The 72,089-nt window shown below is 34.8% G+C and overlaps 5 protein-coding genes across 5 annotated transcripts; all 5 read right to left on the minus strand.

Moving 5' to 3' along the window:
- Window positions 1-15,431: 15,431 nt before the first annotated feature.
- On the minus strand, window positions 15,432-16,492 carry LOC131077106 (abscisic stress-ripening protein 2). Its single transcript, XM_058014535.2, has 2 exons — window positions 16,041-16,492; window positions 15,432-15,866 (listed from the first exon to the last, which is right to left on the minus strand). Exons 1-2 carry the CDS (start codon window positions 16,260-16,262, stop codon window positions 15,681-15,683), a joined length of 408 nt encoding a protein of 135 aa, XP_057870518.2. The 5' UTR covers window positions 16,263-16,492; the 3' UTR covers window positions 15,432-15,680.
- Window positions 16,493-22,358: 5,866 nt separating this feature from the next.
- On the minus strand, window positions 22,359-23,184 carry LOC131077107 (abscisic stress-ripening protein 2-like). Its single transcript, XM_058014536.2, has 2 exons — window positions 22,846-23,184; window positions 22,359-22,667 (listed from the first exon to the last, which is right to left on the minus strand). Exons 1-2 carry the CDS (start codon window positions 23,053-23,055, stop codon window positions 22,482-22,484), a joined length of 396 nt encoding a protein of 131 aa, XP_057870519.2. The 5' UTR covers window positions 23,056-23,184; the 3' UTR covers window positions 22,359-22,481.
- Window positions 23,185-29,037: 5,853 nt separating this feature from the next.
- On the minus strand, window positions 29,038-29,835 carry LOC131077108 (abscisic stress-ripening protein 2). The gene is made up of 2 exons (XM_058014539.2): window positions 29,490-29,835; window positions 29,038-29,316 (listed from the first exon to the last, which is right to left on the minus strand). The coding sequence occupies exons 1-2, from the start codon at window positions 29,706-29,708 to the stop codon at window positions 29,125-29,127; spliced, it is 411 nt and encodes a 136-aa protein (XP_057870522.2). The 5' UTR covers window positions 29,709-29,835; the 3' UTR covers window positions 29,038-29,124.
- A 4,641-nt stretch (window positions 29,836-34,476) lies between these two features.
- On the minus strand, window positions 34,477-35,260 carry LOC131077109 (abscisic stress-ripening protein 2-like). The gene is made up of 2 exons (XM_058014540.1): window positions 34,940-35,260; window positions 34,477-34,764 (listed from the first exon to the last, which is right to left on the minus strand). The coding sequence occupies exons 1-2, from the start codon at window positions 35,156-35,158 to the stop codon at window positions 34,573-34,575; spliced, it is 411 nt and encodes a 136-aa protein (XP_057870523.1). The 5' UTR covers window positions 35,159-35,260; the 3' UTR covers window positions 34,477-34,572.
- Window positions 35,261-43,232: 7,972 nt separating this feature from the next.
- LOC131077110 (abscisic stress-ripening protein 2-like) lies at window positions 43,233-44,071 on the minus strand. Its single transcript, XM_058014541.1, has 2 exons — window positions 43,755-44,071; window positions 43,233-43,580 (listed from the first exon to the last, which is right to left on the minus strand). Exons 1-2 carry the CDS (start codon window positions 43,968-43,970, stop codon window positions 43,389-43,391), a joined length of 408 nt encoding a protein of 135 aa, XP_057870524.1. The 5' UTR covers window positions 43,971-44,071; the 3' UTR covers window positions 43,233-43,388.
- Window positions 44,072-72,089: the final 28,018 nt, after the last annotated feature.

A 72,089-nucleotide genomic window follows, 5' to 3' on the forward strand; every position in this document is an offset into this window, starting at 1 on the left:
GTATCAGTACTTGATGACTTTACAAACATTTACATTTACAGCATTCTCATTTCTTGGTTAATTCCAAAACCGGGGTTTGACCTGAAGGCAAACCCCTAATCCCTAACCCCCCAATCATCCTCTCTTTTCTATGTGTAGGTTGCAGGTACGTGGTTGTAATTGAAGATCTAGAATCCTTGTGCAGAGACGAACAGATCCCCCTTTGTTTCGCGGATTTTTTAGAGGACCGTGTGCACTCCGAGCGCCATCGTCCTATCAAATTTCGCTCAAACTTGCAGGAGAGCATCGTCTCAACATTTTACTTCTAATTTCAGGTGTGTAGCTTCATCCCATGTCCCAATCTCCGTCTACAAGCAAATCTTTCTTACTTTTACATACATTCCTAGTTCAATCCTTCTATCTACATTCTTTACAAAAGAGGGTATCCTTGATGTCTCAACCCTTGAAACTCATTTAGAATCCAGTCTTGCATTGTGTGGGATTGGATCTTGTGGGTTTCAACCCCTCTTTTGAATGTAAAGTCTCTCCTAAGTGAAAATCGTCAATCCTAGTGACCTCCTTTCTCTCTCCATGGAGTGGGGGAACACCTAGGGTTCGATTTTCCGCTTTACAATATTATAGGAAAATTAATCCTAGATTAATATGTGTATTAACCTAAGATCGAATCCTTCTCCCATACAACATAAGAGGTGTTATTAGGCTTGTCCTTTTATCCACAAGGAAGATCCATCCTATTATGGACTCACACTTCTTTTGATTATATATGATTAGGAGTGATTGAGTGTGTGAATGTGTTGGAATCACCATTGTTGTTACGCCAAAAGCTCGAGTTGTCAATGAACGCCATAGTGGCCAGAGTTAAGGATCCATGGGAGGTGAGAGGAAGCCATGTCGCGAACCTCCAGGAGGTGCTAACCGGCTAGCCAACAATCCCCCCCTCAGCACCGACTGAGGGTTATGTGAACTTCTTTTAAGGAGACCACAGGGTGACCTCCCAAAATTCAAACCCACGACCTGATGCTCTAATATCACTTGTTGGAAATGTTGTTGTCATTATGCCAAAAGCTTGAGATGTCAATGAACACCACAGTTGTAAAAGTTAAGGATCCATGGGAGGTGAGAGGAAGCCATGTTGCGAACCCCAAGGAGGTGTTGACCGACTGGCCAACAGAATGAACTAGGCTAAAAATGATAAGATGCCTAAATCTAGCATAATGCAATTGATACGTAATGGAAAAATAAGATTGTAAAGAAAATTTAAGATAAAGATATGGAGAGGAACTTGGAACTAAAATCTAGAGTTGATTGTACTATATAGAAGCATTAGGCAACCAAATATGAAGGTGGCAGAGGCTGTTGAAAATAGAATAAAAAAGATTTACACATCTATCTCCAAAAAATATGGGCCAAATTGGTAGGAAAGGGGTGTTGAGCACTTGAGTCCTAGGTTTTTGCACATGATCTAAAGCCTGACAATATCTATTAGTTTATTTTCTATCTATATACCTTGTCTTGCTATTGAATTTGAACCCGTACACACAAAAAAGGGAAAAATGGTTGTGTTTGGTTGTGTTGTGTTGTTGTTCCCACCTCCACAATAACAATGATGAGATAGAGTGTGTGCCCTCGCGGGGATAGAGGCTAAATAAATGATAAATGATAAAATGACAAGATTACCTTAGGTATAATCCCTCTCAAGGAACTCCACATAAAGGTGGTCATGTAATGTTGTAATGCCCGCCAAAATACCCTAGAGAAATATAACCAACTAACATGCAAATGGAGAAAAAAAATTATTTAAAGATATTCTCATGCATCACATACAACTCAAATAACATATAACATTTACTATAACATCATCTCCATAACATTTTCATCATTTACACACATGCATATTCAATTCCAACATGAACATAGGAGTATAATTACGCAAGCAGAAATAAATAACATCTCATCAATCTAACATTCCCTGGGGCATCTCAATGTCATTACTTAACTCATCATCAAGAAAGTAACAATGCCATATAGCTCAAACCTATCATTCATTTACTATTATCCTTCAATTTATTTCTCTTAAGACATCGTTCATTCCTTAATTAGCCTTTATATAAATACCACCCCCATTAATTTCTAGCTAGGGTTCATTTTAGTACACCAAATCCAAGTGTTCTTAATTATTTAATCCCAACCATTGAACATCCATAACAATTACAAATAACGATTCCATACATAATCTTTTATCTTTCCAAATAGAAGTATCCATTCAAGACTACAACATAATTCTCATTCAAGACAATTACAAATAATGATTACATACATAATATTTTCTCTTTCCAAATAGAAGTATCCATTCAAGATTACAACATAATTCTCATTCCAATGCCATAAAATACACATCTAAATTATCCAAACAACATCTATTAATCCATCATGAGTTTTAACCATCTATTATAAGAATTAGGGCATATCCAAGATACATTATACATCTCACAAGAGCACTTCAACATACCCTACTACATATGATTACAATAATGTCATCAATGATATAATATTCTCTTCTTCGAGATACTTAGTTCCCTAAACTGCAATTATGATATTCTCATGATACATAATTACATCATTGCCACTAAACTACAAGTGTATAGAAAATGCTCAAGAATCCATGAACAAGCTAAAGAGATAAGAATCCATATTCCACGCACATGAGCATCCAAAGAAGAGAAGAACATCCCAATGAAAGAAGACATCAAACCACTCGACCATGTGGAACCATAAGGAACCACCCCCCCACCCCCCCTCCCCGTGCTACGAAGAATAACACAAGATCCCACACACACTCTAGATCTAGGTTGAAACCTAACAACCAAAGGACTCATCCAACAACCACAACCCGATAGCAACCACATGATAAATAATCCAACTCACATCACAAGGCTTAACCAAAAGCACAAGACATAAAGCATCCAAAGGCATTCCAACAAATCAAGGTATAAGGCACTAGGACCTACATGTAGGCAAGAGTGTCATCACATGCTAGCACCACATAGCAACAAAGGGGAAACTATAAAATATGTCCTAGCATCCGTGATAATCATGCATAACCATCTCAACCTTTGAGGATATCAATGGAGTTCGGTTTACCTAGATCACCAAGGCCTTCCCAAAACCCATCCTGGATCTGTAATATCTTTCCTAGGCCAAGATTTGGGGTACCACAATTCCATTTATTGTCCTATTAAGGTGAATTACTACTACCCATCCCACCTAGAACAAATTCATTAGGTTATCACTTGATTATACAATAAACGCCAAATGAGCTATCTTGGCGGTCTAGACCCCGAGTAACTAGGTTGTCTAATCCTCATGACCTCATTCACTCATTTGGAATCCCACTCCCCCTAATCATGCACCTAGACCACTCCACTTCTAATATTTTAAAGGAAAAGCCAAAATGAGGACTTAAATGGGACAAGCAATGTATTTCGTTCACTCACTTGGAAGCCCACTCCCCCTAATCATGCACCTAGACCAATCTCTGACACAGAATTTGTAACTCCTAAACCAATAATTTGCAATTAAGGCATAATCCCAAAATTGCATAACAAGACTTAAACAAGCACCTACAGCTTGGTATGCAAGATTGGATCGGTATTTGCTTCAACATAATTTCAAGAAAATTACAACAAATAGTAATCTTTATTTCAAGATTGATGGAGATAAATTGTTAATTGTTATAGTTTATGTTGGTGACATTATATTTGGAAGAGATGGTAGTTTATGTAAAGAATTTGATAAGGAAATGCATAAATAATTTAAATTGTCAATGATTGGTGAGTTATCTTTCTTTCTTGGGTTGCAATTTACTCAATCAAAAGAAATTTTTATTTCTCAGAGCAAGTATGTGAAGGAAATGTTGAAGAAGTTTGGTTTTGATGATTGCAAACTGGTCACAACTCCTTTAACCGTTGGATGCAAGTTGAGAAAATATGATGAGTCTCTGGAGGTTGAACAGAAGAAGTATAGGTCAATGATTGGTGGATTGTTGTATTTGACTACGCCCAGACCAAATATAATGTAGGTTGTTTGTTTGGTAGCTAGATTTCAAGCAAATCCGAAGGTGACACATGAGCAAGCTATAAAGAGAATTTTTTAGATACTTGAAAGGTATTGTGGATTATGGACTTTGGTACAAAAAGGGTGGAGATTTTATGTTGAAAGCCTATACTAATGTAAATTGGGCTAGAAGTGTTGATGACCAAAAGAGTACTAGTGGTGGTGTGTTATTTTTAGGGGACAGATTGGTGTCCTGGTTCAATAAGAAACAAGATTCAGTTTCCCTATTTACTGTTGAAGTAGAGTATATCGAGCACCATCTTGTTGTACTCCTAGGTAATGTGGATGAGACATACTCTTAAGGATATCAAGGTAATATATGATGAAGCGAGTCCTATTATGTGTGACAATATAAGTGCAATAAACATTTCAAAGAATCCAGTTATGCATTCAAGAACAAAGCATATTTCAATCAGACATGATTATTTAAGAGAGAAAGTTACTAAGAAGTTTGATTGGAATACATTTCTACAAAAGAGAAAGTTGCAGATATTTTCACTAAGGCATTGGCGAAGGATACATTTGAGTTTCTTTGGGAGAAGCTTGGGGTCATTGCCCCTCCTTCTAGCTAGGAGCATTATGAGGATGCATCTTTCCAAGGGGAGCTAAGTTCATGCCTATTTCTTTTCCTAGATTGATGTTGTGGTTGCTCTTAGGGGGAGCAATGGTGTGTTCAGTGTTGTTGTGACCTTTGTCTTTGATGGAAAAGGAGGAGAGATTGAGCAGGTTTGATATTTTGGGGAGAGATTGAGCAAGTTTGATCTTTGGAGAAGAGATTGAGTTAGCAATTTGAAGATTGAGATTGGGAGAGATAGTGCAGAAATGTAATATATATGTTTGGAGAGATATTGAGCAATATTATTCTTCTTTCAGGTGCGGGTGTCGTCAAATATTTCCATCAATGACAAAGGGGGAGATTGTTAGAAGTATGTGTTGATGTTTTGTTGTGATTGTCATTACATCAAACTTGTTGTTCTGGATTAGTTTGAAATGTCTATGGTGCAAAGTTATCTTGTTGTGTTATTGATGTTGCAGTTGATCTTTTAGTTGGTCTAGAAGTGTTTGGGTCTAGAATCTATTGAGCCAATGTTGAGTGTTGTTGTTATCTTCATTAGATATAATTTTTGTATTATGGTTTTATAAAGTAAACACTATAATTTAGTTGTTGATAAAATGTTGAAATTGAAGTTACACAAGCCACCACACTTTATTTAGTAAAGTTTACTTTTTTTTCATCATTTTTTTGTGTATATTGATAACTTGAAACTTTAGTGCATGGATATATTTTTACTATTTTTTATAAATATATATTTTTCAATAAATTTGAAAAGTTGCGTGTACTGAAATATAACTCTTTCCAGTTCCCACCAACTTTTTCCTTAATTATTTATCCAAATTAGAAAAGAATTATATCACCTAGACATAGATTCCTTTCTCTACTGAATCATATTTTTTTCAAAAAATTTAAATAAATTTTAGTATTTTTCCTTAACAAGATAATCAACCTTATATTTTAGTGTTGATGACCTACTTTCAATAAAAATTAAATATAAAATATAAAAACTAACTAAAATATTAAAAGATATATATTTTGGAAAATGCACTTATAGATCTATAAAAGAGTATTTTTATATTTCAAAAAAAATATTATTTATAAGAGTAGGAGTTGTTGAAACATTGAGTTTTTTTTTAGTTTTTTTTTGGGGGGGCAATTAGACCCAAAGTGGTATAATATATACATTTAGTAGACACTTTCAATTGGAAACATTGTGGTCCATATATAACTTAGCTATAATGAATCTATATAGACCATATGTTTGACTAAAATTAACTTTTAGTTAGAATTACTTAAATTCACTTGTGCTGATAAGTTAGCTTTAAATGTGACACAGTTTTGTGCTTTTACCCTATCTTGTTGTGTTATTGATGTTGCGGTTGTTCTTTTAGTTGTCTAGAAGTGTTTGGGTCTGGAATTTGAGCCGATGTTGAGTGTTGTTGTTATCTTCATTAGATATAATTTTGGTATTATGGATATGATGGTTCTATGGTCTGAAAAAATCTTTGTGTTCTCCAAGTGTTGTGGCATTGATCGTTGCTATTTGTGAGATTCTATGTTAGACCTATCCTTAGGTCCAGATATGATTTGTGGAAGCATGTTTGATATGTTATGGGTCTCACCGTAGTGTGTGAAAATATGGATTTGAGTTATTTAGATTGCAAAGTATGTTGTTGATCATTAATTTCTCATATGGATCCATAGCATGTGGATATGTTGTTGGTTATATTCTGGTGATTGTGGATCGATGAATTGATCTTTGGAAGTTGCGTTTTGGTCCCTTTTATCTCCTGGAGTGGATCAGTATGTGTATTTTTTATTCAAAAAGTATTTTGATTCAGGCCAATTTGATTTAATCTTTAATGATCTATCTTATATTTAAGGATGTGTATGATTGAGCTGTGTAAGATGCAAGGAAGGAAAGTGTGTTGAATATAGATGTGAGGATAATCAAGTTGGTTCGGTAAAAAGTAGAAGAATCAAGTTGTGTTCGAATGATATATACATTGTGTTGAGACTATGACAGAGATTTGAGACAAAGTGTTGGCAGTTGAGATCAAATTTATGTGTATTGATATTGGTCACTTGATGCAGAGTTCAAGTATAACTTCATGGTCGGGAGATCCTTCTTTTCATATCATTTTTGTATATTGTGGCAAGTGCAGTTAGCTTTAGGTTTTACAAGTCCTCTTTGTATCTTTCCCCATGAGCAATTAGCCATGGTATGCAAGTCTGGAGTAGTTAGCTCTTTTCTTTATAATATTATATACATAGTGAATATATTTTGTGGGTAGGCTCTCACCATGGTTTTTCCCTGCTTGGGTTTTCCAAGTATAAAATTTGGTGTTCATGTGTTGGATGTGTGTTGTTGATTAATTGTTTATGTGTTACATTTATTTTTTGTTAAATTGGACTAATTCACCCCCCTCTCATTCCTGCCTTGGGTTCAACAATTCTTAGGAATTTAAATATTTTTTCATGATCAAATCCATTTCTATTGAAAAGAGATCATCCAAGTAGGCTTGGGTAGAAAGGGATGTCTATATCACAAGCTTTTATGCCATTGCATACTAGAGATAGAAGTTTGAAAAAATGTCAAGACACTTGAGATCTTGATTGATATTCTCTTCATATTCTGGAACGATGAAAATGAGTCATCAATGAAATGGTCACTGATAAGTTGTTGGTCTAAATTGGTGTAATATTGTAAAAGTGATCCTAGATTAATATGTGTATTAAAATAAGATCAAATCTTTCTCCCATGCAACATTAGAGGTGTTAGTAGGCTTGACCTTTTATCTGAAATGAAGATCCATATTGTTTTGGACCCACACATCTATTGATTACATGCGATTAGGATTGATTAAGTGTTTGAATGAACTAGGATAATAATGATAAGATGCCTAAATCTGACATAGTGTAATTGATACATAATGAAAACAAAAGATGGTAAAGAAAATCTAAGATAAAGATATGGAGAGGAACTTGGAACTAAAATTTAAAGTTGATTGTGCTAGAAAGAAGCACTAGGCAACCATTTTTGAAGGTGACAGAGGCTCGAGAAATGGTTGAAAATAGAATCAAAAAGCTTTGCACATCTATCTCCTAAAAATATGGACCAAATTTGTAGCAAATGGGTGTTGAGCACTTGAGTCCTAGGTTTTTGCACATGATCTGAAGTTTGAGAATATCTATTACTATTTGCCCTGTCTATCTATCATGTCTTGCTATTGAATTTGCACCTGTACAAACAAAAAAGGGAAAAATGGTTGTTTTGTATAGGGGATTTCATAAGTCAAACCTTGTGTTGTTGTTCCCATCTCCATAATAACAATGATGAGATAGAGTGTGTTTCCTCATGGGGATAGAGGCTAAATAAATGATAAATTCTAAAATGACAATATATTACATTAGGTATTAGCCCTTTCAAGGAGCACAACATAAAGGTGACATGATGTAATGCTCTTTTGGTATTCCTACAAGTATTAATGCAATAACAATAACATAATGATAACCAAAAATGAGAGACATAGATCAATACATGCTTCAAGTCTAGTGCTCTATATTTTGATAGCTCATTCCTTGTATGGTTTCTCTAGATTGGATTGAAATAGATTGTAGCTTAGAACTTATGAAAGATGAAAAAATATCCTTTATATAGGTACATAAAAAGATTATTTCAACTATAGGCTGATAAAAAATGATCAAGTACAAAGATTGAGACTAGATTACAAAAGATAAAGATTGACACTCACAACGCCTCAAATTTCAACCCCTTTTGGAAGGACTAGGGTGTTGGGCACCTGGGTCCACCCAAAAAGGAGCCTCTAAAAGGGAGATCCAAGTATTGAGGCCCTCAACATAGGACCTAGTCTTAGATTTTTTATTTCATTGTGATTTATGTGTATTCTTATGAGTAAAGTTTAAGATACATAGAACATAAATGATCTTGAAATGAACTATGGGAAATCACACTAAAGAAATTGCAAAATAGAGCATGAAATTGTTAAGGTATAAAATTGACATCACTACATTTAGCCTCCACTTTAGTGGGGGTATGAAATTATGCTCATACATGTGATAAAGGAAAAAGAAACCAAGAGAAAGGCACATAGGATGACACTCAGTTGAGGAATGCAAAACCCATATACACAAAGCATATACAAGATATGCACATGAAGAGTAACATCTGGAACACAAAGCATAAATTAATTATCAAACAAACATAGGTAAACACACTAAAAGCATGCTTTATACTCAACAAACATTTAATGGAAAACATGCAAGATACAAATAAAACATGCAAGACACAAAGAAAAAATGCAAGACACACAAAACACGAAGAAAACATGGAGCAAGAAGAAAACGTAGAGTATACATGAAAAGATACATATACAATAATGTTAATACTAGCAAAAAACGGTTCTAAGTCAATTAGGTGAAGAGACCTTGATATAAAGGTTGTCTCTATAACTATTTATCATCCCCAAAATTCTATTGCAAACACACAAGTGGACTTCTAGAAAGAGACAAGAGCATACACCATTAAAATGAGGTTCCATGGTCCACAAACTAGCAGCTTATATTATGCTCCACATACATTCCAAGATACAAGAATCTACTGGCCAACAAGTTATGTTATGTTGGGTGATTCTTATATCAAAAAAAGATCACAACTGGCAAGCCACACTATACTAGGTGATCAATGCCTCATGGAGCATAAACAACAATTATCACAACTACCAAGCCACACTATACCAAGAAATCAATGGTGAATCATATGAAAACCATTGGACAACAAGCCACACTATGTTAGGTGATTCACAAACCAAGAGAGTGTGTGCTCCCATGGAATAGAGGCCAAAGAGTTCATGTTTCTGCAAGAACAAAGGCAAAAAGAGTTTATATTCTTGGAAGAACAAAGGCAACATAACCAATGCTTCATAATTAAATAATTACATAGGTATTAACAATCACACCTCAAGGGATGCTATGTGGAACACCATCTTAGGAGGTATCAATAAAATCAATGTTTATGTCCAGGTAATATTCCCTTCCCTTAAAATATCAACAAATATTCTAGATGCTAATGTTTAAGGAAAAGAAGAGGGAATAAGATATTTAAATAAGGATATACACCTCCCAAAACAAGAAGAAGGGAGATCCTCAAACAAAGATACACACCTCCCAAAAGGAGAGGGCATCCTCAAAGAAGAATGCACAACTCCCAAAAGAAGGAGGGGATCTTCAAACAAGGATGCCCACCTCAAAACAAGATGTCCTTTCTCCTAACGTACAGGAAAGTACAACCGTGCTAGATTTGTTATTGTGTTGCTACATCATGATTCTTAGACATATGAATCAATGTGGACACAGTCAATCATCTTGGGGAGGTCATGATTCTTAGACATGTGATTCCCATAGTCCCCTCCAACCAAGGGTCAATTTTGTCATGGTTCCTTTGATTCACATGACCAAAGGATGTTTGGCTAGCCATATTTGGGGAAGTTTCCTTTCTTTGAGCTAAATTGTTCTATCGCTTGCTCATAGCATTCATTATGTCAAAGAAGAAAAGGAAGAGAGAATGATCACAATCTAGGAGATTAATTTCAATGTCTTAGTTCTATGATCCCATCTACTAATATAGTTATTGTTTCTTGGCAACTTTATTTTGTTTTCTTGTATTTTAATGATACAAGATTGACCCCACAATTCAATAAATTTTCACTTAAAATGATTCATCTTTAAGTATTTTTTGTTCATTCAAGTAATCTAATGCACAATTACTAGAGTATAATTGACTCCAACCTCATGCAAGGTCCATTATAGATATCTCATGGGCATCAATGTGGATATATCTATTTACTTATAGAGGTTGCAATTCTTAAACATGTGGTTCTCAATCCCCTACAAGAAGGTGTAGGGGTCAATCTACTCATGGAACCTCTCCTAGTCACACAACCAAAGGAATCTTGGTTGGCCAAATTTTGGGAAGTTTCATTTCCTTGTTTTGGTCATGTGCCACTTGCTCATGACATTCAACATGTTAAGAAAGAAAATAAAGAGAGAATGATCACTAGCTAGGAAATTATTACTATTGATCTAGACCCTACTTATGTATGGTGCAAATTGAATGATCATGACCCCCTCTACTAATATAGTTATTCTTGCTCAACATATTTATCTTGGTGTCTTGTGTTTTGATGATTTAGACTTGGCCCCACTTAAACATCAATATGTAACTTCTTCCAACCACTTTTTTTAATTAAAGAGGTAAACACTTTTTGACTTGGAGCTATGAACTAGTGAGGTCACAAAAGCTGGACCTCACCCCCAATATAAACATTCAACAATAACAACCTAGTGGGGTTTGAAACTTGATATAAAGAACAACAACAACACAACTTAACCATCATACTGTACCAATATCAACCTTTCAACCACTTTTTTTGGTAGATGTATGTAATATTATATTTTAAGGTGATATAACCATTTATTAATAAAAATGTATTAAATTAAATTTAAACATCCTAAAATATATATTCGAACCCCAAAAAAGAAAACTTAAATTAAGATCTGTTTGAAAATTAGTGATGCAATTTGCTCAAACGATCAAACTTCTAGAAAATCAAGATATTTTTATAAAAATTCTATTTTGTCAAAATATGTATAAACTAGCACTTGCACCGAAAGGAGGTGAAATGGTTACACCAATTGTAATTCATATAGAATATCTTTTGGTAAGGTAATTCTATGATTAAATTTACAAATATTTTATAAAAAAATTGACACATCAAAAGTGTGCATCAATCATTACTAATCATTTAGAGGGCTTGATAGAACATAACATTAGGTAGTGACCCTTTACATGAGTGATATCATTTATAAGTCTTGATAAAACATTAGACGGTGAGCTTTGACATAAGCCAATGTAGTAATCTTGAATGTTGTGTCCATCAAAATTTGATGCATTATTTTTTGTCAAGTATAGAATTGGGAACACTAAAAATCATCTGGATAGTTATGCATCAACAAGTAATATAGAATCAGAGAAAAAAAGGAAGTGTAATCCATATATTCATGTAATTGACAAATATTTTCAATATATATTGTGTAAATATCTTCAGGTAATCACCTATACTTTTCTGCAAAACATATGTTAGACAAAGAGATTGATGTTGGTAATTTATGGAACTAAAGAATTCCACAAGCATGTCATGCTTGTTTAGGAGTCTAAAGATATTAAAGATTTGTAGGCTTTAATTATTTTGTTAGGTCCTTAGGATGGTCAAACTCCTATTTGAGTACACAACACAACTTATGTTCCACAAGTTCATTTTCATTGGGCACAAGGTAGGATTTATCAATGAATGTTTTCTTATGACCGAAATCTTTTGGTCTTTCAAACTGCATATTTTGAGTGAGTTTTGTGTGTTTTGATTGAATTGATGTAGATGATTTATTTTTTTATATATTTTTTAGACTAAATGAAGTTGATTCAATCTTTTGCATTTCATGTAGTATCATCAATATTTTAGAGTTATTCAATATGCCTGTAACCATTTTCCTTGAGAAGCACCCTCTCTTTTTCTCAATCTTTTTCTATGGTGCTTTTGGTAAAATGTGCATATTTTAGGTATTATGAAGGTCGTGACATCAACTTGTGTGAATCATGCTATTGACATGGAAGAGGAATCACTCCTTTCAAAGAGATTAATAGATAATTCTATGTTTGGAGCAATTGAAAAGTAAGGTATTCAAGTTGTCAAAGGATGTTGGAAATGTACCTTGATGCCTATCTCAAGGTTGATTCCCTTTGAACATAAGAGAGATAATTTATGCCTTTACCATACTATACCATATGATCACACTAGGAAAGCAATGATTGAAAATGTAGTTTAAGTGCAAATTAAGATAATTAGTTTTCCACAATCCAAAATAGTTGTTGTTCTTAATTCTAGATCAGATTGTGTATGTTTATTTGCATCAATGTTTTGGATCACACTCTATGATCCATCATCAAAGTGATTGCACTCTAAATGGAGAGAGAAACATTTCAATAGAATATATGAATTCATAGTTAAAGTATGTCCAAGCTAACAGACAATTATCACCCCCAAAAAATAAGCTTAATGTTAAGCAATCATTATGTTTCATCATTTAGAAGGCCTCTCAAATTTTGCTATTCGATAACTTTACCACAATTGATTAGAAACCATTAAGCACAAAACAAGCAGTTGCCAAACTATAAAACTTTCAAAAAAGCATTTAAACAACCTTGGAAAGTAATTTTCCTTATACATTATTCTCCTCAAACTTTCTAGAAACTAACATCTGAATGTTGCTTGAAAATAACTTTTATTGTGTCATTTTAGATTCAATTTCTTGCATTCTTTAATGTCCATGGAAGAAAAAGCATTGCTTGAGCTATATGTTAATATCTCATATTTAACACTAACAATTATGACTTGACTCTATTAAACACTCCTTAAACCCGCACTTCCCTAACTACAGATAAACATTTTCTATTAATTTTTTAGGCAAGGTAGAAATCTCTATTCTTTATAGAGTTCTAATAAAAACAGGAATACTAGGTGCTACTAGGATTAGTGGGTGCTCTACTAATGAGAATGAGTGGAAATAGCTCAAAGAGCTCACTCTAGATTGAAAGCAAGAGATAATCTATTGTACTATCTTCATTTCTCAGCTATTGGTATTCTTCTCCATGCAAAACAGAAGCAAGCCTTCAAGTATTTTTGTATAGAGCAATGATAACCCAACCCCTAAAGAATAGAGAAACTGTCAAACTATGTACATATGTTTTCGACTTATAAAATAAACTAATCCCAGACCAGGTATGATGAGTACAAATCATAGCTAAAACTGAGACAACTTCTGATAATCTATGAAGTGCCCCACACATGATTGCGACCATTATCATGTTTGCAAACATATGAGCATCAAATGTTTGATTTAAAATGTTAGATTGTTTCAACTAAATAACCAAAAAGCTTAGCTTCAAATCTGAATACAGAACAGTAAAAATATTACAATTTGCCTCTAGCACACGAGGAATGTTCCAAACTTGAGAAAATTCATTCCTTCCCAAAATTCCTCATTACTAACCGTAAGGAGGGCAAGATCACATTCGTGCCCAACAACTTGCACCTCTGCCCTGTATTTAGTTGGACAACCATGTTTGTGGACAAGCACAAAAGTTTGATCTGCTACATCACTATTTTTGTCCAATTTACCCACTTCCATAGAATTTCTCCCAGTTGTGACGTTATAGACAAAAGCCACAAAGTATATCATTTTGCACTTACCAAACTGTTGTGTATCTCTTTCATCTTGATCCAAAATTATCTCCTTCGAAGCGGTTTGAGTTTTTGCAATACTTGTGAGTGGAGGGAAATATACTTTCTCTTCAATTCATCCCGTGAATATACGCCATTCTTTCTTCTCACTGCAAAATTGCCATGGAGTATCCCATATTTAATTCAATTAACAAATATCATGACTAAGTTATAAAGAAAAATCAATTTTTAGTTTCAGTCAAACTCTAGTAGAAAAAAAGATCTGTACATATTCGATCTTTCTCCAACAGAGACTCCCAATAACTCATTTCCATTAGTCTTTTAGTTTCAACATCAGACTCATACCGTCAAATTAGTAAATCCGCATGTCAAGCAATTCATCTTTATGTATTACAAGTGTAGAAAATTGGAGAGAAGAACAAAGTCGCATAACATTCAGATTTACGTGGAAAACTAGGGGCAAAATATCTTTCCTATTGATTTTCAGAAATTAGAAAGTTACAACAATATCTGTACATCAAAACATGATTTTGAGGAGAATAAAACAACCCCTGCTAGCTAAAAAGATCATGATGAGTCGACCACTGCTAGATGGGAATCCAAGATGACTCAACCACAGTAAACTAAGAGCTCAATTTGAACTTCACATTCCGACATAACACATAAAATCAAGATTTTGACGTATGTCATTAAAGTATTTGGATAAACAATTGAAAGAGCTTTCAGCTGAATTATTTACCAGAGACTTGCGGATTTATTGAAATCATATCTTCGCTAGATGATCTAGCCACATACAGATTCTAGGAAAAAATATAACTCGTTGAAATCATGGCAAGTGAAATTATGAACAGTACCGCAGCAAAAATAAATAAATGAGATGAATCAGAACCAAAATGAGATTTTAGAGCTAAATGATCTAGCCGTTTAGATATTATAATCAAGTAAAGCTCACTCTAACCATGGCAATTGACTTACCTCAATTTTCACAAATTATGTCTGTGTCAATGATGTCGATGAAAAGAAATGGGCAGAGTTTGCTGCAAAATTTTAGGAAACCCTACCATCGCAATTTTTTCCTAAAATCAGACGAACCAAAACCAATCTCCCTGCAGTTGTTGCTTCAATCTGTCGATAGTTGACAGAATTGAGGGATACTAAAATTTAACCAGTCTCCCTGGGGTCGCTGCTTGAATCTACTTAAAATAAACGAAAAGTGGATATGAAATATCAGGGGCTTGAGGTATGGAATACGATCTGATTCGAAGATCTCGCACGAAAATATTAAAATGCATTGAATACGATTAGAAATTTGTTTGCAGACGTGAGGTAACTAATGGGAATTTTTTTCACGGGGTTCTTTTTCAAGCCTGAGAATACTGAATTCCAGCGGGCAATGCCTGCATTAAATAGCTAATCGGCTAATAATATGTGTTTAAAAAAAACAATTCTCAATCTCCTGGATTAAGGAGTGTTTCCAAATTATTCATGAAAATATTCATACAATCTAAATCAGAAATAACAATAGTATAACAAAAGTTCAAGCAAACCCCAGATCCATTGAACAGGGGAGATTAACACAAGAATCCAAGCTTCTATTAAAGAATAACGTTGAAAATAGAATTCTTATTTTCACACAATACTGTGTGGATCACATGAAAAAAATTGTCAACAACAGGCATTCACTTTTATTATGTTCAATGATGATGGTGGCCGTGGTGGTGATGATCATGGTGTTTATGGTCAGACTTAGACTTGTTGCTCTCATGATGTTCATACGCAGCATACCCCACTGCTCCAACGGCCGCCGCCCCAGCTATTTCTGCCTCCATTTTATGCCTCCCTGCGTGCTCTGGATCCACTTTTGCTTCATGCCCTTCATACTGCAAAATTTACACACAAATACTTAACAACTATTCCACCATAATCTTTAAGTTATATGTTCATAGATTACACAGTATGATCTGAAATACCCATGTCAAAATTGTATACACAATATTCTCAAAAACCACATATATGATGACAGAAATTTTTTTGTTTTTAGTTATTAAACTTACCAAAGCAAAGGCTCCTGCAGCTAGTGCTCCCATCTCGGCCATATGCTCACGATGCTTGTGCTTCTTCGCCTCTTCCGGCTCTGCAGGAGGGTAATAAGTCCCCACTGGTTGAGGATAAGCTCCTGGTGGTGGTGGCGGTGGGGCATATGGGTAGCCCCCTTCTTGGAGGCCATGGTGGTGCTGATGCTGGTGCCCGTGGTAGTGGTGGTGGTGGCGGCTCATCTCTTTCTTCCTGCTAGAAGCCTTTGTTGTTGAGTAGAATACCTCGAGGTTAACTTCTAACGAATCGAACTCGACTGGGGGAATTCTGCAATGAATAGAATGGGCCAAGGAAATGTGATGAAATGAATGTGAGGGAAGTGGGTATTTATAAGAATAGAGGAAAATGTAGGCCACGTTTCTTGATAATGAAGCAAACGAACATGGCGGCGCGTACCAGGCACGGTTTATGTAGGTACTCGTTTTCAGTAAGGAATGGAGAAAGCAATCAAGATTCGGAAGGACAATCTAGACCGGTAATACCCGGATAAAATTGTTCCATTCGTTGGCCCACAAAGCGTAGATTGTGGTTTGATGTATGGCTGGCTTCACCATGGCCAATGAGATGGGGAGTGTAGGGAAGGGTCTTAATGGATAACTTTGTGTATCTTAAGTTTTTAAATGGTATATTGGATTTTGACAACTTTTTTTGTTGTCTTTATATTGACTAAAGTGTTTATAGCTATAGTTTTAACTTCTAGGTAGTTACGACGAACGTTGTGGAATTTGTTATATTGGATTTTGACTTTTTTTTTCGTTGTCTTCATATGCAACTTAAGTGCTTATAGCTATTGTTTTAGCTTTAAGGTAGGTCTGACAACACAAGGGTCAATAAGTGGTCATTTTGAATTGATGTCCCATACATATTTCCTATTGCCTCGTTAATTGGTCACTTTGATCACTACAAAATTTGCACAATTTATCTAATACTTATGCACAATTGGTTATGCACAATTGGTCCAGGGGAGAGGAGCCAATACATGTGCGGGTACCAATACGTGTTATAGTACATAGACAAAATGAGACCAATTGTGGTGCTCTAAAAATGTCACGTCAATGCTTTTCCCCAAAAAAGTACCTCTAAAATTCAAAAAAAAACCAATTATGTGATGCCACATCTGCGGACAAGTAAACATGACTTAGTGCACACCTATGGATCTTATGACAATTTGGGACCATTTTGGACACCTTCACAAAAATGCATGTTGATGTGGCATCATATTTGACCATATGGACTTGAAATTTTGTTTTTAAGTAGGGGACTTGACAAGTAAGTTGTTGTATAAAATTCCTTTTTTTAAAAATGTCCACATATGATTTTGAGAAGCGTGAAGTTAGGGTGCACATGTTCTGGCTCCTCTCCCCTAATTACTAACTTATTTTTCTAGCTATTAGGTATACCAATGGACAGTTGTTGGTCTATTAGATAGTTTTTTAGTAAACTTTTAATTAGCAAAATCAAATGAATGGTAATTGAAACATGGGTGGTAATTAGACCCCTTCCCCATATATAATTCAATAAATTTTCAAAAGTCAACCATATCCCATTAATTATACAAACTTTGGTCACTCGCCTAGATAGTGTTTTGGCTTACTTTCATCAAAATTAAATTTTAAATATTAAATGGAATCTATTTTTTTTATTTGATTGAAACTCTTAACTTGATGGCAACTAGAAAACACATAGGGAATTCATTTAATCACAATTGGGAACCTTAGTCCTTTTGGGAAAAGGTTTCAAACCTTGCATTTTTTATGCTTGTATTTAATTATTTAATTATGTTTATTTATTATTTACTCACATTTTTTGTGTGGTTCTGCTTGGATTGGTATTAATTAACACTTGGAGTTTGTAATTTGACAATTTGTTATTATCACTTAGTTGTCACATGGGAGTTGCTAAAATACAACTATGATAATTTTTAGAGTTTGTACAAGTATTGCCAAATCAACAAGAATATGAAAAGGGGTAATTATGTGGACTTGGAGAATATTGAATGGAATATCTTTAGTTTGTATGTGTATGTTACAAAAAAAGTATATAAGATCAAGTGCAATACTCTAGTTGAAGGATGAATTTGTTATTTAGGTTCTAGTTAACTCTTGTTGACTTGGGAATTGGGACTTATATGGAGATTTGGTGTGACTTTCAGCCAATATTTTTTCTCGTGGTTTTAGAAAAAGTGGTGGTTTCTAGATTTAGGTCTTACCTATATTGCAGGGTGTTATCCTACTAAAATTTCTCAAGACTATTTTTTTCTTCTCTTATGGCTCCTTGAGTTTGTTGATGTATTATAATTCAATTTTGTGTTGTGAATACATTTTTCATGTTTAAGAGGCTAAGTTTCTTCTTTCAAAGGTTCTCCTATACTAAACATTGTGTCAATGTGGTAAATTCCTTTGTATCCTCTCATCATTTAGTGTAAGGAGTATTTCTACTATCATCTTCCTTTCATTTGCCATTGGATCATGATCACCTATTTTTTCTAAGTGTTTCTTAAAGAGGATATTTGGAATAATCATGGTTTGAGTGAGAGACATGCATAAAACATCTTTTATTTTTAAATAACGTAAATTACATTGTGAATGGAGATGGATTGATTAATGGTACAAACTTCATGCTAGATGAAAACTCAAAATAGAGATTTTTTTATAGACAAAGTTCTAAAGGATAGCAATCTCTATAGCTAAACCATCAAGCATGAAGAATGATGATTGGATTGTGTTAGATTGAAAAGGGGATAAGTATCATTCAACTTTATTTGGTAAAAGTAATGCTCTTGAATGTTAAAAAAAAATCCTTTATAGAAAACTATTCTACAAAAATAGTGAATATTTCTTGAAAATAACTTTAACTGTATCATTTTAGATTCAATTTCTTGTATTCTTTAAGGTCCATGGAAGAAAAGCATTCATTGAGCTATATGTTAATATCTCATATTTAACACTAACAATTATGACTTGACTCAATAAACACTCTGATTCCGCACTTCCCTAACTACAAATAAACATTTCCATGCTTCGTTTTATTAATATTTTATGCAAGGTAGAAATCTCTATTCTTTATAGAGTTCTAATAAAAACGGGAGTACTTGGTGCTACTAGGATTAGTGGGTGCTCTACTATTATGAGAATGGGTGGAAATAGCTCAAAAAGCTCACTCTAGATTGAAAGCAGAGAGATAATCTATTGTACTATCTTCATTTCTCAGCTATTGGTTTTCTTCTCCATGCAAAACAGAAGCAAGCCCTTAAGTATTTTTGTATAGAGCAATGATAACCCAACCCCTAAAGAATAGAGAAACTGTCAAACAATGTACATATGTTTTCTACTTGTAAAATAAACTAATCGCAGACCAGGTATGAGGGGTACACATCTTAGCTAAAATTGAGGCAACTTTTGATAATCTGTGAAATGCCCAACTCCAACAGCTTGCACCTTTGCCCTGTATTTAGTTGAACAGCCATGTTTGTGGACAAGCACAAAAGTTTGATCTGCTACAACATGAGCAACCTCACTATTTTTGTCCAATTTACTCACTTCCATAGAACTTCTCCTCCCAGTTGCGTTATAGACAAAAGCCACTAAGTATATTATTTTGCACTTACCAAGCTGGTGTGTGTCTCTTTCATCTTGATCCATAATTATCTCCTTCGTAGCGGTTTGAGTTTTTGCAATACTTGTGAGTGGAGGGAAATATATTCTCTCTTCATTCCATCTTGTGAATATACCCACTTTCTTTCTTCTCACTGCAAAATTGACATGGAGAATCCCAAATTTGATTCAATTAACATATATCATGACTAAGTTATAAAGAAAAATCAATTTTTAGTTTTGGTCAAACTCTATTAGAAAAGATTTTGTACATACTCGATCTTTCTCCAAGAGAGACTCCCAATAACTCATTTCCACTAGTCTTTTAGTTTCAACACCAGACTCAATACCGTCAAATTAATAGTCTGCATGTCATACAAAGCAAATTCTCTTTATGTTCTTGCCCATAGTTGTGCATATTGATATATTATGACAAGTTAACACACAAAATCAAATTTCGACGTATGCCATTAGAGTATTAGGATAAACAATTGAAACATATGCTCGAAAATGCTTTCAGGCGAATTATTTACCAAAGACTTGCGGACTTGTGGAAATCATATCTTTGCTAGATGATCCAGCCACATACAGATTCTAAGAAGAATATAACTTACTATAATCATGGCAAATGACTTATCTCGAGACTCTGCAGAAATTGTGATGTGTTGTCAACAATGTCGAAGAGGGAAAATGGGCTGAGTTTGCAGGAAAAATTACGAAGCCGTACCGCAGCGAAAAAATCAAGCTCACTATTACCAAGAAAAGTGACTTACCTCAAGATTCTATACAAATTGTGTCATTGTGTCAATGATGTCGATGAAGAAAAATGGGAAGAGTTTGCTGGAAATTTTAGGAGATCCTACATAGCAATTTTTTCCCAAAATCAGGCAAACCAAAACCAAAACCAATCTTTCTGCACTTGCTGCTTCAATCTGTTGATAGTTGACAACTTAACAGGATTGAGGGATACTAAAATTTAACTAGTCTCCCTGGGTCGCTGCTTCAATCTATTTAGAATAAATGAAAAGTAAATATGAAATATACGGTTAGTCTTAAGCTACACATTAAGCAAATAATGTTAAGTGTAGAGAATGTTAATTAATTCTAAGTTTTTAACAGTTTTAAATGTAGAAATGTATTCTTAGTGTGACCACATGCATTAAGCAACATATTAAGCCTAAAAAATTCTTTAAAAAATGTGAATTTTTTAGGTTCTGTGGACGTAATGTGAATTTCGAAAATGGAAGCAGGGATGTCATTGTGCACAGCTGTGCCGGTTGGACTTCACGGGGAAGATTGTTGGGAATATGAAGCCCAACAGTCACATGGTCATTTGTCTCCCTAGAAGACTATTCATTTCATATCTAAGATGTCTATATAAATGACTGAGTGCAATCATGTATGTACTGTAGAATTGATATCAGTTAATGTGATAGATCCCTGCTTTGAGAGTGGATGTAGGCAATTTGCCAAACCGCTATAAATTTGTCTTGCGTTCTTGTTGTCTAATTTTCTTTTTTGCTATTTTGTGTTTATCTTATGTTCTTCTCTGCTCATTTTAAACTAACAATTGGTATCAGAGCCATGGTTGGCTTGAGCAGAGATGGGATCCAATTGGATAGTTGATCCTGGATATGGGTGCCCTTACTTTGTGTTTGATCCCGGAGCTAGGTGCTTTTATTTTATTGACAAATAGGCTGAAGTTTCAGATGATGAGGCCGAATCAGATGATGAAGCCGAATCAATCATCGAAAAATTTCTTGGCAGTCTAGACTTGGTAGAGAGTGATGTATAAGTGGAGGTTGAAACCAAATGTCATTGGTGGGATGGCTGGAAAGAGGAGACTTCGGCTGAAGAAGAAGAGGGTTTGTTGTATTTGTTGTTTGAAGAAGAAGAGACTGGTTTGTTTCCCTTCCAAGATGAGGAGGATGCCTCCCAGGGTGAGGAGGATGTAGTCTCGAATCTAGTGAATGAGGATGACCTTGAAGAAGAAGAGGCAGATTGCAAAAGCAATGATTTATTGATAAAGATTGCAAAAGTGGAGATAGAATGGAATGCATTGATTGCACGCTTCTCTTCCAGACCTTTGAACCTTGTAATTGAAGCTTCAAAAGGTGCTAAGGATAGTGTGGAGTTGGCAAAGGCGGATGGAATTCCAAACGATGATGTTCTGTCACGGGGGTTATGGATAATTAACGATATTGGTTAATAAGTATTCTCCCTGCTTTCTAGTGGACGTAGCCACTTAGTGGCTTCGTGTTATGTGTTGTTATGTTTTCATTTCTGTTTTGTTTTCTCTATTTTATTGTTGATTGTCATGTTTTTCTGCTTCGTTTAAAACTAACAAAAAATGTCAATCAATTTTGAGTGTTTAACACTTTTAAGTCTTGTAAGATTTCCAACAAGATTTTTGCAGCACTAAAATATTAATCATATTAAATATCATTAAAAACTTGTTTTAAAAAGTGAAGTAATTAATGAGAATTTTTTGCACGGGTTTCTCTTTCAGGCGTGAGAATACCGAATTCCAGCGGGCAATGCCTGCATCATATAGCTTATCCGCTAATAATGTGTGTTAAAAAAAAAAAAAAAATCTCAATCTCCTGCATATTCATACCATCTAAATCAGAAATAACAAGTATAACGAAAATTCAATCAAAACACAGATCCACTGAATAGGGAAGATTAACACAACAATCCAAGCTTTTATTAAAGAATAACGTTGAAAATAGAATTCTTATTTTCACAAAAAACTGCGTGGATCACATGAGAATTTTTATCAACAATAGATTTACATTTTTAGTATGTTCAATGATGATGGCGACCGTGGTGGTGATGACCATGATGTTTATGGTCAGACTTATACTTATTGCTCTCATGGTGTTCATACACAGCATACCCCACTACCCCAACAGCCGCCGCCCCTGCTATTTCTGCCTCCATTTTATGCCTTCCTGCGTGTTGTGGATCCACTTTCGCTTCATGCCCTTCATACTGCAAAATTTACACACAAATACTTAACAACTATTCCACCATGATATATAAGTTATACGTTCATAGATTACACAGTATGATCTGAAATACCCATATATGTTAAAATTGTATACACAATATTCTCAAAAACCACATATATGATGACTGAAAAATTTAAGTTTTTAGCTATTAAATTTACCAAAGCAAAGGCTCCTGCAGCTAGTGCTCCCATCTCGGCCATATGCTCACGATGCTTGTGCTTCTTCGCCTCTTCCTCTGCAGGAGGGTAATAAGTCCCCACTGGTTGAGGACAAGCTCCTGGTGGTGGTGGCGGTGGGGCATATGCGTAGCCCCCTTCTTGGTGGCCATGGTGGTGCTGATGCTGGTGCCCGTCGTGGTGGTGGCTCATCTCTTTCTTCTGCTACAAGCCTTTGTTGTTAAAGTAGAATACCAAAAGATTATCTCGTAATGAATCGAATTGGACTGGGGGAATTCTGCAATGAATAGAATGGGGTAAGGAAATGTGATGAAATGGATCTGAGAGACGTGGGTATTTATAGGAAGAAAGAGAGATGCAGGCCGCGTTTCTTGAGAATGAAGCAAAGGAACAATGAAAATGGCGCCGCGTATCGCGCGCGGTTTATGTAGGTACTCGTTTTGGATAAGGAATGGGGAAGGACAATCTAGACCAGTAATAGCTGGTTAGTATTATTTCATTAGTTGGCCCACAAAGCGTAGATTGTGGTTTGAGCTATGGCTGACTTCACTTTCTTCACTTTGCCCATATGATATGGGGAGAGTAGGGAAAGGATAGGAGTAGCTGTTATAGTTAATTTTGTGTATCTTAAGTTTTAAAATATCATATTGAATTTTGATAAATAAAAAATTGGTTGTCTTTGTATGCAATTTAAGTGCTTATAGCTATTGTTTTGGCTCTTAGGTAGGTATAACTAACGTTATGAGATTTGTTATGTACGCAAGGATCAAAAAGTGGTCATTTTGAATTAATGTTGAACATAAATATTTCCTATTGCTCTATTAACTATTCACTTTGATCACTACAAAATTTGTACAATCAATCCAATATATATGCACAAGTGTCCCAATAATTGTGTGCTATTGGTACATGTAAAGTTGCACAATTTGTCTAATTACTAGCTTTTTTCTACTTAATGGGCATACCAATGGAAAGCTATTGGCCCACTAGATGATTTTTTAGTGGAATTTTAAATAATGAGATTGAATGAATGATAATTGAAACATGGGTGGTAACTAGGCCCCTTCCTCTATATATAATTCAATAAATTTTTAAAATTTGGTCATATCCCATAGATAATGCAAACTTTGGTGCATATGATTATTTACAATGGGGTGTTATGTATTTTTATTTGATGGTAATTGACAAGAACATAGGGAATTCATTTGATCACAATTGGGAACCTTAGTCCTATTGGTAAAAAGTTTATAACCTTGCATTTCTAATGCTTGTATTTAATTATTTAATTACATTTATTTATTATTCACTCACATCTTTTGGGTGGTCCCGCTTAGATTGGCACTACTTAGCATTTGTAGTTTGTAATTTGGTAATTTGTGATTATCACTTAGTTATCACATATTAGTTTCTAAAATTTGGCTCATTTTGCCTAGGATTGAATCTAATGAGGATAGGGGTAGTGGTACATTTGAAAGAATATTTGGTATGATCCCTAAAGACCATATTAAGTTGATTCTCTCCATTCATTTTTCTAGAATGGATCCAAGTTGGACACACAAGTTGAATATATAATTACTTTTTAATTTTCCATCTTAGGTAACTCCTACTTCATGATTGGTCCTCTCTTTGGATTGAGTAGTCTCTCCTTATGTCTAAATGGTGTTTCTTTAGTTTGAAGACCAATTGTACGTTATTATCATTTGAAATCCTAGGCCATGACCTAATCATATGTGATACAATGATTGACAAGGCATTCATTTTTTTAGGGCTTAACTCTTAAGTCAATTTCAATACTTTTCATAAAGAGACCTCAACATATAAATAATGCTCCTTACCTCAGTCTTCCTCTTTTTTATGTAGTAATCATTATGAGTGAGTTTATTCCCTCCAAGGTTATCAAATTTCCCCTAGCCAAAAATAATGTCATTTTATGACACCCTTTGTCCATTAGTGAGAATCGATCATAGATATATTCCATGGACCAACGCTGCCCCAGTTGGATCAAGGAGAAAGCAATGGAATTATGAGGCGTGAAGTGTTGTCTTGTTGGAACTCCAGGAACCACCCCGAGGTTCTGGAGTTCCTTCCGTAGCCTCTTCTTGTCTTGCCGGAACTTCGAAACCCTTCCTTCCTTAGTCTATTTTTCTCTTCCCCAAAACTTCGAAACCCCGAGGTTCCGAAGTTCCTTCCTTAGCCTCTTCTTCTCTTCCTCAGAACTCTAGAACCCTGAGGTTCCAAAGTTCCTTCCTTAGCCTCTTCTTCTCTTCCCCAGAACTCTGGAACCCCGAGGTTCCGAAGTTCTTTCCTTAGTCTCTTCTTGTCTTGCGGGAACTCCAAAACCCTGAGGTTCCGAAGTTCCTTTCCTTGGTCTCCTTTTCTCTTCCCCGGAACTCTGAAACCCTGAGGTTTCGAAGTTCCTTCCTTAGTCTCCTCTTCTCTTCCTCGGAACTCCGGAACCCCGAGGTTCCGAGATCCCAAGCCTTAGTCTTCCCAGCTTCCTTCCGGCTTGCAACACTTCCAGATGGCATGATCAACACTCAAGGCTATTAATGCTCCAACAAATTTTGTGACTAGTTTTCTATATAAGGTTGTTATGCCTCATTGTAAAGGGTTCTCTCTCTGGTGGCTTGAGCTATTCTATACTCTTTCACTTCTCTTAAAGACTTGTATTTATCTTGCATTTTTGCAACTGTAAGTTTGGTCATTGCCCTTATAATGAATTGAAATCATCATTCTTTCCTTACTTCAACTTATGCATGTTGTGTATGTGTTCTTACCTTCATTGTAAGTGTATGTTTGTGGCTTTCTTTCACATATATGTTATGTTAACCTGTTTCTGGGTGTGACTTGTGGGAAGCCTTCTCCCCTTTTGACATTCAACAAGTCCTAACCTCCATACATGTGTTAAGGTCATTCATGCAACTGAATTTTGTGCATCTCCTGGGTATTTCAGTTGATTCTTTGTGCCATTTCGGGTGGGGAGAGAAACATCTCTTATCTTGGTGCATCACCTCCTTTCATTTTAGCATTTCTCTCTTCCCTTTTCCTCTGCAAGTTGTCAGGATAGGTTTAGATGTAAGATTTGAAGTGTTGAATTTGTTCAACACTTGCACTTGAATTGAGAAGGAATCCGACCTTCTCTAGAGATTCAATCCCCTTGCACAAGGTCCCACACTTTGGGGTTGTTTCCATGTTTCACAAGGTTGTTGGGTTGATAGCTTAGCAAGGGTGCAAGCTTTTGTTATAACAGGTACTCAGGACGGTCAAACTCCTATTTGAGTACACAATATAACCTATGGTCCACAAATTCGTTTTCATTGGGCACAAGGTAGAATTTATCAATGAATGTTTTCTTATGATCAAAATCTTTTGGTCTTTTTGATTGCATATTTTGAATAAATTTTGTGTGTTTTGATTAGATTGATGTATATGACTTGTTTAATTATATATTTTGTAGAATAAATGAATTTGGTTCAATCTTTTTCATTTCAAATAGTATCATCAATATTTTAGAGTTATTCAATATATTTGTAATTGTTTTCCTTGAGAAGCACCCTCTCTTTTTCTTAGAGTTTTGATATGGTGCTTTTGGTAAAATGTGCATATTTCAAGTATTATGAAGGTTGTGACATCAACTTGTGTGAATCATGCTATTGACATGGAAGAGGAATCACTCCTTTCAAAGCAATCAATAGAGAATTTTGTGTCTGGAGTAACTGCAAAGCAAGGTTTTGAAGTTGTTTTAAGGATGTTGGAAATGTACCTTGAGGCCTATCTCAAGGTTGATTCCCTTTGAACATAAGAGAGTTTATTTATGCCTTTACCATACCATAGCCCTCGTGATCACCACGAATTCATCTATGGCCTACCTATTAAGAAACCTTACCTTCACCCACCAACAATAGCACACGTTGAAGCACTCACACCAGGAAAGCAATGATTGAAAGCTAAAATTGAGACTTCTTCTGATAATCTGTGAAATGCCCAACTCATGGTTGAGACCATTATCATGTTCGCAAACATATGAGCATCAAATGTTTGATGTAAAATGTTAGATTGTTTCAACTAAATTTATTCCTTCCCAAAATTCCTCATTACTAACTGTAAGGAGGGCAAGATCACATTCGTGCCCAATAGCTTGCACCTCTGTCCTGTATTTAGTTGGACAACCATGTTTGTGGTCAAGCATATAAGTTTTATCTTCTACAACATGAGCAAGCTCACTATTTTTGTCCAATTTACCCACTTCCATAGAGCTTCTCCTCCCAGTTGTGTTATAGACAAAAGCCACAAAGTATATTATTTTGCACTTACCAAACTGTTGTGTATTTCTTTCATCTTGATCCAAAATTATCACCTTCGAAGCGGTTTGAGTTTTTGCAATACTTGTGAGTGGAGGGAAATATATTTTCTCTTCAATTCATCCCGTGAATATACGCCCTGCTTTCTTCTCGCTGCAAAATTGCCATGGAGTATCCCATATTTGATTCAATTAACAAATATCACGACTAAGTTATAAAGAAAAAACAATTTTTAGTTTCAGTCAAACTCTATTAGAAAATATTTTGTACATACTCAATCTTTCTGCAACAGAGACTCCCAATAACTCATTTCCACTAGTCTTTTAGTTTCAACATCAGACTCATACCGTCAAATTAATCAATCTGCATGTCATACAAAGCAAATTATCTTTATGTTCTTGCCCGTAGTTGTGCATAAAATCAAATTTCGAGGTATGTCATTAGAGTACTAGGATAAACAATTGAAACGTATGCTCAAAAATGCCTTCAGGTGAATTATTTACCAAAGACATGCTGACTTGTGAAAATCAAATCTTCGAGCTACATTATCCAGCCACATACAGATTCTAAAAAAAATATAACTCGCTGAAATCATGGCAATTGACTTATCTCGAGAGTCTGCACAAATTGTGACTTGTTGTCAACAATGTCGAAGAGGGAAAATGGGCAGAAAAAGTTACAAAATAGTATTGCAGGGGAAAAAAATAAAAAAATAAACCAGAACCAAAATGTCTAAGAGTTTAGATTTTCACTCTATCTAAATCTTTAAAGTGAAACTTTAAACGATGTCACAGAATCTAAATATTTGATAAAAAAAGTTATAGTTTTATCAGTAAAGGACAAATGATTTATTTTTAACAGATTAAGTCTATTTTGAGTCGACTCAGGGCTTTGAATGTTGTTAATCTTTTATTTTCTAAGGTTTTAATCATTTGTACATGCTCAAGAACAGATATAGTCTTTCAGGATCTCTGTGCCCTAGCTCTCTGAAATTTACTACAATAAAATTGTAAAAATTTTAATTTTTTATAAATTTTCATAAAAATCAATATAATTTTGTAGTTCTGCCTCTCATCCACCAAAAAAATAAAAATAAAATAAAACTCACTCTTACCATGAAAAGTGACTTACCTCAAAATTCTATACAAATTGTGTCATTGTGTCAATGATGTGGATGAAGAGAAACTAACATAATTTCCTGAAAAAATTTAAGAAACCCTAACATAGCAATTTTTTCCTAAAATCAGACGAACCAAAACCAATCTCCCTGCACTTGTTGCTTTAATCTGTTGATAGTTGACGTCTTGACATGATTGAGGATTGAGGGACACTAAAATTTAACAAGTCTCCCTGGGGTCGCTGCTTCAATCTACTTAGAATAAACGAAAAGTGAATATAAAATATCGAGGTCTTAGGGTATGAAATACGATCTGATTCGAAGATCTCCCACAAGATTTTTGCAGTACGAAAATATTGATTGCATAGACACCGAATTACGATCTGATTCGAAGATCTCCAACACGATTTTTGCAGCACAAAAAGATTAAATCTATCAAATACGATTAGAAATTTGTTTTCAGACGTGAGGTAACTAATGGGAATTTTTTTCACGGAGTTCTGTTTTAGGCGTGACAATACTGAATTCCAGCAAGCAATGCCTGCATTATATAGTCTATCCACTAATAATATGTGTTTTAAAAAAATAATTCTCAATCTCCTTTTATTATCTAGCATTCATGATGGATTAAAAAGTGTGTTCTAAAATATTGATAAAAATATTCATACAATCTAAACCAGAAATAACAATTCAGGCGAAACACAGATCCATTTTATAGGGAAGATTAACACAACAATCCAAGCTTCTATTAAAGAATAATTTTGAAAATAGAATTCTTATTTTCACACAAAACGTCGATCACATGAAAAAATTTATAACAATAGGGGTACACTTTTGTTATGTTCAATGATGATGGCGACCGTGGTGGTGATGGCCATGGTGTTTATGGTCAGACTCAGACTTAGACTTGTTGCTCTCATGGTGTTCATACACAGCATATCCCACTGCCCCAACGGCTGCCGCCCCAGCTATTTCTGCCTCCATTTTATGCCTCCCTGCGTGCTGTGGATCCACTTTCGTTTCATGCCCTTCATACTGCAAAATTTACACACAAACACTCAACAACTATTCCACGATCATCCATAAGTTATGCTTTCACAGATTACACAGTTGATCTGAAATATCCATGACAAAAACATCTACACAATATTCTCAAACAGCATATGTATTGTGACTGAAATTTTTAAGTTTTTAGTTATCAAACTTACCAAGGCGAAGGCACCTGCAGCTAGTGCTCCCATCTCGGCCATATGCTCACGATGCTTGTGCTTCTTCGCCTCTTCCTCTGTAGAAGGGTAATAAGTCCCCACTACTTGAGGATAAGCCCCTGGTGGTGGTGGCGTTGGGGCATATGGATAGCCCCCTTCTTGGTGGCCATGGTGGTGCTGATGGTGGTGCCCCTGGTGGTGTTGGTGGTGGTGGCTCATCTCTTTCTTCCTGCTAGAAGCCTTTGTTGTTAAGTAGAATACCTCAAGATTATCTTGTAATGAATCGAATTGGACTGGTTGAGTTCTGCAATGAATGGAATGGGCGAAGGAAATGTGATGAAATGAATGTGAGGGAAGTGGGTATTTATAGGAATAGGGGGAAATGTAGGCCGCGTTTCTTGATAGAGAAGCAAACGAACATGGCGCCGTGTACCAGGCGCGGTTTATGTAGGTACTCGTTTTGGATAAGATATGGGGAAGGACAATCTAGACCGGTAATAGCTGGTTAGTATCATTTCATTAGTCGGCCCACAAAGCGTAGATTGTGGTTTGAGCTATGGTTGACTTCACTTTGCCCAATGATATGGGGAGAGTATAGCTGTTATAGTTAATTTTGTGTATTTTAAGTTATAAAATATTATATTGAATTTTGATAAAAAAAAATTGGTTGTTTTTGTATGCAATTTTAGTGTTTATAGCTATTGTTTTAGCTCTTAGGTAGGTATGACGAACGTTATGAGATTTGTTATGCACGCAAGGGTCAAAAAGTGGTCATTTTGAATTGATGTCACATAAATATTTCCTATTGCTCTATTAACTATTCACTTTGATCATTACAAAATTTGCACAATTGATCCAATATATATGCACAAGTGCCCCAATAATTGTGCACTATTGGTATATGTAAAGTTGCACAATTTGTCTAATTACTAACTTTTTTTCTAGTTAATGGGCATACCAATGGACAGCTATTGGCTCACTTGATGATTTTTTAAGTGAAATTGAATGAATGATAATTGAAACATGGGTGGTAACTAGACCCCTTCCTCTATATATAATTCAATAAAAATTTAAATGTTAGTCATATCCCATAGATAATGCAAACTTTGGTGCATATGATTATTTACAATGGGGTGTTATGTATTTTTATTTGATGATAATTGACAAGAACATAGGGAATTCATTTGATCACAATTGGGAACCTTAGTCCTATTGGGAAAAAGTTTTATAACCTTGCATTTCTAATGCTTGTATTTAATTATTTAATTATGTTCATTTATTATTCACTCACATCTTTTGGGTGGTCCTGCTTAGATTGGCACTACTTGACAAATAACATTTATAGTTTGTAATTTGGCAATTTGTGATTATCACTTAGTTATCACATGGGAGTTGCTAAAATTTGGCTCATTTTGCCTAGGATTGAATCTAGTGAGGATAGGGGTAGTGGTACATTTGAAAGAATGTTTGGTATGATCTCTAAAAACTATATTAAGTTGATTCTCTCCATTCATTTTTCTAGAATGGATCCAAGTTAGACACACAAGTTGAATATATAATTACTTTTTAATTTTCCAACTTAGATAACTCCTACTTCACGATTGGTCCTCTCTTTGGATTGAGTAGTCTCCCCTTATGTCTAAATGGTGTTACTTTAGTTTGAAGACCAATTGTATGTTATTATCATTTGAAATCCTAGGCCATGACCTAATCATATGCGATACAATGATTGAGAAGGCATTCATTTTTTTAAGGTGTAACTCTTAAATCAATTTCAAAACTTTTCATAAAGAGACCTCAACAAATAAATAATGCTCCTTACCTCAGTCTTCCTCTTTTTTATGTAGTAATCATTATGAATGAGTTTATTCCCTCTAAGGTTATCAAATTTCCCCTAGCAAATTATTTTCTTTTAATTAAAAAATCCAATCTGCATATATGTCTTCAATTCATAGAGCTAGTTCCTTTGTAAACTCATCAAAATTTCATATGAAATGAGGATCTACTAATCTCATCTTAAAACACCATCCACTAAAACCTATCATTTGACATAATAAGCCTAATGATCATCTTGACATTGTTGGGTTATTTGTTAGCAAGTCATTCACTAGATCAAATTGTGAGTTAATTTAGGTCCTTTTATTTTCTTTTACATTCTATTTCTAGGGAACAACCTAAAAATTTAGAGAATAAATTAATTACAAGATATATTGTATGTAGTACTTTTATACCATCAGTGGAGAGTTATTTTCCACACGCAGTGATCTCACTTGCTTGATTCTGAATTACTATAGACTTGTAATATATTTACACCTTTCATTTTAGCATACAACAAACCATGGACCAATTCTTTGTACTCAACTATATTATTAGTTAAATTAGATTAAAACTATACTAATATATCTTTACTTCTGCTAAATTAAATTAAAGTGTTGGCTCTTATAGTATGTCAATGACATCTTGATGTAAGGGATTATCTATTAATCAACAATATATTTGGTGGCCTCATATTCATCCTAATTAAGACCAATTTCTTGTTAAGGCTCTATGGATTCATGCTTTGACATTCTATAACAAGGGTATCAAGGCTCTACCTAATATTTTTCCCAAAATACTAAGAATTTCCTCTCTTGACATGGGACCAGATTGAAAAAAAAAAAAAAAAATAGAATGAAAATTTGGAGACTTGTCCAACTATTATTGATTCAATTCTCCCAATATGTTAAATTTAAAAAGGGGTTCATTTTAGTAAACCTTGGTAGAAGGATTGAAAATGGCACCCGAATACACCATATCATAAATATATATCTCAAAAGCATTGTGCCTATCTATCTTTGTATCTCCACATGCTACCTAAATTAAATCATAAAATTTTCCTCCAATCCTCATTGGGTAATGCAAGTTCTATATTATTTGGTTGGCTATTCTTGAGCCAAATTTGGCTCATTTTTCCTTGTTTGTTCTCTACAAAGGCTTCCCATTCATACCTAATTGTCTCATATGAGAGTTGTCAATCTTTGCTACCCATTATGTGGATAACAAGGAACTCTCAAGAATCTTTTTCAAAATTTTCCTAGATGTTAGGAAGCTTGGAATTGAATTCAAGACTTTTTCAAGACTTTTAAACTTAAGAAATTCTCATAGCATATGGTCTTCATAGGATGTTTACCTAGAATTCTTACTAAATTTAGCTAGATATTGTATACTTTCAATATGTTGTTTTCACTAGTTGTTATAGTAATATTGATTTCTCACTTTATACTAAATTTATGATTCAATCCAATGTTTTGTGTAAAATCAAGTGCAATCCAATAACCTTGCATTTGAAGTCACTCATCTTCAAGTGTTGTTTGCTCATTGGGTTAATGTCCCATGCATAATTGATAAAACGTCATTGACTCTGATCTTGTGCAAGGGTCACTCTCTATCTCATTGGAATCAATGTGAACACAATCAATCTTATTGGGGAGGTCATGATTCTTAGACATGTTATTCTCAGTCCCCTCCAAGAAGATCCAAGGGTCAATTTCCTCATGGTTCCTTTTAGGTCACATGACCAAAGGATGCCTAGCTAGCCATATTTGGGGAAGTTTCCTTTCTTTGCTAAATTGTTCATGTCGCTTGCCCATAAAATTCAATGTGTCAAAGAAGAAAAAGAAGAGGGAATGATCACAATCTAGGAGATTAATCTTGATGTCTCAGTTCCATGATCCCCTCTACTAATATAGTTCTTATTACTAGCAAATTTATCTTGTTGTCTTGTATTTTAATGATACAAGATTGAACCCACTTAATCCAATAAAGTTTCACTTGAAGTGACTCATCTTTAAGTGTTTTTAGATCTCTAAGGTAATATCTCATGCACAATTGCTAGAGTATCATTGAATTCAACCTCATGCAAGGTCCACTCTTTATCTCATGGGTATTACTGTGGATATCATCCATGTACTTAGAGAGGGCATGATTCTTAGACATGTGATTCTCAATCCCCTACAAGAAGATGTAGGGGTCAATCTACTCATGGATCCTACTAGTCACACAACCAAAGGATTCTTGGTTGGCCAAATTTTGGGAATTTTCCTTTCTTTGTTTTGGTCATGTGCCACTTGCTTGTGACATTCAACATGTTAAGAAAGAAAATGAAGAGAGAATGATCACTTGCCGGAAAATTATTCCAATCGACCTAAACCCTACTTATGTATGGTGCAAATCAAATGATGATGACCCCCTCTACTAATATAATTCTTCTTGCTCAACAAATTTATCTTGTTGTCTTATATTTTGATGATATAGACTTGACCCCACTTAAACATCAATATGTGACTTCTTTAAACCATTTTTTTTTAAGTAAAGAGGTAAACACTTTTTGACTTGAAGCTATAAAATACTGAGGTCACAAATGGGACCTCATCCCCAATATAAACATTCAACAATAACACCCTAGTGGGGTTTGAATCTTGATAGCAAGAACAATACCAACACAACTTAACCACCACACTATGCCAATATCAACCTTCCAACTACTTTTTTTGGTGAATGTGTGTAATATGCTTTTTAAGTAATATAACCACATATTAATAAAAAAACATTATGTTAAATTTAATCATCACAAAATCTATTCAAACTCCCAAAGGAAAACTTAAATTAGGAATTATTTGAAAATTAGTGATGCAATTTTGTTTAAATGATCAAACTTGTAGAAAATCAAGACATTTTCATAGAAATTCAATATTGTAAACAAGAGAATTTGACAGACTGAATAACCCTCAATCTTTGGCTCTTAGCTGAAGAGGTTTCAGCCTAAGACTCGTATTCCTATATCAAATAGCTAAATTCGACTTTATAGGTGAAAAATCCTCCTTAAAATAAATATAATTTTTATATTTAAACTTTTTAAAAAGAAAAGACAATTAAAGAGCAACGAAAGTTTAAGCAAAACACAGATCCATTAAACAGGGAAGATTAACTCAACAATCCAAGCTTCTCATTAAAAAAAATTGAAAATAGGGATTTTATTTTTACAAATTCCTGCACGGATCACAAGATAAAATTTATCAACAATAGGGGCTCATTTTTATTGTGTTCAATGATGATGGCGACCGTGGTGGTGATGGCCATGGTGTTTATGGTCAGACTCAGACTTAGACTTGTTGCTCTCATGGTGTTCATACACAGCATACCCCACTGCCCCAACGACCGCCGCCCCAGCTATTTCTGCCTCCATTTTATGCCTCCCTGCGTGCTGTGGATCCACTTTCGCTTCATGCCCTTCATACTGCAAAATTTTCACACAAATACTCGATAATTATTCCACCATTATCTATTAGTCATACGTTCACACATTACACAGTACGATCTGAAATAACCATGTCAAAAACATATACACAATACTCTCAAAAACCACGTATATGATGACTGAAAAAATTTAAGTTTTTAGTTATCAAACCTACCAAAGCAAAGGCACCTGCAGCTAGTGCTCCCATCTCGGCCATATGCTCACGATGCTTGTGCTTCTTTGCCTCCTCCTCTGTAGAAGGATAATAAGTCCCCACTGGTTGAGGATAAGCCCCTGGTGGTGGTGGCGGTGGGGCATATGGGTAGCCCCCTTCTTGGTGGCCATGGTGATGCTGATGGTGGTGCCCGTGGTGGTGGTGGTGGTGGCGGCTCATCTCTTTCTTCCGGCTAGAAGCCTTTGTTGTTGAGTAGAATACCTCAAGATTATCTTGTAATGAATCGAATTGGACTGGTTGAATTCTGGAATGAATGGAATGGGCTAAGGAAATGTGATGAAATGAATGTGAGGGAAGTGGGTATTTATAGGAAGAGAGGGAAATGTAGGCCGCGTTTCTTGATAATGAAGCAAACGAACATGGTGCCGCGTACCAGGCGAGGTTTATGTAGGTACTCGTTTTGGATAAAGAATATTGGAGAGAGAAATCTAGATTCGAAAGGACAATCTGGACCGGTAATACGCGGGCAATATCATTTCCTCAGTAGCCCACAAAGCGTAGATTGTGGTTTGAGTTATGGCTGAATTCACTTTGGCCCTGCTATAGTTAATTTTGTGTATCTTAAGTTTCTAAATGATATATCAGATTTTGACAAAAATAATTTAGTTGTCTTTTTATACAACTTAAGTGCTTATAGCTTTTGTTTTAGCTTATGAATAGTTACGAAGAATGTTTTGGGAGATGTGGGATTCTTATGCATGCAAGGGTCAAGTGATAGTTTTGAATAGATGTCCTATACATATTTCCTATTGAACTACTCACTTTGATCACTACAAACTTTGCACAATTGATCAAATACTTATGCACAAATGTCCCAATGATTGTGTGCTATTGGTACATATATAGTTGCACAATTGATCTAATTACTAACTTTTTATCTAACTAATGGGCATACCAATGGACAACTATTGGTCCAATAGATGATTTTTCAGTGGACTTCTAATTAGCAAAATTGAATGAACGGTAATTGAAACATGGTTGGTAACTAGGCCACTTCCCCTGTATATAATTCAATAAATTGTCAAAAGTTAGTCATATCCCATAGATTACACAAACTTTGGTATATATGATTATTTACAATGTGGTGTTATGTTTAGCATTAGATTTCGATTGATGAATTGTGTTCGTTAGCACAAATACTATTTTGGCTCACTTTAATTAAATTTAAAATTTGAAATATTAAATAGAATCTTTTTTTATTTATTTAATTGAAACTCTTAACTTGATGGCAATCGACAAACACGTAGGGAATTCATTTGATCACAATTGGGAACCTTAGTCCTATTGGGAAAAGGTTTCAAACCTTAAAAGTATAATGCTTAATTTTAATTATTTAATTGTGTTTATTTATTATTCACTCACATATTTTGTGTGGTCCCACTTGGATTAGCACTAGTTAACACTTGTAGTTTGTAATTTGGCAATTTGTGATTGTCACTTAGTTGTCACATGGGAGTTGCTAAAATACAACTATGATCATTTTTAGGGTGTGTACAAGTGTTGTCAAATCAAAAAGAATATGAAAAAGGGTAATTATGTGGACTTGGAGAATATTGAAAGGAAGATCTTTAGTTTGTATGTGTATGTTACCAAAAAAGTAAATAACAGTTGAAAGATGGATTTATTATTTAGGTTCTAGTTAACTCTTGTTGACTTGGGCATTGGGACTTACATGGAAATTTGGTGTGACTTTAAGCCAATATTTTTTTCTCATGGTTTAAGAAAGAAATTGTGGTTTCTAGTTTTGGATCTTACCTATAAATACTAGTGCATAGTTTGGAAACATATGATGATATAATATTGCAAGGTGTTATCCTACTAAAAAAATTCAAGACAATGTTTTTCTCTTCTCTTATGAATTATTGATCTTACATTGATGTATTATAATTCGATTTGTTGCTATGAATACATAGAGACTTAGTTTCTCCTTTCAAAGGTTCTCCCATGGTAAACATTGTGTCAATGTGGTAATTTCCTTTGTATGTGTATTTTTATTTTTGAAAGATATATATTGCATGCAAGTGCCTTCTCATCATCTAGTGTAGCCTACAGTATTTCTACTATCATATTCCTTTCATTTGGTATTGGATCATGATTACATATGTTTCCTAGGTGTTTTCTAAAGTGGATATTTGGACTCATCATGGTTTGAGTGAGAGTATGAACGCATACAAGATATTTTAATTTTTCAGTAAAATATAAATTAAATCATGAATGGGGATGGATTGATTAATGGTGCAAATTTCATGTTAGATGAAAACTCAAAAAAGAGAGCTTTTTGATAGACAAAGTTCTATGGGTAGCAATCTCTATGAGTAAATCATCAAGCATGAAGAATAATGATTGGATTGTGTTAGATTGAAAAATGGAAAAAGTATCATTCAACATTATTTGGTAGATTTAGTGCTTATGAATGTTAGGAAAAAATTCTTTACAAAAAACATACAAGAGTAGTTAGAAGAGTTGTACCAAGATAAAGTATTAGTGACTGAGATGTTTCCATAGAAGTTATATTCTTTAAGGATGGGTGATATGATTTCAATTATTGAACACCTTAATGCATTTAACACTATTGGAAATTAAATGTAGTATGTTGGTGGAAATATGGAAGAAGAAGATTGATACACATGATCATGTTATATTATTTTCCAAACTCATGCAATAACATAGTTACATGTCCATTAGAAACACTACCTCAAAGAGAGTTCTTTATGAGGTATTGGATTCTCTTCTCTTAGAGGATATTAGACAAACAAATTTTGAATCAACCAAGGAAGTAGCAGTTTCTTATGGATAATATAAAAAATAAATGAAAGGAGAAGAATAATAACTTATCTAAGAATTGAGGGGGATCTAAGTCTCTTAGATAATTGAAGGCAATATGTTGGAGATGTGGTGAGAAAGGCTACATTGAAAGAATAAATACAAGGACAAGAAGAAAGAAAATAATGAGTCGGATAATTATTTTAATTCTAAAGCTTCTTATGATAAATCAAATGATTTTTTTGCATCCCTTACATACATGCAAGTGACAATGCATGGATGATAAACTTTTCAACCTCTTCCCACATGACTCCCCACAAGAAGAAATTTGTTGACCATGAGAATGTTGAGGGTGGAAAGGTCTACGTTAGTAACAACTCTTTTTTTACTTATTTGCGGGCATGAGACTCAAGTTAAGATCAGGTCCTCTAGTGGGGTATCAAAGGAATTTTAGGATTTCTAAACATCCTAGGTTTGTAATAAAACCTATTATAGTTAATAAGATGAATAAAACCAATGTGCAAGTAGTTTTCAATGGTGGTGAATATAATATGGTTTGTGAAGTCACGTTGTTGGCAAAAAGTGTTCAACTTAGAAAAAGTTTCTACCATAATTCTAGCACATACAATAATTATAATAATTTAATGATACCTCTAGCATCTACACCTACATGATCAATACTTTTAGAAAAGGGATCAAATATCAAGACTTGTAACAAAAGACACTTATAGTATTTAGGAACGAGTGGTCTGGGTTCACAAACATGTTCTCAACTTGAAAATAAGCTACCAACTAATAATTTGATGTTGTGGCATGTATGTATGGACCACTTAGGCGAAAAGGGTTTTAGGACCTTGAGAAACAAAAATATCATAAAGGGGTTGGTTGATTGTTCTCTTGATTTTGACTTTTATGAACACTATATTTGTGAAAAATAAAATCATATTTCATTTTATTTTGAGATTGCACAAATCTAATGGGTTTTTGGATCTTATCCATATCAATGTGTTTGGTCCTGTAGATGTTCCTTCCTATGTAAAAGGCCCATATTATGTTTATTTTATTAATAACATCTCTAAAAAATACTTGGGTCTATTTTCATGGGCATAAATTTATCTAATCACGTTAAAGAGTTTAAGGCTATCGTGGAAAATCAATCAAGAAAAAAAAATTGTATAGATAATAGACAATGGTGGAGAATATTATTTAGCTATCTAAGTTCAATAAATTCAATGAAAATAATGGTATTTTACAACCTAATATAACATCATAAACTCCTCAAAAAAATGGATGTGTAGAGTGCATGAGTAGAACATTGATGGAGAGGGCAAGGAGTATACTTAGTGGAGATATTTTTTAATAAAAATCGTGGATAGGGATGAATAGAATTGTATGTTAATTAATTGGTACCATTCATCAACACTTGTGGATAAAACCCTCTTTGAGTAGTAGATGAGTAGTGAATAAAACCCTATAATTTAGAAGAATCTTAAACAACAAAAACAATTACTACAAGCCCAAACCTAAAGAAAGATAGATTTCCATTAACTTGGAAACCATTTGCATTTGATACAAGAATAATTAAAATCTCTAATAACTTAGCCCTAGCATCAAGACAAGCATTCCAATCTACCATTCATAAATATTCACATTTCAAATTTCTATGTGCATCTTCACTTTTCAAAAAGGATACCTTATGATTGTGATACTATTAGGGAATTTAATTCTTTGGAGTACTTTGAAACTTCAGAAGACAAGGATGAGGTTTCTTCAGAGGTTCCTAATTCTTCTGCAAAGATAGTTGTTGTGCCTTCACTTCCATTGATTCCTTGTGTAGAGTCATTTGAGACTTGTGTCATTCCTATTCATCAGGATTGTCATTTATTTTAGTTTTGGAGGACACTTTTGAGGGATCAAATCTCCTCCTTGATGATAGCCATTGCACTCATTTTGTCAATCATATTTGTCTTTGGATCTTGTTCAACATTGATTTTTGCATATTTTTAGTTTGTTGCCTTCTTCTTTGATTGGGCATTTACTTGATTGGGCATTTACCTGATTGGATTGTGGCATCATCATCTTTCATGGACAATGAGACATGTGAGCTCTTTTTAGAGACAACATCATCATTCTTCATGGTTCCATCTTTTAAAGCATATCCTGAATGGGAAGAATTCTTGCATTTGTACTTGGTTTTCTTCTTCTTAAGGGGAGACAAGTTGTTTGTACCCACTGGATCATTTTTTGCTTTCAAACACTTACCATTTTTATAGGAGATATTCATTATAAGGGGCTTCTTGGTTTCTCTCTTGAACTCTCTCATGGCAGGGGATATCAATTAGAACTTTGTGATTAATGTAGTTCTTGAGAGTATTGATGAGACCTCCATACATCACTCATTCTAGCACTTGTATATGATCTTAATTACGTTTTCTCTTTTGGAGAGAAGTTTTGCTCTATGTTTGTGAGATATCATTTGTACATTGGTACTCAACATGGCCTAGTTGTCAGGACCCATATTTCATCTTGCATCATTTGCATAATAATTTTATCTCCCTATGTTACACTTAAGGTCCTATTTTGTTTTACATTCCATTTCTAGCCCGAACAACCTAAAAAATTAGAACATAAAATAATTACAATATATTGTACATGTAGTCCTTTTATACCTTTTAGCGGAGAGTTATTTTCCACACATAGTGATCTCACTTGCTTGATTAATAGCTCTAAATTAGTATAGACTTGCAATATTTTTACACCTTTCTTTTTGGGATATAACAACCTATGGACCAATTCTTTATACTCAACTATATTAATTGTGAAATTAAGTTAAAACTAGTATAAGTACTAATATTTCTCTACTTGTGCTAAATTAAATTAAAACGTTGGCTCTTATAGTATGTCAATGGCATCAATGTAAGGGATTATCTATTAATCAACAATATATTTGGTGGCCTCCTATTCATTGTAATTAAGACAGATTTCTTGTTAAGGTTGTATGGATTCATGCTTTGACATTATATAACAAGGTTATCAAGGCTCTACCTAATATTTTTCCCAAAATACTAAGAATTTACTCTCTTAGCATGAGGCCAAATTGAACTACAAATTTTCTAGAATCTAGATTTAGAGACTTATCTAACTATTATTGATTTGCTTCCCCTAATATGTTATATTTAAATAGGGGTTCATTTCATCAAACCTTGGTGGAAGGATTGATAATGGTGCCCATACATACTATATTACAACTATATATCTCATAATCAATATGTCTATCTATCTTCATATCTCCACATGCTACCTAAATTAAATGGAAAATTTCTTCTCCAATCCTCATTGGGAAATGCAAGTTCTATAATATTTGGTTGGCTATTCCTGAGCCAAATTTTGCTCATTTTGCCTTGTGTGTTCTCTACCAAGGCCTTCCCATTCACACCTAATTGTCTCATATAAGAGTTGTCAATCTTTTCTACCCATTATATAGATAACAAAGAACTCTCAAGCACCCTTTTCAGAATTCTCCTAGATCTTAGGAAGCTTGGAATTGAATTCATCAAGTTTTCAAGACCTTTCAACTTGATAAATTATCCTAGCATATGGTCTTCTTAGGATATTTACCTAGAATCATTATTAAATTTACCTAGATATTGTATACTTTCAATACATTATTTTCACTAGTTGTTAAAGGAATATTCATTTCTCACTTTATACTAAAACTACATATGATTCAACCCAATGTTCTTGTGTAGATTCAAGTGCAATCCAATAACCTTGCATTTGAAGTGACTCATCTGCAAGTGCTTTTTATTCATTGGGGTAATGTCCCATGCATAATTGATAGAACACCATTGACTCTAACCTCATGCAAGGGCCACTCTCTATCTCATGGGAATCAATGTGGACATGGTCAATTTTTTTGGGGAGGTCATAATTCTTAGACACGTGATTCTTAGTTCGCTCCAAGAAGATCCAAGGGTCAATTTTCTCATCATTCCTTTGAGTCACATGACCGGTTGATGCCTAACTAGCCATATTTTGGGAAGTTTCATTTCTCTGTTAAATTGTCCATGTCGCTTGCTCATAACATTCAATGTGTCAAAGAGGAAAAGGAAGAGGGAATGATCACAACTTAGAAGATTAATCCTAATGTCTCACTTCCACTATCCCCTCTACTAATATAGTTCTTGTTTCTTAGCAACTTTATCTTGTTGTCTTGTATTTTAATGATACAAGGTTGAACCCATTTAATCCAATAAAGTTTCACTTGAAGTGACTCATCTTTAAGTGTTTTTAGATCATTCAGGTAATATCTCATGCATAATTGCTAGAGTATCATTGACTTCAACCTCATGCAAGGTCCACTCTCTATCTCATGGGCATCAATATGGATATAATCCATGTGCTTAGAGAGGTCATGATTCTTAAACATGTGTTTCTCAATCCCCTATAAGAAGATGTAAGGATCAATCTACTCATAGATCTTGCTAGTCACACAACCAAAGGATTCTTAGTTGACTAGATTTTTGGAAGTTTCCTTTCCTTGTTTTGGTCATGTGCCCCCTGATCATGGCATTCAACATGTTAAGAAAAAAATGAAGAGAGAAGGATCACTAGCTAGGAAATTATTCCTATTGACCTAGACCCTACTTATGTATGGTGCAAATTGAATGCCCATGACTCCCTCTACTAATATAGTTCTTCTTGCTCAACAAATTTATCTTGTTGTCTTGTATTTTGACGATATAGACTTGACCCCATTTACTAATTTAGTTCTTATTGCTCAACAAATTTATCATTTTGTCTTGTATTTTGACGATAAACTTTACCCCAATTAAACATCTATATGTGACTTCTTTCAACCATTTTTTAAGGGGTAAACACTTTTTGACTTAGAGCTATGAACTAGTGAGGCCACACATAGGGGACCTCGTTCCCAATATAAACATTCAACAATAACACCGTAGTGGGGTTTGAATCTTGATAGCGAGAACCTCAACACAACTTAACCATCACACTATGCCAATATCGACCTTCCAACTATTTTTTTTGGTAAATGTATGTATTATATTTTTAAGTAGTACAACCACTTATTAATTAAAAAGCATGAAGTTAAATTTGATCATCACACAATATATTCTAACCCCCAAAAGAAACTTAAATTAGGAACTAATTGAAAATTAGTGATGCAATTTTGCTCAAATGGTCAAATTTGTAGAAAATCAAGACATTTTCATAGAAATTCAATATTGTAAAAACATATATAAATACTATGTAACAATATCATTTTTAAGTCTAGATCGTGTCACGAGAGAATTTGGCAGACTAAATACCCCTCAATCCTTGACTCTTAGCCGAAAAAAATTTCAGCCTAAAATTCGTATTCGACTTTGTGAATGAAAAATACTCCTTAAAATAAATATATCTTTTATATTTAAACTTTGGAAAAAAAGACAATTGAATAGCAACGAAGTTTAAGCAAAACACAGATCCATTGAACAGGGAAGATTGACTGAACAATCCAAGCTTCTCATTATTTTACATTGAAACTAGGGATCTTATTTTCACATGTTCCTGCAGGGATCACAAGATAAAATTTCTCAACAATAGGGGCTTATTTTTATTGTGTTCAATGATGATGGTGGCCGTGGTGGTGATGGCCATGGTGTTTATGGTCAGACTCAGACTTAGACTTGTTGCTCTCATGGTGTTCATACACAGCATACCCCACTGCCCCAACGGCCGCCGCCCCAGCTATTTCTGCCTCCATTTTATGCCTTCCTGCGTGCTGTGGATCCACTTTCGCTTCATGCCCTTCATACTGCAAAATTTAAACACAAACACTGAACAATTATTCCACCATTATCTATTAGTCATACGTTCATACATCACACAGTATGATCTGAAATATCCATGTCAAAAACATCTACACAATATTCTCAAAAACCATATATATGATGACTAAAAAATTGAAGTTTTTAGTCATTAAACTTACCAAAGCAAAGGCTCCTGTAGCTAGTGCTCCCATCTCGGCCATATGCTCACGATGCTTGTGCTTCTTCGCCTCTTCCTCTGCAGAAGGGTAATAAGTCCCTACTGCTTGAGGATAAGCCCCTGGTGGTGGTGGCTGCGGTGCATATGGGTGGCCCCCTTCTTGGTGGCCATGGTGGTGCTGATGGTGGTGCCCGTGGTGGTGGTGGTGGCTGCTCATCTTTTTCTTCCTGCTAGAATCCTTTGTTGTTAAGTAGAATACCTCAAGATTATCTTGTAATGAATCGAATTGGACGGGGGGAATTCTGCAATGAATAGAATGGGCTAAGGAAATGTGATGAAATGAATGTGAGAGAAGTGGGTATTTATAGGAATAGGGGGAAATGTAGGCCGCGTTTCTTGATAGTGAAGCAAACGAACATGGCGCCGTGTACCAGGCGCGGTTTATGTAGGTACTCGTTTTGGATAAGGAATGGGGAAGGACAATCTAGACCGGTAATAGCTGGTTAGTATCATTTCATTAGTTACAAAGCGTAGATTGTGGTTTGAGCTATGGCTGACTTCACTTTGCCCCAATGATATAGGGTGTAGGGGAGGGCACGATTAATTATAGTTAATTTTTTGTATTTTAAGTTTCTAAATGGTGTATTAGATTTTGACAAAAAAAAAGTGGTTGTCTTTATATACAACTTGTGCTTATAGCTATTGTTTTCGTTTTTAGGTAGGTATGACGAATGTTGTGGATTTGTTCTACATGCAAGGTTCAAAAAGTGGTCATTTTGAATTGATGTCCCATGCATATTTTATGTTGCCCCATAAACTGTTCACTTTGATCACTACAAATTGTGTATAATCGATCCAATACTTATGCACAAGTGCCCCAATTATTGTGCGATATTAGTTCATATAAAGTTGCACAATTGGTCTAATTAATAACTTTTTTCGAGCTAATGACCATACCAATAGGTAGCTATTAACCCACTAGATGATTTTTTGGTGGACTTTTAATTAGTGAAATCCAATAAATAGTAATTGAAACATTGGGAGTAACTGGGTCCCTTCCCCTATGTATAATTCTATAAATTTTCAAAAGTTAGCCCTATCCCATAGATTATGCAAACTTTGGTGCATATGATTATTTACAATGTGGTGTTATGTTTAACATTAAATGTCAATTGATGAATTGTGATCATTAGCCCAAATAGTATTTTGACTCATTTTCTTCGAAATTAAATTTTAAATATTAAATGCAATCCATTTTTCTACTTATTTGATTGAAACTTGAATTGTGGTGGCAATTGGCAAAGCACATAGGGAACCCATTTGATCACAATTGGGAACCTTGGTCCTATTGAGAAATGGTGTCTAACTTTGTATTTAATTATTTAATTATTTAATTATTTAATTATTTAATTATTTAATTATTTAATTATTTAATTATTTTTATTATTTATTATTAACTCACATACTTTTGTCGGGCTAGCTTAGATTGGCATTAGTTGTCACTTGTAGTTTCTAATTTGGCAATTTGTGATTATCACTTAGTTGTCATGGGAGTTGCTAAAATATAACTATGATAATTTGTAAGGTGTGTACAAGTGTTGCCAAATAAAAAAGAATATGAAAAGGGGTAATTATATGTGGATTGTGGTAATTATGATAGTTTGCGTATCTTAATTTTTTTAATGGCATATTGGATTTTGACAAAAGTAATTTGGTTGTCTATGTATGCAACTTAAGTGCTTAGAGATTTTGTTTCATTTGGGTAGTTACAATAAATGTTGTGGGATTCATTATGCATGCAAGGGTCAAAAACTAATCATTTTGAATTGATGTCACATACATATTTCTGAATGCCTCAGTTAACTATTCACTTTGATCACTACAAATTTTGCATAGTTGATACAATATTTATGCACAAATGCCCCAATAATTGTGTGATATTGGTACATATAAAGTTCCACAATTGGTTTGATTACTAACATTTTTTTTAACTACCAGGTATCCAATGGACAGCTATTGGCCCACTTGATGACTTTTTAGTGAGCTTTTAATTAGTTAAATTTAATGAATGGTAATTTAAAAATGGGTGGTAACTAGGCCCCTTCCCCTATAGATAATTCAATAAATTTTCAAAATTAGTTGTATCTCATAGATTATGCAAACTTTGGTGCATATGATTATTTACTTGATGCGGTGTTATGTTTAGCATTAGATGTCAATTGATGAATTGTGATCATTAGCCCAAATAGTATTTTGGCTCATTTTCATCAAAATTAAATTTTAAATATTAAATGGAATCTTTCTTTTTTTTTAATTTGATTAAAACTCTTAACTAGATGGCAATTGGCAAACACATAGGGAATTCATTTTATCACAATTGGGAACCTGAGTCCTATTTGGAAAGGTTTCAAACATTGCATTTCTAATGATTGTATTTAATTATAAAATTATGTTTAGTTATTATTCCCTCACATATTTTGGGTGGTCTCGCTTGGATTTGCACTAGTTAACACTTGTCGTTTGTAATTTGGTGATTTGTGATTATCACTTCACATGAGAATTGCTAAAATGCAACTATGATAATTTGTAAGGTGTGTGTACGAGAGTTTCCAAATAAAAAAGAATATGAAAAGGGATAATTATGTGCGAACTTGGAGAATATTGAAAGGAAGATCTTTAGTTTGTATGTGTATGTTACCAAAAAAGTAAATAAGTTCAAATGCAACACACCAGTTGAAAGATGAATTTATTACTTAGGTTCTAATTAACTCAAGTGTTGACTTGGGCATTGTGAATTACATGGAGATTTGGTGTCACTTTTAGCCAATATTTTTTCTCGTGATTTTAGAAAGAAATGGTGGTTTCTAGTTTTGGTTTTTACCTATAAATACTAGTGCATAATTTCAAAACATATGATATAATTTTGCAATGCATTATCCTACTAAAATTTCTCAAGATGGTTGTTTTTTTCTTCTCTTATGATTGCTTGAGCTTGTTGATGTATTATAATTCAATTTGGTGTTGTGAATACATTGGTCCATGTTTTAGAGGTTGAGTTTCTTCTTTCAAAGGTTCTCCCATGGTAAAACTTTTTACCAATGGGGTGAATTCCTTGGTCTGTGTAATAATATTTTTGAAATTTATATATTGCATGCATGTATCTTCTCGTCATCTTGTGTAGAAAGTATTTCTACTATCATAGTCCTTTCATATGGTATTGGATCATGATCACCTATGTTTCCTAGGTATTTTCCTAAAGAGGATGTTTGGACTAGTCATGGTTTGAGTGAGAGTCATGCATTAAAGATCTTTTATTTTTCAATAAAATGTAAATTACATCATGAATGGGGATGGATTGATTAATGGTATAGACTTCATGCTAGATGAAAACTCAAAATAGAAACTTTTTAATAAACAAATTTATTTGGGTATCAATCTCTATAAGTAAACCATCGAGCATGAAGAACGATGATTGGATTGTATTAGATTAAAAAAGGAAAAACTATAATTCAACTATTTGGTAGATTTAGTGCTCCTAAATGTTTAGAAAAAATTCTTTAGAGAAAAGATACAAGAATAGTTAAATTATTGGTGATTGAGATGTTTCCATAAAAGTTATATTCTAAGAATGGATGATATGGTTTCAATTATTGAACACCTTAATGCATTTAACACTATTTTAAACTAGTTATAGTATGTTGGCACAAAAATGGAGGGTGAAGATTGATACACGTGGTCATGTTATATTGCTTTCCAAACTCATGGAATAACATAGTGATGTTCATTAGAAGATTATTTCAAATATTGTTCTTGATGAGGTATTGGCTTCTTTTCTCTTATAGGAGATGAGACAAACAACTTTTGAATCCACCAAGGAAGTAGCAATTTCCCACATGGACAATATTAGGAAAAATGAAAGTAAAGGACAAGAACATATCTAAGAGTTAAGGGGGATCTAAGTCTCTTAGATAAATGAAGGTAATATGTTGGAGATGTGGTAAAAAAAGGCTACATTGAAAGAATAAATGCAAGGATGGGAAGAAAGAAAATAACGAGTCAGATGAATTTTCAAATTCTAAATCTTCTTAAGATAAATCAAATGAATTTTTTTCCATCCCTTACATGCAAGTGACAATGCATGGATGATAAAATTTTCCACCTCTTCCTATATGACTCCTCATAAGAAGAAATTAGTTCACCATGAGAAAATTGAGGGTGGAAAGGCCTACATTGGTAAAAACTCTTTTTATTATTATTTATGGCCATGGACTCAAGTTACTTGATCAGGTCCTCTAATGGGGTATCAAAGGAATTTTAGGATTCTACACATCCTAGGTTTGGCAAAAAACCTATTATAGTTAATAAGATGAAAAATACCAGTGCAAGTAGTTTTCCATGATGGTGAATATACTATGGTTTGTGAAGTTGTGTTGTTGGAAAAGAGTGTCAAACTTAGAAAAAGTTTCTCTCATAATTCTAGCACATACAATAATTATAATAATTTAATAATACTTCTAGTATCCACACCTACATGATCAGTAATTGTAGAAAAGGGATCAAATATTAAGGCTTCTAACAAATACAAAAAAGACACTTATAGTAAAGGAACATGTAGTGTGTATTCCCAAACATGTTCTCACCTTGAAAATAAAACTATCAGCTAATAATTTGATGTTGTGGCATGTATGTATGGACCACTTAGGTGAGAAGGGTTTTAGGACCTTCAGAAACAAAAATATTATAGAGGGGTTGGTTGATTGTTCTCTTGATTTTGAATTTTGTGAATATTGTGTTTATGAAAAATAGAATCATATTCGATTTTATTTGAGATTGCATAAATTTCATGGGTTTTTGGATATGTGTGTGTGTGTGTGTGTGTGTGTGTGTGTGTGTTTTTGGTCCCATAGATGTTCCTTCATATGTAAAAGACCCATATTATGTAAAAGACCCATACTATGTTTCTTTTATTAATAACCTCTCTAGAACAGGACTTGGGTCTATTTACATAGGCATAAAGTTATATAATCACTTTAAAGAGTTTAAGGCTAATGTGGAAAATCAATCAAGCAAAAAAATGGTGTTGATAATAGACAATGTTGCAGAATATTATTTAGCCAAGTTCAATAGATTCAACATGATAATAATGGTATTGCACAACATAAGATAACTAATAGATTTGTAGAAAAATAGATTTGTAGAGTGCATGAGTGGATCATTAATGGAGAGGGAAAGGATTATACTTAGTGGGGATAGTTTTTAATAAAAAAATTGGGTAGGGATGACTAGTATTACATGTTAATTATTTGGCATCATTCATCACCGCTTGTGGGTAAAACCCTTTTTGAGTATTGGATGAGTAGTTTTAAATCTCTTGATTTAGAATCCTTGAATATTTGATTGTGAGAAATATGCCCATATGTCAAAGGAAAACCTGTCAAAGTTCTATTATAAGGAAATATAGTGCATATTTATCAATTATTGTGACAATGTTAAATGATCTATTGTAAGCTACAAGATCTTATGAATATAAATAAATTATATAGTCAAAGTGTGATCTTTAGAGAGATCATGCCTTCTTTGGTAGTTGAGAAAATAGAAGGGAGTGTGAGATATAAAATGGAATTATATTAAAATAATAAAAAAAGCTACACCTTGGGCTAAATAAGAGGTTTGAAATGGCTCCAATGGGAAGATTTAATAAAAAAAGATTAAGAAATGGAAGAATTAACTTTGGAGGATATCCACTTGGAAAAGGAGGAAACCAAGGAGGTATAGTTTGCTTGATTCTAATTGTTGTTGTTGTTGTTTTTGTTGTTGTTGTTGTTGTTGTTGTTGTTGTTGTTGTTGTTGTTGTCGTTGTCGTTGTCGTTGTCGTTGTCATTGTCATTGTCGTTGTCATTGTTGTCGTCGTTGTCGTTGTCATCGTTGTGTTGTTGTTGTTGTTGTTGTTGTTGTTCTTATTAATATTGTTAATATTGTTATTGTTATTGTTATTGTTATTGTTATTGTTATTGTTATTGTTATTGTTATTGTTATTGTTATTGTTATTGTTATTGTTATTGTTATTGTTATTGTTATTGTTATTGTTATTGTTATTGTTATTGTTATTGTTATTGTTATTGTTATTGTTATTAACACTAAACTATGACTAAGGCAATGGATATGGATGATAGGTAGTCCTAGAAGTTAGTCATGGATGAAGAGATAGATTATTTAAAGAGGAATGACACTTGGGACTTGGTTCAATTTCTAAAGGGTACAAATCCTATTGGTTTCAAATAGGTCTTTAAGATTAAATTTATTTAATATGGTAGTGTTGAAAAGTACATGGTTGGATTTGGTTGCAAAGGGATATTCCCAAGTCCAAGGAATTTGTTAAAGAGATTTTTTTCTCCATACAGTTCTTATTATCACTCACAATAATGTTGATCTTAATATTTGTTAGGAAATTTCTAGCTATACATGTTAAATCTCCACATCAAAAGAGAAATATATGCAAAAAATTATTCAAAATCCATATGCAAAAGAATATACTACTTACCATCAAATATGACACAAGATATATCCTAGGAAAAACCTCAAGTGGGGAAAACCTAGCCTCCAAAATCATCCATCACTCATATATTATTCAACAATGAAGTCATTATAATGCATCTTCATAATCCTCCATGAACGCTTCCAAAACATAAGCTCTCTAGAATTACTCCATGTGAACAAGCATGTAATCACATATCCCATGCCATGATTCAAACCCTCACAAATGATAAATAAGAGATTCTCTCAACCCCTTAGCCAAAATGGCCAACCATATAACCTTATACAACTATCCTGGGTTTGGTTTTATAAAAACAAGCCCACACACAAACCACCAAGTGGTATTACATAAAACCATGAGATTACCAAACCATCGACCCCACATTTAATATTGGATAATTTATTAAATAACTAAATAAATACAATTACAACTTACATTCAACACATAAAGTGGCCCCACGAATGTTAATTCCTAGTGATGCACTTACTTATAGGCCCTCCTAGATCCACAACACATGTAATAATAAATTAAGCAAGGTGTACATTGCCGAATTCCTAGCGTTCTCCCACTTGTTGTATATATTGCATAAGGGGTAACAAGTAACCTCAAACATGGACAAGGGAACAATCTCTATAGCCACATATACCATCAAGGAATCAAAGTGGTCCATGTACTCCATCGAGATACTTGTAACAAGAAAACAAGGTGACCACCATCCCAAGCATGACCACTCTCATCCTCCATCATGTTAATGCACAAAGATAAGAAGCCATCCAAATAGATTTCGCACTATCTATCACAATGAAACATAAATCCTATCTCAACTAATATCCCAAAGACAAATACTCAATCCAAAGGTATCAATATGCACTGATAGCTATTAGGAAATCATATTCGTTGCTTAAATACCACCTACAACAACTGCTAACATATCCAACAATCCATACCTCAAAGGTATCCAAAATATAACAAGTAAACCTCATGTCATCAATATATACAATCCATAACATGCAATCATAAGCTCCAAGTTCCAAACCTCTCAATAAAGAACATATATGTACCTAGGAACTCCCATTCCATAGGCAATGTGAAATATGAAAGTGATCAAGGAATTCAAATATCCAATAATAATATTATATAGAGTGTAATCATAACCATGTAGTGCCAAGGAACATCCACAAATATATACTAAACCTATAAATGAATAACCTGCAAGTACAACTCTCACTACAAGTATCCAAGGCTCTCCCATGTTCTCCACACCCAACAAAAGGAAAGAGATAAAGGAACCTCCATGTCATTGAACCTAAGAACTAAGTGAAAACATGTGATCATAAACCTAGTGATCACCATAGGTCCAATCAAACCTCAAAACCAATGTCATGCGAAACCAAACATGCAAGAAGATAACCAAGACCAAAGAGAGAAACTAAAAATCATAAGCATGTAGCATGTCCTTGTACATACACATCTAAATGATGAGGTATGAAAAGAATGATCTCCATCATGAAACCCCAAAGAGAATAGCATCAAGAACACCCATACATTCAATACAATAGACTAAATAAAACATATATGATGTAATCAACATGGATATAAGCCTCTCAAACCAAAGAAGATCAAATCAACTACATCCCCAATTCAAGGGAATAAGTGCAATACCATCTCCTAAACTTAATATCAATGAATTTCACCATAAATAAACCATAATTCATAAGGGGATAAACACGCCATGCACTCCTAATATAATGGGCACTCTAGAATGCCCAAAAACTAAACCAACCGCTGATAGGAATTTAGTCAAACAGTTGGTATCCAACTCCTTATTTCTCCATTTAATGTTTAAACCCCCTTATGGCTTCGGAAATGAAATGTTTGTTTGTTTTTAAGCCTTTGCATAGATTTGAAATCACATTACATGAACTAGAAGGAAAATACAATAATATGCAACATGAAGATTGAACTACTGTTGATATGATATTATTTCCAGAATTAATGAAATCAAATACATAGCAGTTTTTTCAACTCACTAAATACTCCAACATTTTTTACATAATGTTCCAACAATGACTTCCCATCTTGCTGCTACAGTATTATGAATAGTGTCGTACTACAGTAATGTGAATAGTGTCGCGCTACAGTGGCGTGAATAGTATCGTGCTACAATAATGTGAATAGTGTTGCACTACAGTGCTGCTATAGTATTAATTAGTCTTCAATCAGTCCAATATCTTCATAAAATCATCCCTTTAGAATGGCATAAGCATTGGACAAGAAGTGAAGAAGGTATGAGCAAAAACACCAAATCTGCCTGTAGCTAAAGATGCACCAATCTGCCTGCTAATGAAGCTGATAGCAATGGATTCCAAAGGCCAAACCCCAAAGGAATGACATCTAGAATGTCACAAGAGAGGATAGACATCCCCTAATGCCAAGAACGAATCTGCAACTCACTCATCAATTTCTTCTCATATTCAACATGCCGAGTGAAGCCACAAAAGCTTCCTTTTATTCTTTCTCCAAGGGTCGACCCAACTCACTTGAGCAATGTGGGATAAAAGATGTGCAATATAAAATATATTAAAATATTCACTTATGTTTCCCTTGGGTGCCCCTTTGATTTGCACACATCCCCATAAAAAAAATATTAAAGTAACACTTTAATATTTTATAATTAAATTAAATGTTACTTTAAGAACACTTCGGGCATTAAAATATATTAGCAATCGGACTCCGAATAGCGTGAGTGATAGCTCGTCGGAAAGTTCTTGCTGAGGAGTATCAAATCCAATCACCAAAGCTAGCCTCTGTTGTGTCCTGTTGACTTACTAAAAATAGTAAGTATGCCTGAAACTAAGTAAATCAACTCCGTTTTAGCCCAAACTAGAAATGACTAGGCCAAAACACTCCAGGATCCCCTTAAACCCTTTGTTAGCCCTCGGGACCATGTAGAGCTAGGCTAACGCACATACACTCGGTCAACTGCTAAAGTGGGGACATTACACCTAAAATGAACCCTCTAAACCCAAATAATTATATCTCAAGATCTATATGCATGAGAAGACAAAGAATAAATCATAATGCACCTAAAAAAACAATGGCCACGCCCTCTCAAATGATAAATTGTCGAGTATACCAAGAGTGGGGAATGGGAATGCTCCTCTGAGATATCCAAGTCAACATGATTGATCCAAGAACAATCTCCTTATATGTCCATGTTGAACTCACATCCAACCAAGGTATAGGCTCCCTAGACTTCCATGTTGAAATATTCCTCAGGAGTAACAATATCAGCACGTGTCTTTAAACATAAGAGAACTCTAAGCCTCACCTATGTCTCCAAGTATCCATGAGAAATTATAACTGATCAGTCCATGTCAAACTCCAAAATGCAACATAGAAACATCATGAAGTCAAAAAAATGATCTTGTACTCAATACAAAAAGAATATCAAAAAGATCAATATGAAAGTTGAACGGTTAAATCAAGAACATAAACATGAAAAAATGATCTCACATCTCCATAAAAGAAGAACATGTGCTCTAATCAATATATCAAACACATGTATTATACCACACTATAATGTGCACAAACAAGAGTGTAAGGACCCGCTAGTCCTAACCTTAGAAAAACTATCATAAATGATACCAAATTAAATCTAAGTAAATTTCCATTTACATAAATTCAAGATTTTGGTTACCTATTATGCATTTAAACATACTAACAATTGATTCATATTGCCATTAATATGAGTGCATTCATAATAAAATCCATAAGTCATGAATAAGTTATGACAACATAGATAAATATGAACGAGTTAAAATAAAGATAACCATGTGTATATGAATAAACTATGAAATACGACAAGCATCTAATCCGAGTGAGGCGCTTTCAAAGAAACTCATCAAAGAGAATAGTTACATAATGGTTCATGCGTATAATAAATGCAAACTTAAAGTAAGTGGAGACACCTAAAACTTCCACAACTAATTAAATAAATTTTATTCATTTAATCATCATTTATTCGTCTATTAATTAGACTAAGGTTTAATTAATATCCCTATTCTTCCAATCAGCCTATTAATCAAATTAAAGATTTGATTAAAATTCATCTCTTCTAGCCTAACCTGTTAATTAAACTAAGGTTTGATTAAGTCTCCTCTAGCCATTTAATTGAATAAATCTTATTTATTTAGTTAAAACCCGTTTTTCCTTTTAATTGAATTTACATTTGATAAAAAATCCCTTTGCATTTAAATAAATCATTATTTATTTGTGAATAGTCCCCCCACTTGCAAAATCCTACAAATGCAAGTTGCATCCCTTTTGGCTAAAATAAATCTTTTATTTTATCTAAAATGTCTATTTTCCTCCACTTGCATTCTCCTACATTTTCCATTAGCATGCTAATATTCTTCTAGAACCCCTCTAGCCTGATTCTTTTAATCATGTCACATCCCTAAATTTGGGGGAGTCACTTCTCCAAATTTGGAAGAAAGTCTTCTAAATGTGTTGAAGACTCTACCTTTTTCAACAAGTTAACTTGTTGAGTCTTCCAAACTTGTAAGGTTATCTAACTTTCAACAAGTTAACCTCCAAAGTCTTCAAAGAGCATTTAATGCCTTTACAAGACATCATCCTAGCCCATGATGGTTGTCCCTTTGGCCATCCCTCAACTTTGCACAAGAGTTTACCTCATGTACAATAGCATGCTCCCTTGGATAATGGCATTATCCAACGATGTCATCTCTTGAGGTTACCCCTAATTCTTACTTAGCATCTAATGCTTGCTTAGCATCCTCTCAAGCCATCTCAAGGTGATATTTGTCAACTTGGGATTGGATTGAATTCCCCTCATGAATTGATAACTTCCAATCTTATCCCTTGTTGAGATTACTCAATCTCAACCATCCATTTCTCTATTTTCTCTATAAATAGAGCCCATTTCTTCAATCTATCCATCCACCTTCTTTTGCATCCATATTAGAGTTATTTTGTAGTGCAGGTTATCAAGGAGCTCAAATTGTCATCTTCAAGCATCTAGGCCATCTTAATTTCATTATAGTCTAGATTATATCATTCTTTAGATTATCATTTAACTCAATTTCACATCAATTTCATAGAATTTTCATATCTCATCTGCATCTTATCTTAATTAGATCACTTAAATTTTCAATTTGGAAATACACTTCCATTTTGTATATCATATCAATAGCTTTTCATCTCATCACTAGGATCTTAGTTGCATCCATTTTGATCCTAGATCATATCCTTCAATCTCGTTCTTTAGGTTGTCATCTTAAAGATCAAGTGCTCTTCCAAGTGAGGGCCACCTTGAATCTTGAAGATCCTTGGAGATAGAGGATCATGAGACGGTTTTGAGCAATTTGATTTGATGAACATGTTTTCTTCATTTAGATTTCTCCATATAATGTTTCATGGGTGCATTTGATGTTTGCTTGTTGCCTTGCAGGATCCCAACAAACCAAGTGCACATTTTTTGTGCCCACCATGGGGCTAGACCCCTGAATTAACCAAATTTTTAGCGTTTTTGCGTAGGTTCAGCCCAAAAAATTTGCAGCATACTTTAGCGCATTTGTAGTATGAGTCAGTGCATTCGTCCTCTGTTTTAGTGTGTTTGTTTACTGTTCTGGCGCATTTGTTCACTATTCTAGCACGTTTGTTCACTATTCTAGTGTGTTTGTAGTATGATATAGCGCACTTATCCTCTGTTTTAGCGCATTTACACATTCTGTATTTTTCTGGCTTCTGACAGTTTAGCGCATACACAGTTTCTTTTAGAGCATTTGCAGTATGATTTAGCGTGTTTGTTTTCTGTTTTAATGCGTTTGCACTCTATTTTAGCGCATTTGTCACAAAGACAAACATATTTAATCCATTTGGAAAATTAGGCTTGTCTAGCCCACCAAGTGACTAAGATTTTCACTAACTTCTTTTTTTTCAAGTTTCTAACAAATTCTTGTAGGTTGGAGGAATTAAAATTAGGATTTTGATTTTCTTTTTAACTTTTTTTAAAGTTGGTTAAAAAGAACTCATTTTCTTTTTGGTAAAAAGAACCTCACAACTTCATTGTGGTGTTTTAAAATGAATCAAACTTATTTTTGGGCTTAAAAAGAACCACACTTGCAAAGGATAAAAGGAACCACAAATGAAAATTGTCATTCTTGCAAGTTAGGAGCAAAAACACCTCAATTTGGGCTTAAAAAGAACAAATCTTTCATTTCTTGCAAAGGTAAAATTCATAATCAACCTTTATTTACAAGTTAAAAAGAACAATCTACTTGTCCCTTTTTGCAAATCGATTTACTTTATAGCAACGTGCTTTCATTTTGTTGACCAAGATTTCAATTTCCTAGTTAGAAAACAATTGCTATGTGGAACTAAAATGAACACCATGTTTGATTGGAGCAACATCTCCAATTAGGACTTAGAAAATCATTGCTTTGAAAGGTAGAAATAACTTTGTGTGCTTTATCTTGAGTGGTAGGTATATGCTCTCCCCTTAATTGGGTGACCAAAAAGCCAAACCCACTCTTTTTCATGCTTTATTTACTTTCAAGCATTTAGAACCTTTAGAGGGTCTGCCTTCCAGAAGCCTTGAGGGGGCTATTGAGAAGGGTACGACCCAAGTGGGCAACAGCTAAAGCCAAGTTTACCAACCCACTATAATCAAATGTGGAGGCTGATGAAAACCCACTATAATCAAGTGTGTATTTGATAGCCTTCCCCAAGTATCCTTGTGATACGAAAAGCCTTTGTTTTAAAGGTTGGGAAGCCTCTCAATTGAGCTTATCATTTGTCATGTCGAACGAAACCTTTACTACGAACCATAGAAGTAGAAACTTTAAGCCGAGTCAGTTGCCATACATTGGCAATATCATAGTGCAAGGGTGGGGAAGAATTCGCCCCCAAGATCACCCACCATATGTCTCCCAAGATAACTACTTGATTGAGGAACAATTCTTTTTGGGATTAATTTCTACAAAAAGGCAAAAAAATGGGTGCCCTCTAGGGGGTGACATGGTTGTTTGAGCTGAAGGAGTATCGAGCTATGGGCTATGATATTGTCAATGACCCTTTAATAAAGAGTCTACTTGGTGTGTCTTATTTTTATCCAAACCTGTGAAAACATCAGGGATTTGAACACATCCTCAAAAGAACATACACTAAATTTGTAGCATTAGGATGACCATTGTCTTCATGTGTGCTATGTATTCTTGTCACAAATGTTAAAACATCTTGCAAAAATATCAATCAATCAACTCAAATATCAGTTCAAACAAAAAGGAATCATAAGTGGAGGAGATTTTCAAATTCAACAAAGCACTTTTGAGGTGGTTATCAACTTTTCAACTATCTTAGGCAATACTTTCATCCAACAAGATTAGAGGAGTATCAAACCAAGTGATCAAGAGTTATCATCCAACTATCTCAACAACAATACCTTGCTAGGTATTCAAGTTACTCAAATCAAGTTTCCATATTAGGAGACTTTATCCATATCATTTGGTGTGCTAGGGGCTGGAACAACAATAGAGTCACATTGTTCAGGGAGACATGGAAAATTAATGAGGATCTGGTTGCGGAGGTCACGGGTCTTCAGAAGGAGGGCGCTAAATTCTATAGAGGTCGGAAGTATGTTGCTGAAACGTTTAAAAACTTCCCGAAATCGGAGGATGAGAAGGCCAAGCTTGTCAAGAAAGACAACATCTCCTACTACCTTCCCCAGCAGGTAAAGTTTTTTTGGCAGAAAGTTTTAAGGGTTTTGATGGAGTTTCTCACTATTGATGGTAGATTCACTAAAATCTATAACTATCATTTTGCAATTCTTAATCACTTCCACCATGGGGTTAAGATCTCCCTACCCTTTTACTTAGCTTCTTCTCTGAATGGGAGTTTGGTTGATCACGCTAAAAATCCTAATTCTTACCCCATAGCCCATCAGGGGCTTATCTTGCTCATTTATGAATACCTGAAGGAAAAAGCTAGGGCTAGCAAGGATGATCACCTGGTTTCTAATGCACATGTTTCTGAGAGCTGTAAAGATTTTGAGTCGGATGAGGATCAGTCTAATGCGCCTACCCATAAAAAACGGAGAGCTGATATAGATAATGTGGAAACGGAGGTGCATTGTGATTTGGAGGAGGAAAAGGGGAAGGATATTGAGACAAAAATGGAGAGTGAGAAGGATGAGAACATTGGAGAAGAGGAAGAAGGGAAAAAAGATGTTAATTCTGAAAACCCTTATTCTAACCCTATGGGCTCGGATAGTAGGAATGTCGCCCTGAACTCTATGGAGGAAGACAACCCTAATTTTGTGGGCACTGAGCAAGGTAGGGATTCGGCGAATCTATTTTGAATACTGCCCATAATTGCACTTTGGAATCCTTCAACTTCCAGAAATGGGTTATTGACAACATTACTAGCATTCAGAGCAAACAGAGGGACCTGGAAAATAAGATACGCAATTTGATTAGGGAAACAAATTCAGGGAAAAAGAATGAGGAGATGGAAACCAGTGAAGTTGAGGAGGAAGTTGAGATGGAGGATTGGTTGGAAAAAAACCTGATAAAAGGGGATTTGAAACATCTAGAGGATGTTATCAGAACTGTAAAAGAACAGGCTAAGGAGGATAAAGATAACATCATCACTCGGGTTGCTTGAACTGAGAAGGCTTTGAAAAGCTTCATGAACCACAGTCTTGAGGTCTTAAGAGTTTCATCACATAATATGAATGCCTTGGTGGATCACTTAGAGAGGAAAAATCAGGATAAGAACTTGGTAATCATTGAAGATGTACCGACCTCCAGCTCCACTCATCAAATCTCCAGGCGAAAGACTAGGCAGAACACCACTGAGATGGAGACCAAAACGAAAGACATCCAGTTGACACAAGAGAGCAATGATCTGAGAGAAGTTGCTACGGCTATGATGCATTTGGTTTAGAATGCTAAGGAGTCTATAAAAGTTTTCATTTGATATGTAATGTTGGGTTTTGGATGCCAATTTCTTGTTGGCTCCTTGTTGTCTTTTTGTCCTAGCTACTGATTTTTGTGCTGGTCTTTTGCAGCTATTTTGTCTTGTTTCTTTCTTGCTCATCTTTCGTATTGTATGCGGGTTTCGGGTCCCTTAAAATCTGTTTTTTCTTAATCAAAAAACATTCCACCCAATTTAAACATTTTCCCTATTATAACTTATCCCAAATAGATGCCAGTGAAACCTCTAACATAAGTCCCAACTGAAAATGGCTATAAAGTTGGAGAATGTAATCACCACATTTGAAAGGAAAGAAATTGGATGGCTTCATTGTTGGAACACACAAATGAAGAAGAGAAACCAATCAAAGTAGATGAAATCAGAATTTTGGATTTAAAAATCAACAAGACTATATTGAAAAGAATATAGTAGTGACTCAAATGAATCAACAATCACATGGATGGCAGTCATATGAGTTTGTCAAAACTATTCTGCCACTGAGGATGGTGGAACAGTCCTTACCTCTGAAACATTGTAAGGAACACTGAAGGTTTAGTTGAGGATGAGAAGATTTGTCAGTGAGCTTTGAATGACTTTTGTAAAATGCAAAGCATATTCTTTGGAAGTGAAATATGAAAAATGGTCTTAAATGTCTACATCTCTGCTCCATAAATAGTGTTATTTCATTTAAAGTTGGTGCAACGTACCAGCTGTATCCCCCACACTCATGATGTGGATTTATACGTACTACCAACTATATTCACAGGAATCTTGTACTTTTTTCACCATGTCTCTAAAGTAATACCTGTGTAATTCTGGTCACTGGAAGTTTCTGTAACAGAATCATGCTTTCCTACCCAATGCGGAAAAGCTCAGATGGAGAGGAAGGGATAATGGGGGTGATGGTGTTTACATGGGCATCGTCAACCAAAAGCATAGAAACAGGGAATAAGTTATGACAGAATGCTTCATTTGCTGGGATAAAAATGCATTCACATGACAAACAAGAACAGGGCAAAGCCAATTGAGAATGAATTTTGCTGGGACTGTCAAATAGAGAAAATAAATTCTAGATCACTGTCCATACACAATGAGCAATCGAAGAGACAAATACAACAGTGTTGATGCAAAGTCTTGTAGAAGCATACAAAGGAGCACTATAATGATGACTGTCAAAGTGTAGTCAAGACACAACGGAAATATCTATCTGACAGTATACAAGGACAAATGGCAGCCTTGTGACAGAGGACTACTAGAGACATAATAGTGACAGGAGAGCAAAAGAACACTGTATACAGAGAGAAGGCCAGTCCATATGCACGAGAAAGGCAGCGAGCAGGTTTCAAAGACCAAAAGAGAAAATGCTACAGCAGAAAGTCAGAAAAATACAGTCAGCATAGATCCTTTCTAACAGTATGAAATAAGACATATGATCAAAACAATGATGTAGCAATCACAGGACCACCATCAAGTTTTCCTTACAAGCTTTGACATTCTTTCAAGTCAGAGATGTACAGGGTTTTCATTTAGGACAGAGGTGTTTCAAATCACTATAAAAAACAGTGAAAATAAACAATATCTCAACATCATGATAGATCTCTCAAAAACAGTAGCAAAGGGTGAGCCTTTTTTTAAAACAAACCCTACTCAAGCCCTTACCACTATCATGATGGTACAAATAATAGTTCAAAGTATGTAATGGAAAGGGCAGTAGTAGGGCAGAGATTAGCAGTCCTTAGGCTTCTAATGTTTTGACGGTCTTCTTGGGAGTTACAAAGTTTCATTCATGTAGAACCACAAGACAGAGATGATAGCGGTGATTAACCAGATTTAGATCACCTATAATGGACTTTAGGTATAATATAATTTGTGGCACTTCAAAGGTCAATAAGACAATAGACAAATCTGAGATTGTTGAAGAATATAAATTGAGGTAAAAGATGATGGTAAGAAGTATGGCACTTGCTTCAATAAAATTCGTGGGAACCATCAGGAGACAGAAGCCAAATCCCTTTCAATTCCCACAAGAAGAGAGAAAACTCATTAATTTTTAACCATTTTTTTTACCAACTATGCGAAATAATGTGTTTTGTCACACTTAAAATTAGCTTGTGCTTTACAGAATTCAATTTTTTTAACTCAATTAATAAACAAAAAAGAAAATAGAGGACATAGCTAAACTCAACGTATCGGATGAAGTTTACCTCTATATCAAGGGAATTTGTGGTCAGTTATTCTATCGCCTTCACACAACTTTCTCCCTTGGGCTTGAACGATGTCATGTGCAATCACTTTCCCTTCTTCGGATATCTTTACCAGGGCAGCCTCTTGTATGGCTTTGAGCGCCACAACTCCAACAATGTAACTCACAGTCCGTTGATCCCAATTATCAAAAAACGTTGCTAGCATCTCTGTATACATCATATTCCAGAGTGTTGTACACCACATGTACTACTTTTTCACTCAAATCTCCCTCTCCTTTCACTAGTGCATCCTTAACAACTTCAATAGTGCTTTCCCAAGCACGGACATCCTCACCAAGATTATGCAATGCTGAGCCTACCATCTCCAGCACTAGAGGCACCCCGCCGCATATTTTCACAAGACCATCAATAAAGGTCCTCTGTAAGAAGTTTTTCCAAATCGCTTCCTCTCAAAACATTGTCTATAAACAAAAAGACAAGCTGAGAGTTTCTTTCTCTAAACAATTTGAATAAATGTTCTTTACCGTCCTCATAATCCCTCAGCTAAATCTTTTTGTCAAACAAATCATTTATAACTTTCTCTTGCAGCTTCTTAAGATCGGATTCTGAACAGTCGTGCTGAATGTTGATTCTGCAGTGTTTGTAGTTGTAGGCGTTGAGATCGAGAGAGTTGTGATCCAAGAAAATATTGAAACTTCAAACCTTCATATAAAATATTTATGCACTACATGATCTAAATTGAGTTGCGAAACAAATTTGAAGTATTTTAAGAGATGATTATGAGTTTAGGAACAGCGAATAGAATCAAAATTATTTAGGTGCATTGCTTTCTATTAGCTATAGAATTTCAATTCCAAGTATTTTAAGAGATGATTATGAGTTTAGGAACAACGAATAGAATCAAAATCATTTAGGTGCATTGCTTTCTATTAGCTATAGAATTTCAATTCCAGTCATCTTTCTATCCCTTTTCCCAGTCAAGCTAATACTTTTAGGAGGTTTTATATAGGGAACCCACCTAGTATTAGGAGGTTTTATATAGGGAACTCACCTTCGTCTGGAATTTGAGGCAACCCAGGCTTGGAAATCATTGCATATTTCACACCATTTACATTCTATCCCTTACTTACATCTATCTAAATTTGTATAAATTCATGTATCATTTGTAATTGATATGTCTTTTGGATGTGTTCATAATTGGTTGAGTAGGCCACATTTCTTTTATAGTAGGTTCATCTTATTTTGCTTCTTATAATTGGCTTTTTCTTGCTAATGGTCATTAACTAGCCAGATTTTAGTGTCACTCTTATGAGGCCACCATTACAAAGCTTTACCATGCCACAACCACTTTAGAAGCTCAACCCTTTATTCTCACCTTACAACCAATAGTAATTAATCTTAAATAGATAAAAGAAAATCACTAACAACCATGCTAATAAAGGAGCACAAATTGAAGAAGGTAGCAACCTATAAAGGGTACTGGGGATAAGAGGAAGATCTCCCTCATGGCTTGGGATAAGATTTGTACGACAAGGTCAGAAGGTGGCATAGGGATTAAGAGTATTAAGGACCAGAGTAGAGCACTAGGGGCAAAATTACTCTGGAGAATGTTTAGATACCCCCACCTCAAGTGGGCTCAGATCTTATTCCACAAATATCTTAGTGGTAGGGACCATACTAGCCTCTTTAGGGAAATTTCTCCTCCGAAAGGATCTCGCATTTGGAACTTTATGCTGGATTGCAGGAAAATAATCTTAGATAAATTATCTTGGAACTTGGGTAATGGTGACGAAGCCCTTTTTTGGACGAATTCTTGGGGAGGATTCAAGGCACTACATAAGAGTGCTAATCTAGAGGCTACTAGAGCAGTGTTGGAATCCACATGGGGTAGGCATGTCAGGGACTACATAACGCCAATTGACAAGGACCTAGCTAAGGGTTGGGAGTGGAAATCTCTAGATCATGTGGATAACCCAGAAATGGAGAAACAGGAGCTTCAAGACATCCTTAAGAATAGAATGGTCTCCTTCAACTTGGGGTTAGATACTCTTGTTTGGGATGGATTGAAATCGGGAGTATACACCTCTAAAGATGGTTATAATCTCCTTCTTAGTCAGCAGCTCTCCTTACGCACTTTTGTCCCCTTAGTCTTGTGTTGGGACAAGATGTGTTTGCCAAAGGCAGGGTTGTTCTCGTGGTTTTCCCTCCAAAATAAGATTCTTACTGCGGATAGGTTCAAAAAAATAGGTTTTGAGGGTCTCAGTAGATGCCCTTTATGTGAAAAGGCAGAAGAAGATAAGGATCATATCCTCCTAAATTGCAATTATGCCTCCAAATGATGGCTATGGTTATGTAACAAATTAGGATGGAGCTCAGGTTTCCTTAATTCCATTCTAGGTATGTTTCAGGCATGGCCCATTCTTCATCAATGTTCCCTCTTTGGAGGTCTATGGAAATTGGCCCCTTCTTTGGTAATTTGGGAACTTTGGAAGGAATGCAATAGGAGACTCATTAAGGAAAATAAAATGGATCAGCTCCAACTAGTGAATAAAATTGAGGCCTTAGTAGTAGAAACTCTTAATAGCAGGACATCTAAATTTCCTAGTAAACTTTTTGAGATGACATATTGGGATGAGAAAATGAGAGGCAGATGGGCAAGTCTGAAGATTCCTCTCTTTGTAGGAATGAGCAACTCCAATAAAAACGAGTTAAGAGAAGCTTGCAAATGGAAGGTCCCACAAAAAGGGTGGGCTAAGCTTAACTTCGATGGAGCATCTCGTGGGAATCCAGGTCCTGGAGGGATAGGATGTTGTCTGCATGATGATGCTGGTAGGGAATTAGCTAAGTTGGCCAAGCCTATAGGTATTGAATCCAATAACAAAGCAAAAATTTTAGCTTTAGTTGAAGGTCTCCTCTTATGTTAAAACATGGGTATTAGTAAGCTTGCCATGGAAGGGGACTCAACTATTATTATCAATGGCCTTAGAAAAGGTTTTCTTCCTAATTGGAAGCTAAATGAAATTTTATCAAGGGGTCTAAGCCTTCTTAAGGTATTCAAGAAAACAACCTTCAATCATATCTACAGAGAAGGTAACTCTAGGGCGGATGAATTAGCCAATGCAGGGGCTGATGGGCAATTTATAAATTAAGATAGGGTCCTTCATATTGTCCTAAGAGCCTGATGTAAGGTTTAGATTTCTTAGGATTTATGTTCTCCAAGAGTCAGGATTTGTTACCTCTACGGGGATTCTTCCTATGAACCATGCTACCCCCTTTAGAATGAAGGTTGGTATGTTAGTGTCAGATGGTAACGGCTAGGCTTCAGATAGTAGAGAAAAATTCTTTGTTTCTAGATGACCATCCCAAATCCATCTCTGAGATCTCTGCTTAGTCTCAATTTTCTGTATTAACAGGGATAAGTTGGATATTAGAGCATGGTCCTCTTCTTTATTTTCTGATTACATATACATAATTAATATACATTTGCAAATACATATTCATATACATACACAAATATAGATTTTCTCAGATCTTCGAACATCCGCATATATATATATATATATATATATATATATATATATATATACAAATATAGATTTTCTCAGATCTTCGAACATTCGCATATATACATATTAATTATCTATTTAAATATATATATAGGTACATATGTATATATTTAAATATATAAGTATAGGTAAATATATATATATATATAGACACACACACACACACAGATATATATATATATATATATATGTACATTTATTTATCCAAACTAAGCCTTTGGCTAGTCTTGGAAATCGATTTTCGCAAAACGATGGGGTAATAATTACTTGAAATGATGGAGGAAGTATAATTAATGAGTACATCAAGTGAATCTGACATAATTATGTAAGAGACACGTCACTAGCAATCATGCAAATTGATGGTTCTTTGTGATCTGTACTTGGATTTTCTCTTTATATACATTGGTATGTAGGACATGTATTTTTTTGAGGAAGGTTTTGAGATTTTGTGTTGAGTACTCTATCAATGGAGTCGAATATCAAACTAGTATCAGCTAGTGATAACAGGCTCATGGCTTTCCATGGTGAAATAAAGGCAGAAAGATGGTATAGGGTCTTCAAGGATGTTGACGACTTCATCCTCAAGGAAATTCAAGTAATCTTGGGGGAAGAAAACTTCAGTCGAGTATTTTGCTATAGGGTGAATTGCGACATCCCTACCAAATTCTCGGCCATCTTGCTACGAGCAGGCATTTGCAAAAATGAGGTAATTCTCCTAGGTGAAATGCTTTTTAAGAAGGAATTTTTGTAAATGTTATTGCAATTTCCAATTTAATGAACAAGTTATATGCAAGATGGTGTCTTTAAGATTTTGGTATTATGACTATGACAATAATATTGTTGTCTTTCTTTTGCTGTAGGTATGGAGGATGAACATGTATCGATTTCAATGTCATCCCCTTTCTTTTGAATGATGCATATATAGTAAGGTAGTCACAATCAAGTGGCACCTTGATCGGACATGTCTTTTAGACATGTCCGACCAAGATGTCACTTGGTCGTGACTCTTACAAATGTCAACCAATCCACTCGGTGTCTATAATAACTAATCGGTGCCATTGTAAATGATAACAGATCGATATAAACACACCCATAATGAATCGATATCAAAGCAAACAAGCCCGATAACTAATAGCATTACATATGCTATCGGGTTACTAGCCCGATAGCATTTAGATCGATGCTTAACTATGTTAAGCAAGTCGTCAATCTAATCCATCTTTATCCAATGTCAATATCATAATCATGATCAATGTTACAGTCTGATAAACATATTCAGTTGAACGGAAAGCATAAATCAGATAATCTAATAGCATAGATGAGTAAACTAAAATAGAATAGAGGAGATTAACGAGTTAGGAAAGTCTTATCTTGCAGAAGCTACTAATGCATTAACACTCCCTCTTAGCTTTGGAAGATAGATAAAGTAACCTGCATCACATTTCTTTTCCATAATGCTAGTCTCCAAGAATATATATCATCTATACATATGATATGAAGTACCATCAGGACATAAGATACAAATATAAAACATCACTCTAAGTATGTGACATAGAGTATCACCTAATCATGTGATATAAAAGATTCATCATTTCATTGTGACAAGATATCACCTGAACACGTGATATTAGTATTGCCTAAACACGCAATACTAAGGATAAACATATGAGGATGGTTAGATTCTCATCTTATCTAGGTTGTGATATGTGCACAAACATTTTATACAAATATTTTATCACAACACCATCATGGCACATCCATGACATACCATAGATCCAACATGATAACTGGTTTAGAGAATCATAAGATCGTCACCTTATGATGTCTGCATACAAGTGTTCATAATCTGAGAGATCGTCACCTCTTAGATATGAACACAGGGGGTGAAACCCATAATGTCTCAACATTACAAAAGAAGTTTACACATTAAACATCTTATTTACAAAGCAGATTACCTTTCTATCATACCTAAACCTTTTCTAAAGTGATCAACCTTCACTCTAGAAAGTGGTTTGGTCAGAATATCTGCAGTCTGATCTCCTGTACTAACATATTCCAATTTGATCACATTTTTGTCTACCATGTCTCATACATAATGGTATGGAATCTCAATATGCTTAGATTTGTCATGAAATACTGGATTTTTAGAAAGCTTTATGCAGCTCTGGTTGTCACAGTGGATGACAGTGGGTTTCATGGGTTCACCAAATAGTCCCACAAGCAACTTCCTAAGACATACTGCCTCTCGAGCAGCCATGGAAGTTGCAATGTACTCGGCCTCGGTGGAACTCTGTGCTACAAAAGACTATTTTCTGTTGATCCAAGATCTCATGGTTGATCCTAAACTGAAGTAACACCCTGAAGTGCTTTTCTTGTCAGTCACACTCCCAGCCCAATCTGAGTCTATAAATCTGTGTAGGTTTAGATCGACTTTCTCATATTTGAGACCAAGGTTTAGAGTACCTTGTAAGTATCTCATAATGTGTTTCACTGCAATCAAGTGGATTTCCTTAGGCTCACACATAAACTGACTTAAGGCATTGACCGCATAACATATATCCGGCCTTGTATTCACCAGATACATCAGGGACCCAATCATTTGTCTATAGAGAGTAGGGTCAATGGATTGTGACTCTGATGATGCTTATTTAAGTTTATGTAAATTTGTTTCCATGGGAGAGGTCATAGGTCTGTAGTTATGCATTCTGAATCTCTTCAAAATGTCCAAGGTATACTTTCCTTTGTTTAGTATAATATTTTCAGAATTTTGCCATATTTCCAAACCTAGGAAGTAATGAAGGAGTCCCAAGTCCTTCATATCAAATTCTTTAGATAAATCTTTCTTAAATTGATCTATGAGGTGATCTTCTCCTGTGATTAGTAAGTCATCAACATATAGAATCAATATTAACATATCACCTTTATTTTGTTTGTAGTAGATATTTAGATCTGCATCATTTTTAGAGAAGCCTAGTTTAGAGAGATAGGTGTCAATTCTTTCATACCAGGCCCTGGGAGCCTGTTTAAGCCCATAAAGAGCTTTCTTGAGTCTGTACACATGAGACTCTGCACCCTGAATTTCAAATCCTTCAGGTTGCTCTAGGTAGACTTCTTCTGAGATCTCACCATTAAGAAATGTTGTCTTAACATCCATCTGGTGCACCTTCCACCCTTTTGCTGCTGCAATGGCTAGTACTGTTCTTACTGAGGTATATCTGGCTATAGGTGCAAAGGTTTCTTCATAATCTATTCCTTCCCTTTGAGAGAACCCTCTAGCTACAAATCTGGCCTTGTGCTTTTCAATACTGCCATCTGCAACATGTTTGATTTTAAAAAGCCATTTAGATGAAACAATAGATTTCTTAGTAGGCCTAGGAATGATCTCCCAAACATCATTCTTCATAATGGACTGATACTCTTTAGACATGGCATCCTTCCATACTTGATGTTTAAATGCATCTGATACATTGTTTGGTTCAGCTTTAGAGAGAACATTCATAAGAGCAACATAGCTAGTGAATTTATTAGGTCTTTTTCTTTCCCTGAAGGTTCCTGAAGGAGCAACAAACTTCTGAGCTTCTGCTATAGTCTTAGTGGCCCATAGAGGTCTTTTCTTGAGGTTTTCTCTAGGTAGGATTGGAGTTTCAACTATAGTTTCCTCAAGATTCTCCCTCTGAAGCTCAAGAGTAGGATCTTTTTCTATGTTAGGAGTGGGGATATAGATTTCAGGCTCTATTGTACTTAGGGCTCTTTTGAAGGCTAAATCTTCTTCAAAGATTACATCCCTACTAAGCTCAATATTTTTCTGACCATGTATATATATTCTATAGGCCTTGGATGTTTCACTATATCCTACAAGTATTCCCCTTTTTCCAGAAGGTTCTAGTTTTAGTCTTTTCTCTTTAGGTACATGTATATAGACAGGACACCCAAATATCCTAAGGTGGTTGATATATGGCTTTAGTTTGGTAAATACTTCTTCAGGAGTTTTATCTTCAAGATGTGAGTGAGGACATCTGTTTTGTATATACATAGCAGTGTTAGTTGCTTCTGCCCAAAGATTGATATTTAGATTCTGATCCTCTCAACTACCCTATTTTGTTGAGGATTATAAGGTATTGTGAGCTCCCTCTTAATCCCTGAGTTTTTACAAAAATCTTTAAATAATTCTGATGTGTATTCCCCCCCATTATCAGTCCTTAGGATTTTAATTTTATTTCCTGAGTAGTTCTCCGTCAGTGATTTAAACACTTTAAACCTACTAAGGATCTCTTCTGATTCTTTACACTTCAGAAAGTAGATCCAAGTTTTCCTAGAGTAGTCATCAACAAATATTACATAATACAAACATCCTCCTAGAGAGGGAACGGACATTAGTCCACATACATCAGAATGAACTAACTCTAAAACTTTGCTTGTCTTCCTAGTACTATTATGGAAGGCACCCTTGATATTTTTACCTAGGGCACATCCCTTGCATGCCTCTGAATGATATTGCTACAACTTAGGTAAACCTGTGACAAGGTTTCCCATAGATGATAAAGCTCTATAATTCAGGTGGCCTAGTCTTCTATGCTAGACCTTATTTGCATTTATTGCTTCATGAATTAGGGCTAGGTTGGGCTCTGTGCACAGCTCATACAAATAGCCTTATCTTTGACCAATGACTTTATCTTTCTTGATAGAAGAATTTCTTGGCCAAGCCAATACCTTGTTCTCCATGAAGGTTAATCTGTATCCATTATCTTCTAGGGCTGATATGGAGACTAGATTTCTCTTGATGTCGGGGACATATAGTACTCCTTCGAGTTGCAATGATATGTCTGTCTTCAGTTTGATGGTGCAAGAACCAATTCCTCTAACTGGATGTGAGGAATCATCTCTGATGGTTACTTCCTCGTCATTATCCTCTGTCATGGAGTCTAGCACTTCTCTAAACCCTGTAATGTGTCTGGATGAACCACTGTCGATCACCCAGGAGTTAGACTTATTTAATGCATGGCTTGTAAGTGTTGAGTAGAGGACATAGTTCTGGGAGTCATCTTCTCTTTTAGATTTTCCTGCTCTGGCAAATGTGGCTTGTTTGGCTCTCTCCGGACATTTTGCAACAAAGTGCCCAAACTTATCGCACCTATAGCATTGAAAGTGTGATAGGTCTCCCTTTGAAGTGTTCTTGCCTTGATGAGCCTTCCTCTTCCTAAATTGCTTCTTCTTGGTTGTCTTATTTGTGTTAGTATTTAGAACTTGAAGGTCTTCGTCTATGTTCTTTTGTTTTATTCCCTTCTTGTTCAATCTTGATTCTTCTTGGAGACAATCGTCCCTTAATCTTTCAAACTTAGGATACTTGGACCTTGCTCTAATACCATGTAAATGTTATTGCAATTTCCAATTTAATGAACAAGTTATATGCAAGATGGTGTATTTAAGATTTTGGTATTATGACTATGACAATAATATTGTTGTCTTTCTTTTGTTGCAGGTATGGAGGATGAACATGTATCGATTTCAATGTCATCCCCTTTCTTTTGAATGATGCATATATAGTAAGGTAGTCACAATCAAGTGGCACCTTGATCGGACATGTCTTTTAGACATGTCCGACTAAGATGTCACTTGGTCGTGACTCTTACAAATGTCAACCAATCCACTCAGTGTCTATGATAACTAATCAGTGCCATTGTAAATGATAACAAATCGATATAAACACACCCGATAATGAATCGGTATCAAAGCAAACAAGCCCGATAACTAATAGCATTACATATGCTATCGGGTTACTAGCCCGATAGCATTTAGATCAACGCTTAACTATGTTAAGCAATTCGTAGATCTAATCCATCTTTATCCAATGTCAATATCATAATCATGATCAATGTTATAGTCTAATAAACATATTCAATTCGGAAAGCATAAATCAAATAATCTAATAGCATAGATGAGTAAACTAAAACAGAATAGAGGAGATTAACGGGTTAGGAAAGTCTTATCTTGTAGAAGCTACTAATGCATTAACAATTTTTAGGCCTCTTTGAGAAAGCTATTGGTAGTATAGATGAAAGGCTTATGATCCCCTTTCCAGAAGATTATGGCAAGAAGGAGGACTATATTACGAGGAGGCCAGTGTTAATGGTAAAGAATATAGCCCAATTCAATGAATGTATGCCTGTCATCCATAGGAATGTGGATTTTCTGTTAAAATGGCTTCACATTAAGGAGACCCCATATTCGAATTGGTGGATTGACTATCTTAAGGAAGAAGGGTACCTGACCCCTGCACCTGCATATGATATTCCTATGGATAGAATTCAAGTGCACCCGCCGATAATTATCAAGATTGTGGGGGTAAAAGGTATGAACAGAAATGATATGGGGGCCTCTAGTAGCCGTGCAGAACCAAGTCGAATTGGGAAAAGTACCCCGCACTCGGCTGTAGAGGATGTTGTGGACCTATCAAACATGGAAGAGGATTAACGGTGGTTCTCTAATAAGGGATAAGGGTTAGGAATTAACCAGTTTGCATACGACTATTTTTTGAAGAACTTAATCTCTATTTGCAGGAATAGACGCTCTTAGTAAACTTTAAATAGACCCTTGTATAATATGGGGCTGAACTTCTTTTACTCTTAAAAACTGTCAAGGACATATATTACTGTGTTCTATAAATATATGACAGTACTAATGGGTATGTATATGCAGGACTTTAGCTATCTCCTGGTTTTTAAGTAAACAAATAGGAGGATTAAATTCCTTCCTAGTTAGATGGAATTCACATATTATTAAGATTCATAGTAATATATATTGTTCTTGCTTCGGTGATGTATAGTCTTATGTAATTCAGAGGGTAGGAATTTTGTGTATTGCCTCAAATATGTGTGTGTGTGTGTGTGTCTATATATATATATATATATATCTGTGTGTGTGTGTGTGTGTGTGTGTGTGTGTGTGTGTGTGTGTGTGTTTAATATATTCTGCTAGTTACAATATTTAGAGACAATAGCAGGAATTTATTAGGCAAGGACCCCAAATCAACATAA

Source organism: Cryptomeria japonica, chromosome 9 (genome assembly GCF_030272615.1).
Source record: "Cryptomeria japonica chromosome 9, Sugi_1.0, whole genome shotgun sequence".
In the NCBI taxonomy this organism is placed as follows: domain Eukaryota; kingdom Viridiplantae; phylum Streptophyta; class Pinopsida; order Cupressales; family Cupressaceae; genus Cryptomeria; species Cryptomeria japonica.

What these genes read in the sequence shown, in the direction of transcription:
- LOC131077106 (XM_058014535.2), bottom strand. Translation starts at nt 16,262, where the DNA reads ATGAGCCGCCACCACCACCACTACCACGGGCACCAGCATCAGCACCAC. An exon ending in CTGCAGGAGCCTTTGCTTTG is followed by an intron (nt 15,867 to 16,040) that starts GTAAGTTTAATA and finishes TAAATTTTGCAG; the next exon opens with TATGAAGGGCATGAAGCAAA.
- LOC131077107 (XM_058014536.2), bottom strand. Translation starts at nt 23,055, where the DNA reads ATGAGCCACCACCACGACGGGCACCAGCATCAGCACCACCATGGCCAC. An exon ending in CTGCAGGAGCCTTTGCTTTG is followed by an intron (nt 22,668 to 22,845) that starts GTAAATTTAATA and finishes TAAATTTTGCAG; the next exon opens with TATGAAGGGCATGAAGCGAA.
- LOC131077108 (XM_058014539.2), bottom strand. Translation starts at nt 29,708, where the DNA reads ATGAGCCACCACCACCAACACCACCAGGGGCACCACCATCAGCACCAC. An exon ending in CTGCAGGTGCCTTCGCCTTG is followed by an intron (nt 29,317 to 29,489) that starts GTAAGTTTGATA and finishes TAAATTTTGCAG; the next exon opens with TATGAAGGGCATGAAACGAA.
- LOC131077109 (XM_058014540.1), bottom strand. Translation starts at nt 35,158, where the DNA reads ATGAGCCGCCACCACCACCACCACCACGGGCACCACCATCAGCATCAC. An exon ending in CTGCAGGTGCCTTTGCTTTG is followed by an intron (nt 34,765 to 34,939) that starts GTAGGTTTGATA and finishes AAAATTTTGCAG; the next exon opens with TATGAAGGGCATGAAGCGAA.
- LOC131077110 (XM_058014541.1), bottom strand. Translation starts at nt 43,970, where the DNA reads ATGAGCAGCCACCACCACCACCACGGGCACCACCATCAGCACCACCAT. An exon ending in CTACAGGAGCCTTTGCTTTG is followed by an intron (nt 43,581 to 43,754) that starts GTAAGTTTAATG and finishes TAAATTTTGCAG; the next exon opens with TATGAAGGGCATGAAGCGAA.